At 36.5% G+C, this 72089-nt stretch overlaps 2 protein-coding genes across 3 annotated transcripts; both read left to right on the forward strand.

Moving 5' to 3' along the window:
- The first annotated feature begins 15279 nt into the window (after nt 1-15279).
- On the forward strand, nt 15280-22836 carry LOC140158497 (peroxisomal sarcosine oxidase-like). The gene is made up of 5 exons (XM_072181594.1): nt 15280-15722; nt 17032-17167; nt 17652-18236; nt 21701-21838; nt 22278-22836. The coding sequence occupies exons 1-5, from the start codon at nt 15594-15596 to the stop codon at nt 22520-22522; spliced, it is 1233 nt and encodes a 410-aa protein (XP_072037695.1). The 5' UTR covers nt 15280-15593; the 3' UTR covers nt 22523-22836.
- A 7546-nt stretch (nt 22837-30382) lies between these two features.
- LOC140158498 (peroxisomal sarcosine oxidase-like) lies at nt 30383-37595 on the forward strand. 2 transcript variants are annotated; one of them, XM_072181595.1, is made up of 5 exons: nt 30383-30835; nt 31339-31474; nt 33625-34209; nt 36643-36780; nt 37182-37595. In XM_072181595.1, exons 1-5 carry the CDS (start codon nt 30707-30709, stop codon nt 37424-37426), a joined length of 1233 nt encoding a protein of 410 aa, XP_072037696.1. In that variant the 5' UTR covers nt 30383-30706; the 3' UTR covers nt 37427-37595. The 2 variants fall into 2 exon arrangements, with proteins under 2 accessions (XP_072037696.1, XP_072037698.1); XM_072181597.1 differs by having other exon boundaries at nt 33625-33984.
- The last annotated feature ends 34494 nt before the right edge of the window (nt 37596-72089 follow it).

Below are 72089 nucleotides of genomic sequence, written 5' to 3' on the forward strand. Positions count from 1 at the left end.
AAACAAACATCTGTAATCGAATTGTTAGTCTCAGAGGAACAATTTGAGACAAAATTTATCAAAATCGGAGCAACATTATTTTTTTGGTTTGTAACTCAAAACGACTCATCACAGATATGTCAAACTATACTTTTCAAGAATCCTTGACCTGACGAATACATCGGTGTATTTTTATCACAATCTGAGCACTTTTGACATTTAACCCTAAGTAACCATTTACCACACTCATTGGCTTCCATATGTCCATGTTTTGGAGCCTAACCCAAAATTAATCATGGTGACCCAAATGGCAACTCTGCCCCTTAATTTGTTTCCTTCGGATACACACACGGATGAATAGCTTGGTGGTTGATTGGGTAATTATTACTCTGTGAATAAAACACCCCAGGGATGCAGCCATCCTTGCTAAACATCACTTAAGTAAGCCGAAGGCTAATGAGGTTAAAAAGTCGAGCAAAAATAATCATAATAGTCATCAATATTTCAGCGATTGCAAACACAGATGTAAACCCTTGGGTTTGTAGTATACAACGCAATCAATGACTGCAGTTACTCTCAGTATTTCACTGCGAGAGAAGTCGACACATTGTGCGGGAGCAGGAAGCACCGCTCCTAGGAAATGAGGAAACATTGCCTTGGCAAGAAAAAAGAAAGAGAGGAAAAAAGAGGGAGGGGGAAGAAAAAGAAAGGACGGTAACAGGACAAAGAGGAAAGAAAAAGAAGATGAGGAGTAAGGGAGTAGATGATGTAGAGGGAAACAGATATCAGCAAAAGTTAAAATAAAAGGCGAGTTTCAAGCTACTGAATGGAAGAGAGGAGACAATCTTTTAACCACAACCAGTGTCTTAAAAGACACTGGTTGTGCACAATTTCGAGGAATTCACATGATTGTTCAAGAAATAAGAGCCTTAAGGGGGTACTACACCCCTGGCCAATTTTGGGCCTATTTTTGCATTTTTCTCAAAAATTATAGCACATTGGTGACAAGTAAGATATGTATATTATGGGGGAAGGACTACAACTGCTGCACTGAAAAGTCAGCAACTCAAGACAAGTAGTTATTGATTTATTGATCAAATATTGGTTTTCCCTCATTTTTAAATGTAACTCCACAACTGTTGTCTGTGTTGAAATACAATTTCCAGTGCAGTAGTTGTAGTCCTTGCCCCTATAATATACATATCTTTCTTGTCACTAATTCGCTATAATTTTTGAGAAAAATTCAAAAATAGGAACAAAATTGGGCAGGGGTGTAGTACCCCCTTAAAAGAGAAAGGGGTAATAATGCATATTTGAGGAAATTTACAACTCATCACAAGAGGAGGTATTCAATGTAATTAAAAGGAAACAGGACACATATCTGAAGAAGGGTCGGCGCTACACTGTAACATCCTATGACGTCATTCTGTCAATCATATGACGTCATCAGTGAGAGATATCCCGAATGTAGACAAGATATCATCACAGCGTCACCATCTGCTGAAGACGCTAGTCGGACTAGTGAAACGTTCCAGGTGAGCGAAAAAATAGTGTAGTGTTGAAGTTAAAACTTCAATTCATTATATCTGTGATGTTTGAATTCTTCTACACACTCGCTATGAAATGATCAATGCAATTTTTGCTAAATCTCACTACCATTCGCAAGATGCTGTAAACTACCAAATCGCAACAGTTTAAAACAGTTGCTAACCTTAAACGAGTAAAGCCAAGTACATTGCCTCACGCGGAATAGAATACTCTAGCAACAGCTCCGCACTTGGATGTACACTATTATATACTGCTGTTGCAATTTCTAACATTGGAATTATATCACCCGTGTATTAGTAGCGTTTGAAAGAAGTGCTGGACACTGCAATCGTATACCTGTATTAATAAAGAAGAAAACAATATCGAGTATCCATCTCTCCATTTTCAAATATTGCGTAGTATTATTCTCAGTCGTCGTCAATAACATGGTATTAGACGATCACGGGGCTACGTTATGAAAGTGATCTCCTGTGATCCATTCCTAGCTACTTAACAAGATTGCTTTGCGTTGGAGCTAAGAGTACCTTAAGGACAGTGATACTTGTTGAATAGTATTACAAATCTACATGATCTTTGCACAAGAAACAAGTGCAACGATACGTGGGATGGTAACAATCATTAGAGTAGTTTAATACTAAAAAAGTATACTTAAAAGTATATAGCCTAAGCCATGAGTAGATGTAATTTTTGTTCAGATAAGATGGATACGCCATTCTGCCTCAATGTATAATTGAATCGTTTGCATGTTGGAACTTTATTCTTTTTGTTCAAAAGGACATTATATTTTTTCCGTAATGCTGATGAGAAGTATCATATTATGTCTTGTGGAGCGAACCCAGTTTCTTTAAAACACAGCAATCGCTCGTTACTAGCCAGCAATTGATTACAATTCAGCTGTTCGGGCGCCTGAAGATAAATTAAGTATCAATTCGTACTTGGTAAACTTGTGAAGTTGTGTCGTTGTGAGATAATAACCGGCGAGACATGGGTTTTATCGTCAATTATGTTGTAAACTGATATGAGGTTGTGAGACATGATATTTGCACACCTTGTAGGATATTGAAAGTGTTGTGAGGTAAAACAATATGTCTCCAAAGCAAATATTTCATTATTACTTCAATAACTATAACAGACATAATTGACGTGGCAAACCGTCTACGGATGTGAAGAAATTATAACAACTTTTTTAGAAATGTAATGAGGCTATAAAACATCAGGTAGCTATATTCTAGCAACCAAACGTCACTCCTGCTCTAATAACTTACATTTGAGAAGCGTTTAAAGAAAACAAGATAGCAGAGAGGCGTCATTGTTTGATTGAAACCTAATAAAGACACACTTTGTGTTTATGATATTTAATACTTTGTTACACGTGTCTTTTATTGCATCATTTCACTTGATCGTAGTTTGATCGCTTCTGTAATAAACCCTTAGCTTACTGAGGCAATTTATGTGACGCTAACCACAAAGGCGGAGATGTGTCACAACCGCTCTCTGGATTTTCAATATTACATCGTCCCATGCTATTACATTTGGTACCAATGTATAGCTATATGTCTCCTCTATCTTTAGTGATGCCAATGTTCCCATTCTCTCCATAATGGCTCTATTATCACAGAGAAATTATGCCAATTTATACAACTTCCTTGCCAACTATAATGAATCCTACTTGGATGTTCTTGACTCTTTTGCTCCGTCAATCAGAGTAAAACATCAACTCGACTTGGTCAATTATGCCACCAAGAAACGTCGTAGCTGCAAATGGAAACGGCGTAAGTCTAAGAATACAGACCCCTTTGAAGGGCAGGCTGTAAACAAACATTGCTGCAAATGCAAAGACTTTGTACTACAAAAGCAGACAGATTTTTTTGCATTAATGATATTTGCAATATTGTTGGGAGATGTTTCCCCATTCCGGTCACTGATGGTCTCTGATGCATGGGCAATGAACTTGGCAACATGTTTATTGGTAAAGTAAAATATGCCCGTGGGTGATATTTTCACAATTTGGGTTTGTTGTGAGTTTGTGATGTTATTAATGTTTAAAATATAGTATGGGTGCTAACTGGTGCTTGATCTATTCTTTTGGTTGGCTGGCCTGTGTCTGATAGTTTCAGACCGGAATATAACTGGTATCTTGTATTTTTGAGACATTTCAAGGTAATTCCTACTCTCAACATCAACATTGTCAATAATATTTTAAAGACCGATATCTCAATTTCAAATTTTATAATACCATAACTTACGAACTCAATATCTTCGCTTAGGAATGTGCTATTTCATTTGGGAAAAACAGTGTTGTGGAGCAAATTATCTCTATTATTTAAGATATGTAAAGCCTCAAAATTAATAGCCTGCCCAAAAGTGTCTCCTTTTGATATTGCACGTCACAATATCTCTAAACATTAATCATTGCAAGTTGATCAATAAGACTTGACTTGACTACCCTAGAATCGCCAACCTGTCTCTATCTTCAGGTCTTGTACAGTGCGTTTTCTTGTTGAAGAGTTTAAGATGACCCTAAGAGACCCAGCCAGATGTTAGATCAGGGAGAAGGTGGACCGCAAACTTGGCAGTTGAGGAGAGAGAGTCAATACTGAAGCACAAAGAAATGGTTGGTGCTACCCAGCTAGGCCGTCAGGGGCTTGCTTGGACTACGCATAAATTGTGGTCGTCTTCCTCAGACAAGGATCGTCGCGAGCTGGTTTAACAAGAGATAAGAGACTCAGAAAAGAAGAGGAGACTGTCTACAGCAGTAGGTCAAGCTAAGCAAGGCGCTTGGACCATGTGAGAGAGTGTTGAACAACGCAACATGTATTGGAGCGTGCTTGACAGATGGAACCTCTCATTTCTGTGCAGCATCAACATCAGCCAACCTGAGCGTCTGGTGTGATGATAAGACGGACTGTTGCAATGTATGTGGAAAGAGGGGTACTTTGCAACATATTCTGAATGCATGTACATCTGTTCTTGAGAGTGGTACACTGCAAATAAATATTTTACTCAACATTGAGTAAAAAGGTCACAACTCAATAGTTGAGTAAAAATTACTCAGCATTGTCTCATATAGGTCACAACTCAACAAATGAGTGAAAAATTACTCAATCTGAAAGTGAAGTATATCACCTGTATCCTCAGCCAGATCAGGCAGGTCAGTGAGCCATATCTTTAACTTTATTTTTATTTTATTTTTTTTATTTTATTCATTTGGCAACAAACATCAAAAATAGAAAATAACATAAAGGAGGCCTCCTGAGCTGCCAGGGAGCACTGAAAAGCACAGGAAAGCACTGTCGCCAAAAGGCGCAGTGCCCCCAACTCAGCAAACCTCAAAATAAGTTTACACAAAAGTTATATACAATTTAACACAAGAGACAAGAAAAATGGCTACGATGATGGAAAAAATTGAAGTTGAAGCTATGAGCTGTTGTTTAGAAAAGCCCTGAGTTGTTTTTTAAATGTGGTAAAGGTGCATGTGACAAGTGAATTCCTGATATCATTATTTATATTTGACCATATGGCTGGAAAAGAAACAAGCAATGTGTTTTTAAATGCATCTGTTTTGGCTGTGATTTCCTGTTTAAAAATGAGAGGCGGTGTTTTTCACTATCTCCCACCTCGAGAGATATAAGAGGGCCGAAAATCCCAAAGACAGGTGGCAACTCCTCTGAATCCAGTACCGATTGCCGGTTCAAAAATCATAAAAGATTTACCAAAATATGCGATGTGTATAGACCAAATTTCAGCTCACCCCATTTTACACATACAGTTGGCGTTTTCATGAGTATCCTCATAATGAGTGAGTGGCAGCGACCAAGTTATTATTTCCTTGTTCTACATTAGAAGCACATCATTATGTTATTTTTTATTAAAACTTACTTCAACTTTTATCGTATACTCTTTGCTAATATTTTTTTTTATCTAATTGATTATAGTTTGTCTGCTCATTTATTATTTTATCTTTTTGTTAAAGTTATAGTTAGATGTATCCAGGTTAAGTTATTCGGAGAGCGTATTAGCGGGGCGACTTTGCAATATTCCCCTAGAAAATAGTGTCTGGTACACCACTCCTGAATCCTAATGCTCCGTGCAGATGATGCAGGCGAAGATCTTCATAGCTGTTACATACAACTTTATTTTCAATTATCAAAAACTTTCTTGTTATAATTATAAAATCAGCTATATCCTTCTATTAAATGCTTTCCGGTGACCACCAGGGGGGATTTCGTCACCAAACAAAGTATCGCTCTTCTAGTCATGTCTGCATCATTGTCTGCACGATGTCCCATTTTATAGATTGTCTGAATCTTTTCAAAGCTCCGTGTAACTATTTCATCAACTTAAGGTAATTGGATTTTTATCCTCCTATTTACCATGTTTACGTACCTACGGCGCCAAATAAAGATTTATAAGTATTTCATCAAAGACCGATTTTCGAAATCAATTTGCTATTTGTAGATGACGCAATAATCACTATAGGCGCGTATTAGTCAGCCCAAGAAATAGAAATACGTATGCTATGTTTGCGTATCAAATTCAGTGTCTCAAAATTAATATTGGCCTAGGTAAGAGAAGACAAACATGAGAATTGGCTACTTTATTACTGCGCAGTACGTAGTCTTTCCATGTACTAGTATACATGTTTGAAGTGCTTCTACAATTAATATGACTTTTTGTTGTGTGGGGGTGTGTGTGTGTGTGTTTTGTTTTTATATCAGAGAGATCTTGACTAAGAATACACCAAAATTACGGGACAATTAATACTACTGAATGTACTTTTCTCGATCGTTCAAATTTGGAAAGTGAACAATTTTTTATTATTTAATGTCGTTAAAAAGTACTTTCTAAATTACCCTGTATACATTTCAGCGGTGCTGTTAAAGAGTATTGATTGCGACGCTAAGGCAGCTGGTAATCATTAACCACTGCCGAAGCATTGCCTCCTTCCCAGCAAGCACAAAACGTTTTCGACATTGTTCGCAGAAGGTTAGAAAAGGTTGCGAAAAATTTCGGGTTATATAAATGGTATATAAAGGGTATATAAAACGTTTTCATAACGTTTAAAGCATTGTTTGATAACTAATACTACAAATATTCTTACAAAATGTTATTTAAGTGTGACAACATAAAATTTGCCAAAAATGTCGTTGTAGTGTGTTTTCATACAAAACGTTTTTACCCAAACCAAAACCCAAAATATAACCTGTTTAAAACGTTTTGCTTGGTGTGGGTCCTTTGTATTGTTAATGGGATAATTGTTTTTAAACCCTTATTTCTACAGAGGTTTTTTTTTCAGTTTTTAGTTTTTACGAATGAAATGGGTTTCAGTCAGATGACAATGAAGATTATATTTACTTAATAAAAAGGTAAAAGCTGGGGTGGTCAATTTTTGGTCGTACCGCTGTCCGGAGCCAAATATGAAAACGCTCCGAGTTCAACGAAAATGGTCTCAAATTGCTCGTCATAAAAATGTGAGTGGACGCGGCGAATCAGCCGTAAACTCGGCAAATTGTATTCTGAGTTAATGGGTAAAATGTATGTGAAGCGCGGTTTAAATCAATCAATAATACTACTGCTGAAGAGGATAATGAGCTTCTACCTATTTCTATAGAATAGTTCTTGTCTTTGTTTGCTTTGGCTAAATCCTGTTCATGTGGTAGATAACAAAGCATTGTATTTTGTCTAGGTATGTATAATCAACAATGAACAATGAGAGGATATTTCTGAACCTCGTTGACTTGGGGATGATTTGAAATGACCGCCAATTATGACTGTCGGATATTTATTACCAGAAATGTAGAAAAAGAGACACATGTAGAACCGTTAAAAAATACAATTTTGTCGAAGTAACATAGTTCAACAAATCATAATCCCGCTTTTGGATATCGTTTGAAGTCAAATGATATACCATTTTAAAGCTTATGGTATATATTTTCTAAACACGAGATAAAACAAAATTGACCGGGGCCGACTTTACGGCTGATTCGCCGCGTCCAGTCACAAATGTCAAACAAGGAATAGTCTAGACTGTTTCGTCTTGGTCAAGAGACTGCGATGAGGTTGACATTTATTGCCGGAGTTTGTCACTGTGAAGTAAAATTCAGGTCAAATTGATATAATGCCAACAACTAATGGAAGACAATTAAACTACATGGTAAGTTTGTGGGTAAGTAAACCGTTTCCGTTTTGTCAAAAACATGGAAAACGATGTCAAAATCAACCTCTTATCAGAAAGCGATATATTGCAGTAGTTCATATTTAGAAGGCTTACGCTAACACTTTTAATTCTAGTTTAAAGTCTGTTAATCACTTCGCGTTTGTAATGGTATTTTTAAAGTAAAGTATAGGGAACTAATTTGGATATTTTTTAATTGAAAAACCAATACTGTTTAAAATATAGGGATTTACGCAAGCAAAATGGCCCACCTGAATGGTATTTAACTATGTTAACAATGTGATGGCTACCATTCTACTTATTGCCTAGGATAGACAGCGCTGATTCCGTAAGTATGACAAAGGAATTTGGAACGGAATAACCGCCGGTGCTGAAACGTAAATAATCATAATATAGATTACACTACCATTTCTGGCAAAAAAGGATAATGTTTTCGCATTATTGTGCAGGCACAGATTCTTCTTTCATTATTTGTCTTCATATAAAGGATTATATATAAGATTCTTAACCAAGTCGATATAGGTTTGTTTGTTAAAGCAATTGGTCTCATTTCTTATCATGGGAAATGTAATTTTATCAGGCACCACAAACGTAACGATTCCCGATCAACGAAACCTAATATACGCGCATGATTCCATCGGAAAATTAGATTTAAGGTACGCAAATGTTCCTTAATAAAAATAAAAATGCAAAATATCGATTTCAAATACCGAATTCCACTTCCATTGAGACCCATGCAGAGTTCCTATTAAACAAACGATATCAGAATTTAAGAGGTCGTCGTGGGAAAATGAGATGTACCAAACTTACTGCAAACGCATGTATTATCATTTATAGCAAGTGATTTCGTCTTCATAAAGTAGGTATGATTTTTGCGCCGATTGTGGTAAAGTTGACCTAAGACCTAACCCGGATTGCTATACTTTTTATTTCAAATATCTCAACTTTAAGAATTAATACCATGACGATTTTTTAAAAACTTTTTTGGTCAAAATTGATAAAATTACAAAAATAACTAGACTAAGCTGTGGTCTAACCCACGAACACAGCCGTGTTGTTACCCCTAATGACCTTTGACCCCAAAATATATGAAAACGGCCATAGACATTGGCTAAAGTCAATGCATGGGTGCATGTGGCACCACTTTGCTATGTTACTTGTGGCAGAAGGGGCATTTTGAAGGTTTTTCGTCTCAGACCGGAAGTGACCCCTTAATGACATTTGACCCCAAATAAAAAAATACCACATATGAATTGGGTACCCACAATTCATGTGTGAACATACCGTTACTGTCCTATGTTTTTCTTAGCAAATAAAAAATTTTGACGGTTTTTCGTTTTATACCGGAAGTAGCCCCTTAATGACCTTTGACCCCAAATAAAAAAATACCACATATGAATTGGGTACCCACAATTCATGTGTGAACATACCGTTACTGTCCTATGTTTTTCTTAGCAAATAAAAAATGTTGAAGGTTTTTCGTTTTATACCGGAAGTGACCCCTTAATGACCTTTGACCCCAAATCTGTGAGGACCCCATAGACACTGGGTAATAGCAATGCATGTGTGCAAGTGGTGTCACTGTCCTACGTAATTTGTGGGAGAAGAAGCATTTTAAAGGTATTTCGTTTTATACCGGAAGTGGCCCTTAATGACCTTTGACCCTAAATAAAAAAAAATACCACATATGCACAGGGTAACTACAATTTATGTGTGAACATACCGGTACTGTCCTATGTTTTTGTTAGCAAATAAAAATTTGTGAAGGTTTTTCGTTTTATACCGGAAGTGACCCTTAATGACCTTTGACCCCAAATCTGTGAGGACCCCATAGACACTGGGTAATAACAATGCATGTGTGCAAGTGGCGTCACTGTCCTACGTAATCTGTGAGAGAAGAAGCATTTTGAGTTGAAATCACGTTTTTGACCCCTATGACCCCTGCGTGACATTTGACCCCATGAGTTTCATGTGACATGTAGGGGCATGGACAATGATGGCTGTGACCAAGTCAGGTCAAAATCGGTCCAAGCATGTGAGTGCTAGAGCAAATGTAATGGTCGGCAGAAAGAAAGAAAGAAAGAAGAAAGAACCTGTAAGAAAAAAGACACAGCCGTGACTAACGTCACGGCTGTGTAATGCACCCCTTCCCAATTTTCTATAATAGTACTCAACAAAGTTGCCGGAGCAATATCACACTGAGAAACAACATGGCACTGGATGAAAAACAAAAACTAACCCTATACAATCTTAATTTTCCTTAGGGACCGTTCATTATTTCCACCGGAGGGGGGGGGGGGCGGGGGAATACATGGGGGGGTCAGATGGTTTTGTCAGGCAAAAAGGGGGGGTCAGATGGTTTTTTAGTTATTGAAAGGGGGGGTCAGATGGTTTTGCATCTCAAAAAGCCTAGAGCTTCCGGGGGCTTCGCCCCCTGGACCCCCATCTGGAACATTGCCCCATGACCCCTGACCATTAAATTTGCGCTTTGCATGTCAGCCGACACTTTGGTCCTAGTCCGGACTTAAGTCGGGCCTCATCTGTTTTTCACCTGCCACGGTGTGAATTGACATACATTTGCACCAAAAGTAAGTAATTTATTATAACATTTTGAAAAAATGGGTCATTGGGTAAAACATTCCAAAAAATGGAGAAAAATTCTAGATTTTGCTTCTAATTTGCCAAATGTACAATACAAATTTGCCGAAATAAGAGAATTTTGAACCATATTTCATAAATATACATGTACACTGCCATTTTCGTAATAGAGAATTGCAAGCTGCTGCACTCTAATGCTGTGGTCAGACTCTTCTTTGTTCTTTTACTATCAAACCCCACCCCACACAGGTGTCATTTCCATACCCTAGTTAAACTACAAAGACTCGCCTAAACCACCATGACAGTAAACTTGGGCAATGTATTCAAATACATTATGGAAAAATAACATCATCATCAGGCTAAAAAAAAAAAAATTGTTTGTTTGTCCTCCACAACCATTTGAAAATTGGTGCGGGCGGGCGGATTTTTTTTTTTTTTTTTTTTTTTTTTTTTTAAGAGCATGGTAGCCACTGTTTCAGTAGGAGAAACAGTACTCCACGGTCCATTTCTTTTCTCCCCCACCGCTATCTCCAGGCCGGTAAATTGATCATCAGCAGTAGCCGGAACATCTGACATTACATTATTAAATAATTCCCGTAAATTTAGGGATATAGGGGCACTTACAAGGCGATCTACAATCACTTTCCTTTCGCGCAAAACACATTAAACACATACGCAAACTGCGTAGGTCGCCATGTTTGGACTGCATCACTTGAACGTTGTTATGCAGACAATATAAATCACCACGTGAAAATATTTAAAATCAAAAAAACTATTACATATATCATTCAAATATGTATTTCAAATGTATGAAAAATATTTTAATACAATGTATTTAGTACATTTTTGCAACTTGTGAGAAAAAATCGGTATATTTACATTTTCACCCTGCGTTTTTGTCCACAAACAACGCTAGCTATACGATATAAATTCAGTTCTTTTAATAGTACGATCGCCGAGTACAAAGTTCACAACGAAATATGGATTTGTATAGTGAGTTTGGACATGCGGCCACACGTATGATATGGTCTGCGTAAAATGCCTAAATCAAGACGTAAAAGTCGTAGAAAGGTAGAAAATCCAACAAAATCGATGTTTTTAACTTACAGTTTTGGGGAAAATGTTAAAAAAAAAAAAAAATAGAAAAAAAAGTTGTAGGCGCGGGCGTAAAAATAGGTGCGGGCGGTCGAGGACAAACAAACAATTTTTTTTTTTAGCCTCATCATCATCATCATCATTATGACAACAAATTTTGAATCACATTTGAGATCTATTTTGACATTTTTAGATAATCATTTCACATTTTACATGGATCTAATTGGACCTTCTGTGTCCAAGTTTGAGTCGAACCGAATCTGTTGGTGTCCGAGTCAGGCAAAAAGTGGACTTGAGTCCAATTGATACATCAACATAGGCGTAGATCCCCCCAATATTTTGCCAGGGGGATGCTCCATACAATCACCCCCCCCCCCAATGTTGACGCCTGAATATAGGTTTCTGACCACATATTTGCCCATTTTAGCCCAAAAAGTGCAAATTTCCGCGCATTTATTCCTCTTTTGCACCATATTTCATCAGTTTAGCTTTAAAATATCAAAATTTTTCGAGCGCTTTGCGCGCATTTGAACCATAAACTTATTTTGCCACCAAAAGGTGCTGGATTCACTATACTTTTTTCCAACCCCATCCCCCCATGTCAAAAAGAAATCTATGCCACTGTAGGCTACATCACTGATTTATGGTAAGATCACTAAGATGTCACTACTTTTTATTCTACTTTTACTACTTTTTATTCCTTTTAAAGGCATAATTTTTCAGTCTGATATGTGGCAGTGACGTGATGCGTTGAGGCAGCTGATCCATGTGCGCGTCATTGCGCATGTGCATACTTCAGCACTTTAAGTGTCCACTAGCTACTTGAAGCTGTGCCTATAATATAAATGAAATGCACACTGACATCACTGCTACATGGTGATGAAAAATGGTACAGATGCGAGAAAGTCAGCCTTCAAAGATGTGTGTGGCACATCCCTGTAACCAAAATTACAAAGACCCCACTCCTCTGCAGCATGCAGCAATACTTTCTATTTTGGTTGGTGGGGGGGTCATATGATTTTCATGTAGCTCGGAGGGGGGTCATATGATTTTTATTATCGGAGAAGGGGGGTCATATAGTTTTCGGCAGTGACTTTCTGTCTGCTCCCGGCCCCCCCTCCGGTAGAAATCTACACCATTAGATCTACCAGATATATTGCATCAAGATGCATGTATTGCCCCCTAATTTTGTATTGTATTTTGTTAGCTGTTGTCGGCTGATTCCGGAAAAAAACGTCTACAATTACAAAGTAATTATAATATAAAAGTATCATGTAGCCCAATCAGTTACTTACATCAGTACAAATAGCGTTCGATTTGATTTCAGTGGTTACAAAGAAATGGTTATGTAACGCCTTTCATAATGCAGTTCATTCCCAGCCTGAACACGAATTTCTTCAAGCGCTCATTTGTCTTTGCTTTTCCATAAAACTCTTTATTAGTTTCTTGTAATAACTTTAGCATTCATGTTGAGGTATCGTAATTTATCTATGTTGATCAATTTATTCAATGAACTGCCTCATGGGAGACAGTTAGATAAGATAATGATCAAAACTAGAAAATGCTTCGTAGCAGTTAATCTGTTCAACTTATATATCTTATTGCCAAGCATTTTCTCAGCTACAACCCCTCCATAAAAAGATACGATGGTATATATTGGAGGGATTATATCGAGGGTTGAGAGCCAGAAAGCTTTAACTCACAATCACGTGCTCCCATAAAATCGGCATAAAGTCGTCAGGGTACTATAGAAGATACAGTCTATTAAACATGACAAAATGCAATAGTGAACAAAAGCAAGGAGCAATCTAAACATGATTGCTATAAATTTTATGGGTATAAAATAAGAATTTCAAGTCTGGAATATCTCAGCCTTTATTATTTGGTCAACTTTATGCTCATTTTGTGACAGCTGGTCATTGTGTGAGGCTTTCTGATTCTCAAAGCTCGATAATATATATTGTTGCATACATCAGTACAAGTCTTGTTAATTTGAAAGTATTCCAATGCAAATGATCGATATTGAACCTAATATACGCGCATGATTCCATCGGAAAATTAGATTTAAGGTACGCAAATGTTCCTTAATAAAAATAAAAATGCAAAATATCGATTTCAAATACCGAATTCCACTTCCATTGAGACCCATGCAGAGTTCCTATTAAACAAACGATATCATAATGTAAGAGATCGTCGTGGGAAAATGAGATTTACCAACTGAAACTTACTGCAAACGCATGTATTATCACTTATAACAAGTGATTTCGTCTTCATTAGGTATGATTTTTGCGCCGATTGTGGTAAAGTTGACCTAAGACCTAACCCGGATTGTTATACTTTTTATTTCAAATATCTCAAATTTAAGAATTAATACCATGACGATTTTTCAAAAACTTTTTTGGTTAAAATTTATAAAATCACAAAAATAATGCACCCCTTCCCAATTTTCTATAATAGTACTCAACAAAGTTGCCGGAGCAATATCACACTGAGAAACAACATGGCACTGGATGAAAAACAAAAACTAACCCTATACAATCTTAATTTCCCTTACTCTACACCATTAAATCTACCACATATACTGCATAAAATGAAGTATTTTCCCAACTCTCTAACGCATTTCATCGGTGGCTATATATAACATAGTTTTGTCAGAAATTCCTTTTTGATTTCACCATTTTTCACTTCCGACTGAAAATGTTTCAAAATCAACTCGTGATTATACCCATGGATTTATGATTCTACAAGCCACAATAGCCGATTATTTCTGTATAGAGTTGGTCATTTTACAGTCTGAAGTGAAAAACGGTGAAATCAAATCGGAAATTCTTACAAAACTTCAAATGTAGTAAGCACATATGCTAACTATCGAGTTTTTACGGTAGTTTAATAATAATGCTAAAATTTAACACCAACAAAAGCTCACTGGAGAAATTCAGGCCTGTAAAAAATAACGAATATTTACACTAAAAGAGAAAGTATTTAAAAAAAAATGAATATTAAACAATCAAAGCACTATTATATAGTTTTATCTGACATTACTGAAAAAAGTAAAATAAAAACACCTTTTTTTATTTGACCAAGAAAATTCATTTCAAAGTAAAAGGTGTATCTCTGTGTTGGGATTTCAACATGTATCGATCGACTTTTAGCATAGACTTCTCTGTAGTCCACTTGCCTATTTTGCATACTCTGGCTATTACATTTAAGCATAAAACTCTGATTTGTATTAATTTGTGTGCAATTGATAGATTGTCACATCTGATCTTACTCCCTCTGTTTGTTAGCTTCCCAAGTGGACTTCTTACTTTGGATTTTTTACTCGGGCTTTCGCGATCAATAAACTGGTAGATTACAAAATCAGAATTGTTCAGTCTTAAAGTGAGCCATTATGCAAGATTATTTATGTTGCATTCAATAACATAAGTATACTTTACTTTTACTGTCACTAATTATATAAACTCTTTATGACCATTTTACTATTAATCATAATACACATCAGCATAATTTTGAGTTCCAACAGGATGCGTTCATCATGATTAATAATAACATATTTTTATTTATCAAAATTCGACTATCGCATAGTCTACATTCAGCACTACCATGCATAACAATAAATAAAGGCTGGTCTGTAGCGTTCCTAATGTGAAGCGAATCCAACTATGTAGACAACAAAAAAATAAAGAAATTGTGATGTATAACTATAATTATGTTCATAATATAATATTATTTGTGTACCTTTGGAGATATAAAAATAATAAAACATCCAGTTATTTTTATTTGAATACACCGGTACAATGGTATGCCCTGGGCCGCTTTAATGATACTTTGATCGACCTTTGAACTTAATGTAAACTCAGCGAATCCAGGGGCAGATATGCAGATTTCACTAACATCAAATTTTGCGATGATCGCTAAATCGCTTGCTATTATTAACTAAAAATAATCGCTAATAGCTATAGGCAGCCATATGTAGTTCTCACGTACAATATTTAATACAATATGTATAGTAATCATCGCTACTCTAACGCTTCCATCGCCGTTTATATATAAATAGATGTAAACTCATCGTGTTGACATTCATAAGAGGTACATGTATACTAAGTACTACATGTATACATGTTGACTGAAGCGCGTGCTGTTTATTGGATTCTGTATGTACAGCATTACCACTGACTTCGGTTTGTGATATTCTAAAATGGCCGATTGCCTTTATGATATAAGTATTGTTGGAGCAGGGCTATGGGGATCAGCTGCAGCTTATCATTTGTCTGTGGCTCCTGGCATTAAAGTGTGTTTAATAGGTCCAAATGAACCCACATTTGAGGTAAGTCAACTAGCCCTTTTTATTTCTAAATACAATTCTATTATGTTAATTAACCCAAAAAATTTTGTCTATTATTTCAGTTTATTACCACATATATCAATAAATTGCATATGGCTGATATAAAAATTATATCTAACATATAATGTCACATCAGCAGCACCAAAACAATTGACTAACTCACTAAGCTTAAACTGAGAAATGACATAATAGTATATACATTTAATTAAGTTTCGGACTAGCGCAGTGTCGGACTGAAGATGTAATTTCCAGATTCGGACTAGCGCAGTGTATTTCGGATTCGGACTAGCGGCGTGTCGGCCTGAAAAAGTGTTTCCTATTCGGACTAGCGGCGTGTCGGACTGTTGAAGTGGTTTTCATTTTTGGACTTGCGCATGCTTTTTTCGGACTAGCGCAGTGTTTTTCATTTTCGGACTAACGCACCCATAAGTATAGGGAATTTGTGTAGTCGGACTAGCGGCGTGTCGGACTATAGGCGTGTCGGACTAGCGGCATGTCGGACTGAGCGGTGCACCCGTCTGTCTACATACATGTAGATTAGCTGTATAAAAGTTCAATAATTTAAAATTAAACTTTTCCATAGGTACACGTATAGTAAGTCAAATGGCAATAAGAAATTAGGTGCTGTTTTTGTAATGCAATGTTTTTATCTTTCGCAAGCGATTAGCTTGGTCTGAATGAAATATTTGAAACCTCTCATCTGACAATATAATAAGATAGGAAATCACATGGAATTAACTCTCATAATATTATTACCTTACGTTTGCCTATTCCCTTTGCACCTTGCGAGGTATAAGGTTTCTAAGTACAGATGAGTGTTCATCTTATTGATGTGAGCTCAGTCCACGTGCTGTCATTAGCAGCTAATTTGAATGTATGCAGCCAAAATTACACTACTAAATTCCTATTGCTGCAGTGCTCCTGAGGTGCACTGCTGTCCTGCTACTTTATTGGTACTCTAGAGTACCTGCGCGGGACTCTAGAGTACATACACACATCGAAATCACAAGTACAGTACACAAACTGGTACTGGTTTGGTACTGGACTGGTACTCTAGTGTAGCCGCGAATTAACTAGGCAGCAGTGTACCTCTAGTGTCAGTAGTAATAGAAATCTGGTTGGTAGTGTAGTGCTCTACAGGTATTGAAAGATAAATTGAAATAATTTTTGGTGAGTTTTCTATTGGTGAGTTTTCTATTCTTTGGTGAGTTGTCTAATTACGCGGGTCAATTTGTAAATATCTGGAGTACATATTATAAATGTAAATGAAATATTTTCTTTTTGATATTAGGAATTTTCTACTAGAACTATTTATGGTTCGTACTACGATGAAGCTCGTATTACACGACAAAACACCATAGATCCCTTAGATGGTGAAATAGCCATGAGAACTTATGAAGGACTTCAACAATTGCAGGCGAAAACAGGTAAATTTAAAGAAGATAAAGAAGACAATTCAACTTTTAAGTTGCACATTTGAGACATAATTATTTATAAACTGGTTTCAAGAACTCTGTCCTCTTACTCGTATGTATATTTTAGCCCGTTGAAAATTCCAAACTCTCATCTCTAAAACTGGATTGGGACAGTGTTGAATTAAGACCTTCACTTGTCCTTGCAAAAGACAAAAACGGCTTTGACCAAACTCATAATTATATAAGGCCAACATCAATGATTTGCATTCATTATGTTACTAATTTATGGCGCTTCTAATGCAAGTGAAAATAAAAAATATATCTTTCATCATGGGTCAAGAGCAAACTAGCAAAGTCCTAATCATAACAATAACAATCATAACATAAGAATCCAACATGTTATGATGCAGAAAAAGAATAATTATGTCATGAAATTTTGTAATATTTTCTTTTTCAATGTTTTGTCAAATATTCCTTTGTATATTTAATTGAATAGGTATCCAATTCTTTACCGAACGAGCCAGTGTCTACTTTGGTCCTGCAGGAAGCAGGTACATAGCCAGTGCAAAGAGTACATCAGAGTTACTAGGTTTGAATTACCTTTCACAAAATCGCGATCAAATTAGACAAATGTACCCTTATCTTGACATCGGGTCAAGTAACGAATGTATCATCCAACAATCAAAAAGCGGAATGGTCAACCCGAGAAAGCTTGTACTAGCACAGAAAACAGCTGCAAGATTACAAGGATGTCATATTTTGGACAGCATCGTGGAACAAATCAACGAAAAATACCTTCCAGGACAAGGAAAGAGTCTCCAAATGATATTGGAAGATGGTCAAATTATACAATCACGGAAGGTACTTCTATGTACGGGAGTGTTTACTAATTTCAAACGACTCTTACCGCAGCATCTGCAGCCTGACCTGAAATACATGCAATCGCAAACATTGAGAGTAGAGTTAAGGGATGAAGATGTCCAGATGTTACGAAACATGCCTACAATTTCGTCATTAACTCCAGAGCCAGTAACCGCGCGATCAGACATCTATGCATGCCCACCGGTTATTTATCCTGATGGTAAGAAGAAATTAAAAATCCAAAGAGATATTGAGGGGGCTCGTAACAATGGTCAAGTGAACTTTAAAATATCAATGGATGGCGTTGTATTACTCCATAATAAAACCACAACCACCTCCCTGATAATGAAGTTAATTAAGGGTAGACGCGTTATTTTTGGTCGAAGCAGCCAAAATATCGATTTTCATTATCTAAATCAATATATTATTAAAAAATTAGACCTTGGTGTTTTGAAAAATTTCATTATACAAATCATATACTTTGAAAACTTGCTTGATTTATTGATGTTAATGAGTTATGTGCGTTTTACAAAAGTGTTGTTGTTTCAGCCCGCTTAAAACATAACTTAAGAACCACATGACCTACACATGACCTATATATGTGATATTTGAATTCTTCTACACACTCGCTATAAAATGATGAATGTCATTTTTACCAAAGCTCACTACCATTCGCAAGATGCAGTGAACTACCAAATCACAACAGTTTAAAACAGTTGGTAACCTTAATCAAACAAAAACATATTTTAATAATGCATTTAAAATGCAAAAGAGGGTATCATTAAAATTATGATCTTACGGAAAATAGCGGTATTTGCTGGAATTTGTATCAAATATTATTGCATAAAGGATATGCCTTTGGAATTGCTTTTATAACAAATAAATATCGTAGATAAGATGTTTATCCCTACGAATTTACAAACAAATATCATCAATTCATAATTCGTGAAACCAATGAACTAAACCAGTTTAACTGATATAAATTCGCGTAATACGAGGGTTATCCAAAAAGTTCTAGTTCCATCATCACATCTCTGATATTTTACAGGCCAGGATATTGAAATTACCTATGATTATACTCCAGGCCATAATATAAAAATTACTTGATGAAAATGTTTAGATATGTTGATTAAAGCGAATACAGATTTGGTACGTCAGAAACAGTTACAAAGTGAAGCCAAAAGTTTAGTAAGAACCATATTGTAGCTATGGATACTCCCTATGAAAATGTTTTTAAGATGCGGTTGTCCAACTGCTTTAATATTCAGGATAAATATGTTGTTCCTATTTGAGCTCCCAGACGTGCCTTGTGTTACGAGCCGCAATGACTCAAGGCCAAAATCACCCAAATTCACACGAATGCACACAAAAAAATGTTTGATTTAGTTAACAAAATCTAAGTCTTTAATTGAAATTAAAATATTATTGGTACGTGTCAACAATTATTGCATATGCAATATAATCACACAAGCACAGTTTTAACTAATCAGTACTTAACCAGCAGTCTTCTTCTTGGTGATCATAGAGTTCTATTGCAATGTTCTGGACAGATAATATATAGGCTTATATCCTTAATCACTTGTCCTGCGAAAATCACTGTTCAGCGAAGTCCACTGTACACTTGGATTTACAATTCTTTGCGTATAAAAATGGTGCCGCTTTCTCCAAACACTTAATTCCTTGCGCAGATCTCCAAACACTTAACTCCTCCAGGAAACTTGCTTCTTTCTGCACTGCTCCACTTTATTGACATATGTGTTTGTTTATAAACCAGACTCAAAATCACCTTCGTTGCTGTATTAAAATAGCACTTTATTGGCTATATAAACTGGTTCAAATGTATCTCTCTTTGAACACAACGATGTTCAACACGTAGAAAGTTTACAAACGCTCATGATATTCTGCAAAGACCAAACTCAGTTGCCTTCACCTTTATACTCCTCAAAAACCCCATGATATATTAATAGACAATTATGTCATATTACAACACTTCCTTTGGGTATTCCCCATGATGTCATAACCACTTTATATTACCAGGGATCCCCCTAATGGTGCAATGTACACTGCACATTAAAGAGAGCAGGGGACTTTCCAACAATCCAAAATTAGATATGATTCAATTTGTTTTGATCAACTTGATGCATGAGAGGGATTTTCCAAAATGTCTCATGAAATTTCTCTTAATTTTGTAAACAGAGATAAATAATCAACTTAAATTTTCAGGGCTTATCACACTTGGGACTTCAAATAAAACATGTTTTATGAGAAAGACAAATCGAAGGGTTCAACAGACACACAGATGAATATATGAACACCCAAGTCCATACTTTGGTCAAATTGAGTTAAGCACTGTTGCAATACATAGGCCTGTTCTATGAATGAAAGAACAACTCAAATTCATCCTCTGAGCATGTGAAAAATAGCATGTATGAAAGAACCACCCAAGTCCATGATTTGAGTCTTGTAACACATTGATTGAAATCCAGTATGTATAAAAGTCCACTTGTAACACGTTCATTGCTGGAGAGTGACTTTTGAAAAAAAAATGGGTTTAATCAAGGAAAGTGTGTGGTTTATACATGGCAGAATGCTTATCAACATTACCAAATGTTCATTCATTTTTCATTCATATTTTATTCATTCATTCATATTTTATTTCCATAAAAATCAAAGACATTACATAAAAAAATATTATATAAACACGGTACATATGGAGGAAAAGGCTGGAAGACCAAAAAGGTCTGAAAGTTAGCCTCTCCCTGAAATCAAATGAAATTAACAAAATAAATCAACATCACATAACATAACAAAATAACCATTATACATAACTGTGTGCTTTATTTTGTATTATCTTACTAGTGGTAATCTCATTCCAACATTATTGTCTTTGTATATGATTCAAAAAACCACCCGAATCCAGCATTTAAAATGAACCCCACGATGTCCCTGAAATGCTAATCGTCATACCTAATACAGTTTAACCTACCCATTTGCATGCACAACTTGCCATATTGACCAGGTAAATGTAACTGAAGGAATTAAAATGATACACAGGTTTTTTTCTCAAAATCACTTCCCATGGACTTGAGTGGGTTTTGAATTCATGTATTCAAATGTTAGTAAAATTTGCCAGATTTCGACTAAACCACGTTTAAGGGTAATTCATAATTACGTCGTTATTTTAAACAAAGGATGCATTTTGACGTGGAAATGAGATGAACAGTTTGTTAATAACCCTGTTATATATTTACAAAATACAAAAATGTGCATACGGCTTATTTGATTTTAACTTATGAACCAATAAATACGACTTGATTCAACAAGTGCTCACCCGATCGAAGTCAACAACCTTCTGAACATGTGTTGGTTTTGTTGTGCAAAAGACACGATACCCAGTAAAACTGTACTATCTCCGAGCATTAGATATTGCTTAAATTATTTGAACAGAAATAGAGCAATTTAATCATTTTATCTTTTAAATCAAAGTTAACCTTTCTTTTCAGACCGTTTCCGACGTACCAAATCTGTATTCACTTTAACTTACATACCCAAACAAACTTTTATTCTGTAGCCAATATTTCAGAGTATAATCATGGGCAATTTTAATTACCTGGCACACAAGTTAACAGAGATGTGCTGATGGAGGTGGAACTTTTTGAATGACAGTATGTCATTTTATTTCAGGGAAGACCTATTTAAAAATCGGCCATGGAGATATGGAATATATTGCAAGCCATGAGGAAGTTGTCACGTGGTACCGGAGTAAAGGGAATCCTGAGATGACAGAAAGATTGGCCAAGCAAGTCAAGAGTCTTTTCCCAGGTGAACAATAATAGCTTAATGTGAAACAATGTCCAATAGAAGTTATCACTAAAAATGCTATCGCTATTCAATATAGTCTTTTTAAATCTCCCAACCAATCTGTGGTTCCAAACAAGCAATACACTAAAATGAACTTTCAAATTTATGGATGTCTACAAAAAAACAAAAAACAAAAAACAAAAAAATAATATGTGACCTGAAGTATCCATTGATATTTACTCGATATGAAAACGTATTTGACCACCATATGAACACCCTTGGCCCTTTCACACATTGCAAACACCCCGTTACAGCCTTCAGTTGTGGCTGCCATAAGCAGAGAGAAGTTGGGCATAACAGTCACATAATGCATCCACTTTGAGATTTAACGAAAGTCGTATTGACTCACACAGCCACTTCTCATAATTTCAATGCGTCTGATCTGTTACATTTTTTTCAGAAATCCAGCCGCTGTCTACGCAAATAGACACGTGTGTAGAAACTGATACTACAACTGGCCTGCCGTATATCGACATGGTTAGTCCAGATATTGGCATTGCGATTGGTGGAAATGGCGTAGGGGCTAGATTGGGTTACGAAGTAGCCAAAATGGCGGCAAATATGATAAGAAAAGGTTACTGGGATCATGATATACCACCAGATCGATTCAGAGCTCGCTTCAAAAAGCAGTGTAATAAATTGTGAATAGATACTGATATACAATCATGCATAGTCAGATATGTAAAAAACAAACAACAAAACAAAAACAAAATCAAAAACAAACAAAAAAACCACGAAAAACAAGTAAACAAGTAAACAAGTAAACAAAGGATGTGTCAAAGAAACAAGTCATGCTATCTTCTTTGACCGTAATTACATCGCACATTCCAAAGATTTCCAAAAGTGAGTAAACTTACAACAGATTTAGGTCAAGGCCCAATGGTTACAAAAAGCCATTTGGGCAACGATGACGCAATTGTACATGTAAGATACATTGAAAATATCTTTAGGCAAAGTAACGAAGTATAACCGAGAGTATAATGATAGTACAGATTGCTGAAGACTTTGATTAAAAAAGTAAATGTAAAGTCTCCCAAGACAGTGTACTTCGGTTATATTTATAAATGCGCATTTATAAATACGCACGTGACCCATGGCCACGACCAAAAAGCGTGACCAAATCCTCATGCATTGACTCTGTAGATGAATATCATTAAATTTAAGTATTAATTGAATTGCAAAATTATTACACATTTTGCAATTCCGAATTTGTAATATGTTATAAAAAACACCATTTTGAAAGTATTTGACGACGGAAAAAAATATTCAACGACGGAAACGTTTACAATATAATCACAAAGTTGAACAAAATAGACAATTTTGCTGCACAGCATTCAGTCTCATGTTGTTCCGGCTTTGCATTCAAATGTATAGAAAAACCACTCGCTATGTAGAAGGTCACTTCGAGACTTACTTTCTATAAGCTGTTATGGCACGTGCGTATTTATAAAAGCGAATTTATAAATATAAGTACACTGCTAGATGTATTTGGAACATCGCAGGTCATCTTTTTGCATCGCCCTTAAAATTCCCACCAGCAAAATAATGACACCGAACCTTGATACTTGTTTGGATTTCAGAGGAGGGAGCTCTCGATTTGCACATGAAATTGACCCCAAGGCAAAGGATCCCAAGTGCACCATTAGGCGAATCTTTGCGGTATACGTATAGGCAGGATGCTTATCATTCAATTGAAAGATATCGAATTTGTCACATGACAAAAAACAAAACAGTTAAAAAAATCACGTTAATTTTATTCCTTAGGCTATATTAACACATCTATATGTTAATTATTCCCATACCAATGTGCGATTGAATGGAACAATGTGCTGCTACTGCAAACATTAGTTAACAATAATTTAAAGGGTTTTTCATATAATATCAAAGAATATAATTTTGACAAAGGAAATCACATTTTTTTTTTCAAAATTAGTTTCCTATTTGTGTAATCTTGCTTTTGTTATTATTATTATTATTATTATTACAGTCATGGACAAAAGTTTGTATCAAATTTTTGTATCAAATGCAGTTTTCAATCATATTAGGGACAGGTTTATTGTTCTGGAGTAGTACTCAGTTGAATTTAATTGAGAGATACAAATGTCCTTTGATGTTTACATCACACAGTTTGTCAATTAAACAAAGAATTACCTGAGGAAGCGCATTTTAATGGAAGGATCACACATCGCATCAGTTTTTGGCGGTCTCTTTGTGTCACAAAATGAGATTAAAGACACTAGAAAATCTAATTGTTTAAACAAAAACTTAACTCACACTGTGACATGTTCAGACAAATCTCTTGCATTAGAAAAACAAAACTCAATATTTGGTCTGTCTATCCCTTGCCATCTCAAGGTCATGTTCGCGACGTGACATTCCTTCGACCAGGTTTGCCAAGGCTCCTTGTAGCATATCTCGCCAGCAAGCAATGAGGACGTGTCTACGTTCCTGCAGGGTGATTGGTTGGGTGTCCATGTTATCTAACCTAGGGGATACTTCTACCCAAAAGGTCTCTATAGGGTTCATATCGGGGGTCAAAGCCTGGTCCTGGTTCATGTGTCCCTTTTACATGAAGAGGTGTGATTTTGACCTACTGTGAAGTACTCCCCATGCTGTGATTCCACCACCATCTCCATGGACTCTAGGCAGGATACAATCCTCAAGCAGGGATTGACCAACCTGTCTTAGAACCTTCATTCGGCAATCTTGTCTGTAAAGGAGGAACCGGGCCTCGTCATTGAAGATCACATTGCCATGATTACGCCAGTGGCCTACTGTCAAATTCGTATGAATCTAGGACCAACGCAAGTGCGCATGCCGATGTCTATGCTGAAGTATGGGCTTTCTTATTGGTCGTCTAGCGCGAAAATCTGCACTAACCAGTCTATTGTTCACAAGTTTCCTGGTAACAGGGGCGTTTATGGACCTCAGCCATTCTGTTCTTAGCCGAGATACAGGCTTCGTGCGGCCATTGCGGCAAAGCCTCAGGAGATATCGGTCTTCCCTGGCGACTGTCTTTCGGGGCCGACCAGACCTTGGTCTAGGTGTCTCGTACCGGTCTCTCGACATCTCTTTAAGATTTTAGAAACGGCACCTTATGTAATTCCTAAATGGACACCAATATCCAGCTGTTTGTAGCAATGACGTGGGCGTATTAATCTGCACTCAACTCGCACCCCACGATTATACAAAAGACAGATGCAACAAAGTAAAGCTGGTTTCTTCACACGGTGATGCAATTTGTAATCTTATGAATCATATCGCTAAAATAACTGCGAAAAGGATGCCCGATGGTTCATTGGTCAGGCATAAGAAGCCATTGTCCTACATTACGTATTGTGTGGTATGGAATGGTATCTAATACCTTGCCAGACACCCGTGATCCATTTGCTTGGCTGACAGGTCATTGATGGTAAGAAATCTGGACAATGCAAAAAAATAAAAATATTCCAAACTTTTGCCCATGACTGTATTATTATTATTATTATTATTATTATTGTTATTATTATTATTATTATTTTTATTATTATATTTTTAATATTTTAAACATTTCTAGAGACGTGAAAAATAACGACCCGAAATAAACGCTGTAAGCGATTGACTAGAGTCATTAAACTACAGATAAAACACACTAGTTTTACCTGTTGGCATTGGTACCTTTTGCAGGCATCGATTTATTGAAGGAGTCAGTCCCTCATTTCAAATTATAAGTTTTGTTTTCTCTTTTGTTCAGAAACCAAAAAATTTATACTACATAGCTGAGTAGATCGCTTTTTGTTGCGTTGAGAAAATTTAAGCACTACTACCTCATTGGTCAAATACCAACCGCTTTTCGCTCGATGATAGTGTAATAAATTAAACTTTAATGTAGAGAAGACAATAAGTATAGACGAATCCAAATTCACGCATAGCTATACCTCAATGGCAGTCATAGCTGGGTCTATGTCGGGTATATCCCACCTAAATAATGAAATGATGCGTCCTTGGCGGGGATTTTAAACTGCATTTCATCACCCGTGTTACACGTAGACAATAGAATGATGAAAGTTTACAACACAATACAACATAACATCGATTTTCAATCGGCTTTAATCCACCCAATTGGGCAGTCACAACACCAGTTTGATGCGCCGGGGACCCAGTCATGGCCCACGAAATTCTGACCATCACTTGCCTCGTTGGATTCGTCTATAGATGAGTTGACTTCTGACGTCAATGCCTGGCAGTATGCGCACGCATCACCACAATTTCCATTGGTTTTTGCCTATAGAAGCATATGCGCGGGCATCATATTTTGTTCAGGGCTCGTGTTTTTTAAAATTCCCACTACATCACACTAAGGCTATTGAACCGTGTAGTGCTTGCATGGGGTTCACTCAAGCATATCGATATACCAGTCCCTTGCCTTTGTTGATAAACATTGAGGTCAACTCATCTATATAATAGCTTAATTGATTGTGCTACGCAAATATCGGACACATATCTGGTTGTGTTTATTTTGAATAAAAATATGGCTCGGATATCAATTCACAGGACTGGCCCGGCAGGGGTGCTGGAAATATAAGCGTCATAAAACTTTTTGTTTGCTTGTTTGTTTGTTTGAAACATAAACGATGTATGATGATGGAGATGTTTTGATTATGAATTATTTTATTGTCCCCAGTAAGCACAACCCATACCTCTTACTTACGCCTCTCCCCACCTATAACCCCCTGTTCCCTTTCCTCAGTGAAGATCCCTTCCCCTTCACCTCAATATCGATATCTGTCATACGTGGACGTTAATTGGGGACTGGTGTGAAATTTATTTATATTTTAGTGATAGCGAACCTTTTTAAAAATTAGTGATATGGAACCTTAGAAATACCGAGCCTTATTCCAAATTAGTGATATCGAACCTTAGGTATAGTGGACCTTTTTTGTAATTAGTGATAGCGAACTTTAGAGATAGCGAATCTTAGACATAGCGGTCCTCAGAGATAGCGAACCGGCGGCCCCCCCCGTTCGGTATTATACCTTCATTTTTCACATTGATTGGGGGCTAAAATAGTATAACACGTTTTGTGTGAACAATACGTGCAGTTGTCCCTGAAAGCAGTAGTGTAGCCAGCAGGGGGGGGGTGTTAGGGCAGGGGGGCAGAGTGCCCCCTGACAAAAAAAATGAAAGAAAAAGTGCCCCTCTGACAAAAAAATGAAAAGAGAAAATCAGGAGGGCAAAGGAAAAGAAAAGGGCCAGGAGCCCTTTTTTCTAGCAAAATTCAGGGCCAAAATAGTGTAAAATACAAAATTTTCCGCGCTACGCGCACACATTGTAACAATAAAGCCCTTTTTTATCCGGACAATGGGCGAAAATAGTGTAAAATACCATTTTTTTTTCGCTACGCGCGCGGGAAGCTCGAAGACATACAGTCTCTATGTATTGTATGATGCAACTGCAATTTGTTTCGTCTGTGCCCCACAAATTTTATTTTGCCCCCTGACCAAGAAAACTGGCTACGCCCCTGCCTGGAAGTAGAAGGATGAAGAAAGTGAAAAAGACGCAGATACACCAACACGTAAAAATGCAAATTTTTCCGTGCTTCGCCCGCAATGGACAACTCTCACTTCAAATAGTATGAAATTTTCCCAGTAAAATCGGGCCAAAATAATGCTCATTGGGTTTTTTTATTGCCCTCCTCTCTCGGGAAAAAGCCCAGACACGCCATTAGAAATCAACTACATACTGTTTGAATTACACACACAACTCCCAACACACACCCCCCCACATCAATTTTTGTTAAAAAACAACAACTGTATTTTATCCGAGGTAATTGCAGACCCCAGTCCTCCCATACGGTACCCTATAACCCTAAACCCTAGACCTGGGCCATAACACTATAAACCGTACCTCTAGCCCTAATCCGAACCCTAATCCTAACCCTAACCTAACCCTTTCTGACATCTCTCATCAAGACTGGGTGGCAGAGGTTTCATCAAATGGTCGTCTTATTCTATATCGGGAATCAAGAACATGCGCATTTCTGAACACTATCTTGATGTATTTAATGATAATCGATTCATAACTGCCGTGGCAAGATTACGATGTTCTAGTCATTGCCTTCGAGTCGAGACAGGACGGAGAGAAAATTTGCCTTATGATGAATGTGTTTGTTTTTTATGCGACGAAGAAGAAGTTGAAGATGAATTGCACTTTCTCCTAAAATGCAGCTTCTTCGATGATCTTAGAGCAAAATATTCCCCTCCTGTTTGGACTCGAGGCCAACAATGGCAAATTTCATTCGTTTTATGACTTCATCAAATGAACACACTTTAAAAGAACTTGCTCCATACTGCCATTATGCACTGCTTACCAGATACAGTATTGAAAAAAATGACTGACTTTGTTTGTATGTGTTTCTAAAATTGGTAAATATTGTAATCATTGATTTTATAGATGTGAAAAGGGCCGGTGGCCTATATTTACAATGAAATAAAAAAATAAAACTCTCCTTTTGGGGAGGCTGAACTGACCCTAATCCCAACCCTAACCCTAACATACCCCTAACAGGCAAACCCTAATTCTAAATCAATTCCTAACCAAACCCTAATCATATAGCCTAAGAGGGGTGCTCCTTTTAAAATGATAATGGTTTGGACATTCAAAATCATATTTGCCACACAATGTGAATTTACTTTTTAAAACAAAATGGACTTAATTAATTCCAAAATGAAAGTACACTGACTGTGTTAACTATAAATCGTGCTATACTGTACATCTATCTGGTAGAATTCAATATTTTGTTAATAGAAATAGAATTCTATCATTCAGACGGGGTGATTCAGCAGAATTTGACAGTACTAGATTTAGCTAGATTCCACCCGAGCTTGGCACTTTAGATGCTAAAAAGTCACGTACAAACTTGAAGTTTACACACAATAATTTGAATGGTTACATTGGTTTTAACCAGTTTTTACAACAGGTATTTAATTGGGCATTTAACCCAACCAGAGAGGGTACTTTAACCACATATTTATATATGTGCTTTAACCCAACATAGAATTCGAGTCAAGCTCTGTCTGTAGACATTATTAACGCCATCTAGCAAGGTCAGACCATCATTTAAATAACAATACGCTATTTACATATGAATTGGACACATGCTAATTATCTATTGTGACATCCTGATTTCTTAAATCCATGCGTATACTGCTGTGGTGTTGAAGGCCACACTCTACATACCTCAGTGAATATCAAAAATGAAGAAAAATGACACGTAATCGCCCGCGCACTTGTGTATAATATTTGTGTACGGAAGCATGCAATAATCTTTATTGGGACACAGGGTGCACTACACTAAATCCTGCATTTGGTGAAACCCTTAATATTCCGGTAAAAAATTGCCTATGCGAAATATATCGGCGTCCCGAGGGAACCGAATTTAGAGATATTGGTTGTTTTCATAAAAACGATAGAATAGGAGCTCAGCTCACATTACAAATTTGTCCAGAAAGTGTGCTGAATCGATAGGTGATAGGCTCCGTGGGGGGGGGGGCGTATCATCCCCCAATGTTGAGACCTGACGAAATTAACCTTATATTTGGCTATTTTAGGCCCAAAATTGGGTACTTATTCCACTTTTGCACCATATTTCATCAGTCACTAGCTTCAAAATGGCAAAAATTTTCTTGGCTTCCAGCGCATTTCTACAATAAACTTGGTCGCCAAAAAGTGCAGGTATCACTCTACTTCAAGAAAATTTTTCCAACCCCATCCCCCAATGTCAAAAAGAAATATACGCAACTGGGCATCCATGGCCATGATTGCAATTTCATAATGTCTTATTATTAAAATACACCCCGCGTCTAAGATATTCTCGGGTGGGGCGCCAATTTTGTTTCTTAATTGCCCCGGGCGCTACGTATCTCTCAAGTTTGTCTTAAGGGGTGGTGCAATAATTATGTGTACCCCCGGGGTGGTGAATTATAGGGGGGCAAAGAATTTTTGGCAGGCCAAAAGGGCATTTTTGGCAGGTCAAATTTTTTGGCAGGTCGAAAGGGGGGGGCAAGCAATTTTTGGCACAGATATTTTGGGTACCATTTTATATTACGCCCTAAAAAGGCGTAGGAAAACGTTAGGAACACGTTCAAATATCAAACGGCAAAATTTCCTGCTCGCTGCGCTCGCATTATATGATAAGACAATTTAAGGTTTTAAATTCGGGTTCCCCAAAATCTTGTATGTGTAAGGGGGGGCAAAGATTTTTGGCACGTCGGGGGGGGCAAAGGTTTTTGGCACGTCGAAAGGGGGGCAAAGATTTTTTGGCACGGCCAAAGGGGGGGGCAAGCGATTTTTAGCAGACCATTATGAGAATTCACCACCCTGGGGGTACACATAATTATTGCAACACCCCTAACTTGTTTCAAAGAAAATATTAAATATGTTGTTACATGGAGTAGAAAAACAAAATTACTTTTTTTGTATTTTCACGTGTATTTCAATGAACGTGTGTTTAGTGGTGTGTGCCCTATACGAGATAAACCGTATAGTACGCATTTAAGGACACCTTTGAGCTTAATGTAAACATGGTAAACAGAGCGAATCCAGGGGCAGATATCACTGACATCAAATTTTGCGATGATTGTTAAATCGCTAGTAATCATGGTTATATAGACCTACTCTAACGCTTTCATTGTCATTTTATATAACTATAAATAGATGTAAACACTTCGTGGTGACATTCGTAAGAGGTCCGGTAAGAGGTACATGTATACATGTTGATTGAACCGCGTCCTGTTTACCCGTTGCTTTATGTGCAGCATTACCACTGACTTCGGTTTGTGATATTCTAAAATGGCCGATTGCTTTTATGATATAAGTATTGTTGGAGCAGGGCTATGGGGATCAGCAGCAGCTTATCATTTGTCTGTGGCTCCTGGCATTAAAGTGTGTTTAATAGGTCCAAATGAACCCACATTTAAGGTAAGTCAACTAGCCCTCTTTTTATTTCTAACTCCACTATACAACATGATACAAGGAATCATCAAGCATGTTTAAATAATATTGATTTCTAAAACATTTGAAAGAAATGGATTCGGTCAATTTATTACATAATAATGGAATAGCTTAAATATGTAGCAAAATGAAATTTCAATCTAAAAAAACATGGATCTGGAAAAACAAACTATCATAATGTGCACATCAATCTATACCGGTGTATATCTCTGGTGTCAGCAGTAATAAAAATCTAGTTGGCCGTGTAGTGCAATGTCTATACAGGTATTTTACTGACAATAGAAAATTGCATTGAAAGAATCCTTTTTTTTTACTGACAATAGAAAATTGCATTGAAAGAATCCTTGGTGAGTTTTCTATTCCAATGTCTAATTACACGGGTCAATTAACAGCACTAAATTCAACCCTGTAAATATCTAGAGTCGATATTGTAAATGTAAATGAAATAATTATTGTCTCTTTAATATTAGGAATTTTCTACTAGAACTATTTATGGTTCGTACTACGATGAAGCTCGTATTACACGACAAAATACCATAGATCCCTTAGATGGTGAAATAGCCATGAGAACTTATGAAGGACTTCAACAATTGCAGGCGACAACAGGTAAATGCAAAGACGAGAGAGATACAGACTAGCTCTTGATCAGAGCCCTCGCAGTACCTTAGAAGATCCAGAGATCCCCAAGTAAAATAAACCCAAGCAAGTGACTAGTATTAGTAAAGAAAATGTATATAGGCCAATCCATTCTGTAAAAAGAAATTAATACCACTCCCATGCATCACCCAGCAGTACATGTATTTGTACAGAGCTTGCCGAAGGCAAGCTTCACTATACATGTAGGCAAGTCACCAACAAGTAAAGTAGGACCACTTACAGATCACTGTCTACCTGAGATATTGGTCTACCCAACACACCAACCGCGAAAGTCCAGTGACCGAAAGTAGGACCACTTACAGATCACTGTCTACCTGAGATATTGGTCTACCCAACACACCAACCGCGAAAGTCCAGTGACCGACGCGCCAGCGGACAGCCGGTCTTTACTATACAGCCTGTCTCAAAAAATATTGTGCAAGTGAAAAGCGCCCTCTTTGGCAATTAGAAAATACCGTTGTGACATAATGCTTACATCAACGTCAAGGGCACAGTCTTAGCTCTCAAATACCGTTTGTTCTGTTCAATTTACTCTTTTTAATCTCGAGATATGTTTAGTTAACAACGAAAGGGTAAAATCACAATTGTGCCACTTTTACTAGGGAATAGGGCTGGTACATGTAAATCAATGATAGCTGACGTTGATGCGCCTAATGCACTCCCCCTTCGCATTAGACGCATCAACACCAGCGCGCGTGCATTATTTTGTCTAATTTCATTAATTTGTCTAATTTCATGAACTTGTCAAAGTTCATTAACCTATAAGTGTGCAATATTTGTTTGTCTTTTAACATGTCTTGAATGACAAATGAGAACAGTATACCATGGTAAAATCATTGACATGCAGATGTATTTAATTTTACAGCAGAATGTGACATATTTATTTATCGTTTAATTTGTCGTAAGTGGAAAAAGAGAACCATTATACCTTTATCATGATAAAACATTAAAAACAATTATGTATTGTTGTGTAATTGATGCATTCTTTTGATTTCACGAAGGAACTCTTGATAAACTTGATGCTATCATTGATTTACATGTACAGCCGTCTTCCCTAGTAAAAGTGGCACAATTGTGATTTTACCCTTTCGTTGTTAAGTAAGCATATCTCAAGATTAAAACAAGCAAATTGAACAGACTAAACGGCATTTGAGAGCTAAGACTATGCCCTTGACGTTGATGTAAACATTATGTCACAACGGTATTTTCTACTTGTCACAGAGGGCGCTTTTCACTTGCACAATTTTTTTTGAGACAGGCTGTAGTGTCAGAGGGCATATGGCATGGTTTTTTCATTTTTTCTTTCAATTGGATGGAAAATAGGTTGGCTTTGGAGCAAAGCTAATACAGACCAGTCAAAGTCCCCGTTGTATGATTGTATGATGTGAGTTCTCGCATATCATGAGGGCCGATTGTTCGATCGTGCCGTGTCTAACAATCACGCCAGCGTTGCGTGCCTTCGCGTATACGCGATAGAGCGTTGCGTGCTTTTGCGATTATGCGATAGACCGTGAAAATACGCGGTAATCATGATAATCGCGTAGCAGTTTCGGCTGTCGCATTGCATGGAACAATCGGCCCCATCGGGTGATGCTGAGACTTTGACTGATTGCATGCGGTCTGTATCTGTACAGTGCAACTTAACCAGTTTTAAAAACTGGATTTGGGGCAGTGTTGCAACTTGTACTTGTATACGATCTATCCTCATAAAAGAACAAATAGGCTATACGCAAAAAAACTCGGTCTAAACTCGATTATGTGACTTCAAGTACTATATGAGTATTAGTAGTTGCCACCTTACCATATAAGCGTAACTCGTATGTAAGGCCACCATCTATAACATAACATTTTCAATCAGTACGTTACTACCTATGTTCAGGATTTATGGTGCTTCAAATACAAGTATACATAAAAATATTCGTATGGTAATAATAATACGTGTCTACAAAATAATAATTGTATCACTTTCAATTGTAAGGTTTTGGGCAAACTATCATCATAAGCAAACTATGAATAAACTTGTGGTGATGTATTACGTCATTAAATGTTGCAATATATCCTCGATGTTTTGTCAAATTTGCTAAATTCTTCCTACCTAGGTATCCAATTCTTTACCGAACGAGCCAGTATCTACTTTGGTCCTGCAGGAAGCAGGTACATATCCAGTGCAAAGAGTACATCAGAGTTACTAGGTTTGAATCACCTTTCACAAAATCGAGATCAGATTAGACAGCTGTACCCTTATATTGACATCGGGTCAAGTAACGAATGTATCCTGCAACAATCAAAAAGCGGAATGGTCAACCCGAGAAAGCTTGTACTAGCACAGAAAACAGCTGCAAGATTACAAGGATGTCATATTTTGGACAGCATCGTGGAACAAATCAACGAAAAATACCTTCCAGGACATGGAAAAGGTTTCCAAATACTTTTGGAAGATGGTCAACTTATACAATCACGTAAGGTACTTCTATGTACGGGAGTGTTTACTAATTTCAAACGACTCTTACCACAGCATCTACAGCCTGACCTGAAATACATGCCATCGCAAACATTGAGAGTAGAGTTAAGGGATGGAGATATCCAGATGTTACGTAACATGCCTACACTGGTATCATTAGCTCCAGATCCAGTAACCCCGCGATTAGACATATATGCTTGCCCACCTGTTATTTATCCTGATGGTAAGAAAAAATTAAAAGAAATATTGAGGGGGGGGGCTCGTAGCAATGGTCAAGTGAAATTTAAAATATCCATGGATGGTATTGATGTAGCATATCGTCACCTGCTACGATAATTAGCATTAATTTTTCGTAATTTTGAGAGTGCAGTACAAAAGCATGCATCAGTTACGTTATCACCCTAATTATTTCTGGTTCAGATTGGTGGATATAATGTTTAAATGCATTCTTGAACACTATTTTGTACTTTATTCAAACAAATGACTATATCGTAGCAGGCTGACAATGTTCCCTAATTAAACAACAACCCCTCCCTCAAAATTAAGTTAACTGAACAAACAAAATAACATTTTAATAATACACTTAAAATACCAAAAGAGAATATCATTAAAATTGTGATCACTGCATATAGAACCACGATTTATGCAATACCGTAAAACCCCGTCTACAAGCATATAGTGTGCTTCTGATGAAAGCTACATTAATCCAGTCGCCATTATGGAGTTTGAGCAAATAAATTACGGATCCAAGCATATACAAGCAAGTATTATTTTAAGACCGATCAATTGTATTGGTATATTAACGCTTGCTTCGAATTAATTAAGCTTTTATAAAAAAACACTATATATGCTTGTGGACGGGGTTTTACGGTATGTCATTAATGACTAAACTGCAAACGGGTGTGAATAAAATATAATAATGACATTCTTACGGAAAGTACCTGTATTTGCTGGAATTTGTATCAATATTATTACATGAAGGATTTGCCTTTGAATTACCTTTATCCCAAAAGTCTCGATACCTTTTTAAACCATTGTATCTTTAAGAAGAAATAGTATACAGAAAATATGAAAACATATTTAGAAAGAGGACATTTGGGCAATTTTTTTGGTACCGAACGTGCGAATATTTGCATGTTGTAGTATGAAGATACGAGCAAATGTTTATCATATTGGAAAATTGTTCTTTCAACCGGAGAAACAAAAACACTCAATTAAATGCAAACGAATTGTCAAATTAACACCCTCTTCTGCATTTGCTCACAATCTTATAACAAAGTGACTTGGTAAAGTAATTTTTCTTATCTCAAGGATTTTATAATGTTTTGATTGAGTTGATACCCTATCATTACTGAATTGTCACATTGAAGCTCCCCTTTTCATGCTAAGTCAGAAGACATTATGCATGAATATAGTGCATATGCAAAAATGGTTAATGGGAACAAATCACCAGGAACATTGTCAAATTGAAGCACTATTCCCAACAACTTCACATTATTTTTATTTTGTTCTTCCGTAGTTTGGACTTTTTTTTGTTTTGCAAGTAGTCTATTCGGAATATGTTCAAGATGTCCATCATATAAATTCGCACACTCGCGTACTCTGACGGTGAAGTACTGAATGGCGCTTCTACAAGTGTCTCTTTCAAGTTTTCTTATCTCACTCTTTATGTTTTCCTTCAAGTCGTGTATGCTGCGAGGTTTTGTGCTATACACTCGGTCTTTGAGATAACCCCACATAAAAAAATCAGGTTGACTTAAATCCGGAGAATGAGGTGGCCAAGTTTGATCAGTTTTGAGGAACATGATCTTCTCATGGAAATGATTTTCAAGCCATTGGAGAGTCACTTTGGCTGTGTGTGGAGTCGCACCGTCCTGTTGAAACCAGTGTTTTGCTCTGCTACCCCCCCCCATTCCATTCAAGCGCATTCAAGCGGTTTGTTTTTGCACAGTGCTGACATTTTGTATGCACGAATAAGTGATAAATGGCGTTGTATCAACATGACTTACAATATTCAACAACAAATTCACATTCTTTGGTTTTATGCCGAAACGAAATCGGTCAAACTTACTCAAAACAAGTTCAACGAACATTATCAACTCACTGGACATGCTCGAACACCATCAAAATGCTGCATAAAAACACTGTCAACAAATTCTTTAAGACAGGATCAGTACGTGATTCAGTGCGCTATGGACGTAGGAAGACAAGGCGATACACGAAACATTGATAAAGTAAGACATGCTGTATCAGCAAGCCCAAGAAGATCTGTGAATGTTCAGAAAAGGAATGACTGCTGTATGGTACTACTCGTTATGTGCCTATACATTCATCTAACATTATTTTTTAGTGGGAGGCACAAAAGGGGGCAAGTTTGGTACCAACAAAATTGCCCAAGTGTCTTCTTTCCAAATATGTTTTCAAATTTTTTGTATACCATTTCTTCTTAAAGATACAAAGGTTTAAAAAGGTATCGAGACTTTTGGGACACCCTGTATATATCGTAGATGTATTCATACCAAGGTATTATATCTACAAATTTACAAATAAATATCATAAGTTCATAATATTCGTGAAAATTAATCAACTAAACCATTATAACTGATACGATTCAGAAAAAAATCGCATAATATTTTCGCATGTAATTTTATTTCAGGGAAGACCTATTTAAAAATCGGCCATGGAGATATGGAATATATTGCAAGCCATGAGGAAGTTGTCACTTGGTATCGGAGTAAAGGGAATGCTGAGATGACAGAAAGATTGGCCAAGCAAGTCAAGAGTCTTTTCCCAGGTGATCAATAATGGTTGAATATGAAACAATGTCCAATAGAAGTTATCACTAAGAATACTATCGCTATTCAATATAAAGTCTTTTTAAATCTCCGAACCAATCTGTGGTTCCAAGCAAGCAATACACTAAATGAACTTTCAAAGTTCTGGATGTCTGCAAAAAAACCCAATATATGACCTGAGGTAACCATTGATATTTACTCGATATGAAAACGTATTTGACCACCACATGAACACCCTTGGCCCATTCACACATTGCAAAAACACCCCGTTACAGTTGTGGCTGCCATGAGCATGGAGAAGTCACATAATACATCCACTTTGAGATTTGACGAAAGTCGTATTGACTTGCACAGCCACTTCTCATAATTTAACTGATTCTGCTGTTACTTTTTTTTCCAGAAATCCAGCCGCTGTCTACGCAAATAGACACATGTGTAGAAACTGATACTACAACTGGCCTGCCGTATATCGACATGGTTAGTCCAGATATTGGCATTGCGATTGGTGGAAATGGCGTGGGGGCTAGATTGGGTTACGAAGTAGCCAAAATGGCGGCAAATATGATAAGAAAAGGTTACTGGGATCACGATATACCGCCAGATCGATTCAGAGCTTGCTTCAAAAAGCAATGTAATAAATTGTGAATAGATACTGATAAACAATACATAAACAAATTTCTTTGACCGTATTTGCATCGCACATTCCAAATATCTCACAAAGTGGGTAAACCACGGATTATAGAAGGTTCCTTGTATTATTTTGTATAATCTGTGGATAAACTTACTACAGATTTAGGTCAAGGCCCAATGATTATGTAACCGGCACTAGAATGGTTGGTTTTAATAATAAGGGTAGGGTTTGAAATGTTAGTACTTAAGGTTTATTCTTCTTTACCATGTTTATTATTTTGTTTATTTTGATTGTATCATTCTTAATTAATGTAGGTTTTTGGTTTCATATCAAATTATATTTCTATCTGTTGTATGACTGTAATTAATCGATCATAATCATCATCAAGTTAAGTTATTTTCCATCGTAATCATTATTGTCTTTAAAACTGTTTTTAATAAATCATGGTTTATCTTTAATTTGAAAAGGTCATTCACCTCATGCATTGATCATGAACACGCTGCATCCTTTGATTCTCAAGTTTATGAGTACTTCAAATAGTTATGTCTTCATTGTTTATTGTCTTCCATTCATAGAAGTTTTAAGAGCATTTTAGCAATTTATTCCTTTTATATGAGTGTGTATTGTTATCCTAAAAACTTAAGTGTGGTGTAAATTATTGCCACTTATCTTTTGGCTTAAGATTGTAGGTGATGTACTTATGAATTATTCATGAGAAAGTTTTATCTCCTTAACAGGTTGTGTATTGTTAAGATTTGTATTAAGTAAATGCTTTGTTAGGGATATTATTTATGCTGTTGTAGAGATGGTACTTAAGTTGGTTTTCAAGTGTTTTCCCCATATGAACTTGTCTTAGATACATTTACTTCACTTCCATCTTAGCCACCAACTGATAAACATCAAATCTTCCATCTTAGCTTCCAACTGGTCAACATCAACAACTTAATCTTCATATCATATTATTACTATTATTAAGGGGGTACTACACCCCTCGATAAATGTGTGCCTATTTTTGCATTTTTCTCAAAAACTAATAACACAGTGGTAACAAAGGTTATGTATATTATAGGGGCAAGGAATCCAATTACTACACTGGAATTTCAATGACCCAAGACAAGCGGCTTGTTATTTATGATAAGAAATAAGGTACCGCTAGGATGTACCTCGTTTCCTATCATATATACTGAACCACTTGACTTGAGTCACTGAAATTTCAGTGTAGTAAATGGATTCCTTGCCCCAATAATATACACAACTTTTATTACCAGTGTGTTATTATTTTTTGAGAAAAATGCAAAAATAGTCACAAATTTACCACAGGGGTGTAGTACCCCCTTAATTGCATCCATCTTCTTCAAGAATATTGTTTCTGCGTATCATCATATTATATTATATTAAAGCCGGAGCATAACAGCGTATCGTATATCTACAAGTCTTCCATCGTGTCTATTTATTTTGTGTAACGGGATTGGACATTTGATATCGCCCGAATAAGTCCCTGGATCCAAAAGTTGAACAAAAAGAAAATCACCCTAAAAATTTTTACCGTTACAATTACAAAAAACCATTTGGGCAACGATTACTCTATTGTACATGTAAGGTCAATTTACAATCTCTTAGGCAAACTAATGGCACAACCGATAGTAAAATGACACGTACCATGATAGTACAGATATCGCTTAAGATTTTCATTAAAAATGTAAATTTTAAGTCTCCCTAGCTGTAATTGGGACATCTCAAGTCATCTTTTTGCATTTTCTTGAGAACTACAGGATATTTCCTGAATATAATATATGTATAGGCAGACTGCTTATCCTTCAATGGAAAGAGATCGATTTATCAAATAACAATAAACAAAACAAACTACACTAAAAAAATCACTTTAATTTTATTCATGGGGCTCTATTAAAACACATCTATACGTTAATTATTCCACTACCAATGTCCAATTGAATGGAAAATGTGCCACTGCAAATAATAGTTTACAATAATTTAAATGGTTTTTTTAATACACAAAAGAAATCACATTTGAATTTTTTCAAAATTAGTTTCCTATTTATATAATTTTGCTTGTGTTTGATTATTATTATAATTACTACTACTATTATTATTATCTGCTATTGCCTTTACTTAAAATTATGAAATTTTACATCATTCTTTCTGGGATACAATAGAACAGGCCACATGTGTACTGGTTGCTAATCCCACGTTAAACAAAGCGTTATTTAATTTTTAATATTTTTGTAAACATTTCTAAAAACGTGAAAAATAACAAAAAATTAAAACTACAACGACCCGAAATAAACGCTGTAAGCGATTGATTAAACTACAGACAAAACACACTAGTTTTACCCTTTGGCATTGGTACCTTTTGCCGGCATCGATTTACTGAAGGAGTCAGTGTGTGATTTGAGTGCTGCCAGCGAGTCGGTATTGTTCCATATCTGCACAACATTTAAAAACCTAGACTAGAGTCTCACTAGACTGTTTTCTCCTTTCATCATAGTCGTTTGAGGTGATCAAGACTATACAGAATTATACGAAGGAATAAGTAATCTCTGTTTCTTCAGAAGAAATAATAAGAAAAGCAAAGACACATGCCTGTGCCTATTGTCTTTGCTTTTCTTATTATTTCTTCATTTAAACACGACGAGACAACTTCATCACATGCTTCAATCTACTCCTGATTCCAGAAAAATACAGCATTATAATTTTTTTGATTAACGCTATATATATGATTTTGCTATATGATATAACATCATAGCACAAATCCTAGTTGGAACTAGTTGGAACTAGAAATGAAAAATGAAACTAAACTGAGCTCAAAAAGAAACTTATAATTTTTCACAAGGTCATATCTTGAAATCCTGTCCATCAAATTGAACCAAAATTACACACAGATTTACTTCAATACTCTACTCTTAACACATGTCAGTAACCAAGCAGTTATCCAACTGACACAACAGCAAAATGCACTGACGTGGGACAGCTTTCTGGACCACATTCACAGCCCAGCCCTGTTTCATGAAAAAAGTGTATGAAAAGCAGAAAGCAGCACCGTTTTATCATCTGTGCAAGGATCTTGTGTGCATTCTCACAGATTTTTTGTCCTGGGTGCCAAATGTTGGGCTGTGAAAGTGAAGGAAGTCCAGGAAGCTGTCCCATGACAGTGCATTTTGCTGTTGTGTCAGTTGGACAACTGCTTGTTTACTGACATGTATTTTGAGTAGAGTATTAAGGTAATCCTGTGTGTAATTTTGGTTCATTTTGATTGACAGTATTTTAAGATATGACCTTGTGATTCACAAGTTGTAAAAAATTTATAAGTTTCTTTTTGAGCTCAGTTTATTTAGTTCAATTGCAGTCACAAAATTCAAAGACTTGACACAAGTCTAAGCATTCAGAATCTTGACTGTACATGTATGCTAAGATCTTACTATGTTAAGTTTTTTTCATTGATTAACATAAAATTGTAAGATTTGGGAGATATATCTTTATATCTTAATTTTGTGACTGCAATTGTAAGAAAGCATTAAAAAATGCATGTTATGACCCCTTTTCCTAAACAAAATAGCCAAATTGGTCGGTGGATGTTTGAGTTGGCTAAACAAGATACTATGTGACCGTACACGACGAATGAGCCGTAAATGTCCTAAATTACAGTGTAAACTGTGCATGAAGGTCGCATTCATAAGTACCTCACGTTGGTGCGACAAGTATCTCATTTTAAATCAAACAATAATCCTATTATTGAAGAGGATAATAAGCTTCGACCTTAGATGTCTATAGAATTCTTAATAGCTCTGGTCTTTGTTTGCTTTCAAGTGGTTGGTTACAAAGCATTGTTTTTGTCTAGGTAATAACCAACAATTAACAATAAGAGGACATTCCTGAACCTCGTTGGCTTTGGGATGATTTGAAATGACCACTAATTATGACTGTTTGGTATTTATTAGCAGCAATGTGAAAAAAGAGACACATGTAGTAACGAAAAAATGTACCATTTTGTTGAAGGAGCAAAGTGCAACAAACCATAAAGCTTATGATATATATTTTCTAAATACGAAATATAAAAAAATTGACCGGAGGAGGGATTTACGGCTCATTCGTGATGTACGGTCTCATATGCCATTGATCCCAAAAGGTTAGCGCTGTATGTGTCTAGAATCGGTTGTAATCTACTAGACTAGACTATTGTGAACACATGTCTATTCTATTACGGCCCACATTAATGTGGATCTAAACGACTCGTGTGGAAAGAAGAGGTGTCTGGACGAATTGTGTGGTTTATAAGTAATTTAAGAGGACTATTGAATGACATCTGCTGCCAGCGGCTGAAAAAGCCTAGATCTAGACGAGATACAAGGGCGTAAAGTGCTAGATATTCATATTGAATCTAGATTTACATTACAATCGCCAATGATTAGGTTTGATTAGCGACCAATAAGCTGGCTCGTACTTCGTTCTATTTTATAAAACGATCGCGCTTACAGTCTGAAAATAAAAATCAACCGTTACGTTTAGTGCCAGCGACTGCAGTTAGTATAAGCAGCCATAATACTGCCATAAGTTTTGATTTCCACAGGATGTAAGGGAGAATCCTCGTCTAAAATAAGAATTAGATTTCAAGTGCGATTGGACCAATTTATATCTGTTTGCTATCAAAAGGTTTTAACCCATTTAGTCATAAGTGTCATTCAATTTTGATAGTAGCTTATCATTATAATGCACACCCAATCAAACCTTGTAATAACTCCCGGTAAGAACTACTTATTTGAGGATCTTTTATTTGCACTAAACAATAACATTGTTAGAGGTTAAAATCAACGGATTAGGATGTGTCAACCCATTTGCAGTAAGTAGTATACAGAGGTTGGTAAACTTTAAACACATAAATTATAGGTTTATGTAAAACCAAATTGGATTGATAAAACTCAAAGAAGAGGGAAATATAACGCAAAATGTCTGATAATTGTTTAAAAAACTCGGTAATATTGATTTTGAGATATAGCCAAACAAAGCGAATATTTCCTTTTGTTTCTTCTTGTTTTGGAAACACATTAATTGCTAATATCTTTGGAACTGGTTGTCCAATTTCAATGGGTTTTTCTGCAAAAGCAGCTTTGTAAATGCTATTTAGTAGCCTATAAGAAACTGAAAATTTAATATTTCCGAGTTCCGACTGATTTTGCTTGATCGCATCACATATTTCCTGCAAACGTACAGCTCGAACACGTGCAGTAACTAAGCAAGTAAAAAACCGTATTGGGCTAATTTCCTGTTCTTTCGTTGTCTGCGCAAAAAATACTTAAAAACAGATGCGGAACAAACACTCGCACCTCAACCCTACACCCCCACACCCCCCCCCCTACCCACGTTAATAACAACTTTTTTTCTGACCCAGTCTCTGCAGTGCCAGCTGCAACATCAGTCACACGGCGTCATCATCCCTATATCTTCGTGTCTAAAATTGCCATGATATTAGGGCGAATCCACTAGTTCTACAGCAGACACGCATGACGACTTTGTCCCACCGTGTTTAATAGTTAAACATTAAACGTATTAATGTAATTGTTTTTACACCCGATTCAATCTTGAGTATACAATGCCCAATGTGCTATGATGTGTCTGGCAGCTTATAAAGGATACACATGTTCTAAGTCTAACTTTAAGGCTTTTCAATAAAACGGAACTTGTTTACGATATATTACAAAATGAAAGACGTTACTGCATGGTTAGGTACACTATTTTGTTTGACACAACTGGTCAAATTTACATATCACATCACATATTACATATTGTTACATTCCATCACAATGAAAGTTAGAAAAGATGCAATTTTGAAAGTTGCATTATAGTCCATTCAACTCTCACAAATCATGCAGAATGTAATTTACCAAACTAGTCACCTCCCTAAAACGATCGTCTAAAAATGATCATATCAATCATTTTAGTGCAGTGATAGCACCATCTGCTGTTAAGTTTATGCATTGTATAAAATGTTGTGAAGCTCTATTTAACACCATGGAATATAAAACATGTAAGTAAGGGTGTCGATAAGGTTACACAAGGATTTTTCAATAATAATCCAAATTTTGTGAGGTTACATATATTAAAAAAACCCAGAGTGATAGTTAAGGTTACGGTTACACATAGTTATGGTTACACCTTTTTAGGGGGCCAGTATTATATATCAACAACAAATATCAAGGCCGCAAGCCCAGCAGGACTGAGACCGGAAACTCCCATAATGAGGACTTGTAACTAATGTAGTTCCAATATATAACGGCCCGCAGGGCAAGAAATCAAGGCATAACCTATTAAAGTTATCGATTTTTTTAATTTTTACCCGTTAATTTTCTCATTCTTCGGGGTCTAATATATAGTTTAAGCTTGATCGTTATTGGTTTGAAGCAATATTTTTTCTTTGTAACCCTGCAGGTCCACCTTGAACAATTTTAGAGCGCTTTTTTTACGGCCGATACCTACATAACCTTCCCCATACCTTATTGTTGAATTCTATTTTTCAAAAAATATATACGGCATAAACTTAATAAGAACAGATGGCGCTATCACTGCACTAAAACGATTGATATGATCATTTTAAGACCAGTTGTAGAATAATTAATATGACCATTTTAATAGGGAGACTGAGTTGAATTTACAGTATAACAAAAATTCACTACATGTAACGCTGAATGCCGGGCTCGGTTGAGAAAGACTAGTCTGGTTAAAAATCAAATCTTTTTATTTTAATATATTTAGTTTTGATGGTTGATCCTATTTCAAGTTTTCTGAATTTAAGGAGTGGAATGTTAATGTGGCTACCGATGTTTATTGTTATTCTGGCAAGAAGCAAATTATGACATATGTTTTTCATGCGCAATTGGTTTGAAGTATATGTTTGTTGGCACTTGTTTTGCTATATCACAGGATGTCATCTTCGCACGAAAAAAGGAATTCAGCCCCATACAAAGTAGTTTGCCAACAAAATCTGCCCCATTGGTGAGACGGTCAGCGAACGGAGCAATTTTACCAAACATTTTGATTTAAAGGTGAAGTTCTTTTGCGTTTGTTGAGGATGAAACGCTTCTTAACATTTCATTAATAATTAGATCGGAAGGATCACCGTAGTTGTATATATTTAAGCGTTACGGAGGGCCAAGTGGCTCAAAACATGCCAATGATTATACGCTAAGGTGTAATCTTGTGGCGTATACATTGTAGTCTTAGGTGTGTTTTGGCAATCCATATTCGGCCAAAAGATTCAAAGCAATATTGATACACATGATTGGCTGTTTGTGATTTTTGGCTTTGTTACAATCAATTTATATAAGTCAACCTCAAAATTCCTGGACTTCACAAATTTACATCTCGAACGTTGAAGATTATATCTTGCGTTAGGTTAGGGGTATAGGCCTAATCTTTTGCGTGCTTTGTGCCTCATTGACATCAATCGATTTGAACCTTGGCGTACTGTGTATGTCGATCAGCTGAACTGACTTACTTTTCGTAGCTGGTACTTAATCATCTACCCAGAGAATCACCATCAGCGAGCACCAGGGTAAGTAGAGTTTCCATGCATTACCTATACAGTTGTCATGTCATATGACGACTACAACATTTACTATGCTACTAATGTTCTCTTCTTATTAAACATCAAGAATTCTCTATTAAAACATACATGTATACATTATTTGAATACTCATGTGTTGTACCCGCCATTGACCTTATATCCTTTGAAAAAAGTAAAAGAAAAATGCTCTTTTCTCTTGTATTGAAAGAAACAAAACGTGCCTATGTGGTTGTGGGACTATTATTACTACAAATCCTCTTTACCTGAAGTATGCAAGTCTTTAGCTCACTACAAATTGGATAAATGCTTTTGTCGATCGGCCGACTTTGTCATACCTTCTTTCCATTATACTATTTTTTATATATTTTTTTCATTCGTTCAAGTCTCAATTTTCGAGTACCTCTTCTTCTCTGTTTTGATAGGTGTTTTTATTGCATTTCCTAAGTACAGTTGAAATTCTCTCATAAGAGTTGATTTGGTGTCTCCTTTTACTATATTTTCATACACCCCCTCCCTTACTTTAAGACATACGCTTGGGTTCAATTTATAGTTCAATCGCAAGCGGTAACAACTGCTGTTTCCCGGCCAATAATCTTGATTGTATGTTCCAACTCAAAACTTAAAACTTCATTCTATAGGTTCAACATTAAATACGCATTTGCGGATACAATTCTGGCAACATTTTGTATTATTTTAAGGCATTTTTATATTAACTTTTAATCAGGACGATACTTACGATATGGCGACAAAGGTATGTAGGTGTATCAGTTTCAATATTTGATGCATAGATTTTGAGTTATTATCTAGTAATGAAGGGGGTAATTACTTTTGGGGATGATGAGCTTGATCTAATGCATATTGGTATCAATACTGGTGCAGAAGCCTGCAAAGTTACCACTTTATCTAGTTAAAAGACCAACTATTGGAAATCTAATTTGGTTTGGGTAAAAAACGCGGCATATTTTGTTGAAAATTAATGATTGTTATGTCAAAATAATCCCTTCTGTTCCAAACGTCAAGCTTGGCATACTTTTGTGTGTGCTAACTGCGCACACTGTGCTTATTACGTACAAAAACTAACTTTGCAACTTTCGCAAAATCTCTAATACCTCTCGTATCTTGCATTTTCAAACTTTGTGACCCTTAAGATTGGCACTATCGAGGCACAATATAAGAAAGAGAAAGAGACAGAGATATCATTAATTTGAATCATATTAATGTAAATGATAGGAACTCTCAAGTCGTTTAAAAGCATAGAATAAGCGCATAAACGTTCAAATGGCGCTCATTTCAAGCAAATGTAATCTCCATTTTCTGATTTGTTGATTTTTCGTTAAATTTCAAGGAAAGTGGGGGCGTTAGAATTAAGAGCTCATAATACGTACCTACGCATGTTCCTGTCAACATTATATCCGCTCTCATGGCAAATCTTGCGTCTTTTGGCTTCCATCTTTTATATAGAAATTTGTCACCTTCACTAAATGCACATTCACTTCAAAGGACAGTGGCTATATTATTCATACAAAACAGTAAAGTCTGCAATTGTTTCTGTATAAGGATTCACCCGGCACTGGTAAATTGGTGATAATAGAGAAGTGGTTCGTATAACCTGACCTGTTACCATTTACTTTTAATTTTAATGGACGTCGCGTCTCTCATTCAGTGATCCCAGCGCAAGTGTAAATAAAAAAGGGATGAGCAGCGACAAAGTTCATCATTTGGCTATATGGGGAACAAATTTAGAGTTTGTTTAACCAATCTTAGCTATTTTTTTGTCACATCAGGATCAAATGTCAATATTTCGAACGACAGTACAAGCTAACTATAATTTATTTGGATACAAAGGATTTCATGATTTTTTTCTGGTAGTCAAACCGTATAGTAGTCATATCTTGGATCCTTGAAAACATTCAGAAAGACACATAGTTTTCATCAAGACTTTCTTGCCATGTTTAATAGACAAAACACACTTAGTGTTCCTTTTAGCAATGGCTAAGGATCATGCATACCCTTAGTTTTGGTGCAATTCAACATATAGGCCTACATCACTCTAGCCAATGTGGTTTTTTTTCAAAACTTCTTAGCCCTCCCCCCTTGAAGTCTAATGGTGCGTCCCTAATCATATGAAGGACAGATGAATCATATTGCATGAAACACATCTTATCTTCTCTGTAACGAATTTATCTTAATTAACCAATTATGCTATACACAGCATGACCCGAATGTCGAGGCGTTTGCTTGAGTAAACAATCACATCATGATACAGACCACTCCAGCTCACTCAACAGCACCCTTAAGTTATTAATAACCTTCACTAAAGGGTGTCGGAAAAATGTTGTCACAGAGATTATACAGTCTCCTTATCAGTCGGTTTATGTCGTGCTGTTTCTGATAGTGGCAAATACAGAGCGGGGATGAGACTACACTGCATTTTTGGTTTCATTTTAAGCTCATTTATCGCGTGTTTGTTCAATGGTGTATCAAAAAAAGTCACGGAGAACCACCATTCGTCTGTAGGTTGTTTTGGTGAAATTAAATAGGGAGCGCGCCTGGGGCCGCTGCTCCAAAAAATTAAAATTGTTTATAAATTGCTTAAAAGTGAAGGATAAGTCATTGAAATTGTCATTTGGTATTTTTGAAATGCCAAATTTGGCAAAAAAACGAAGAAAACAGCAGTACTGACGAAGTTGAAGCCCCATTCAAATACATACATGTAGCTAATTTAGATACTGTCAGTATCTAAATTACAGATTCGTGTAAAATGTCTTATTTTGTCTTAAATACACGGCTTTCGGCTGAAGCACTCGCAGGATATAATAACACATCTATGACAATGACAAAGGTACCAAAATCTGAATTTTGATGATTTTTACGATCTTCCGGATGAGCAAATCACTGAATGGGCCTTTAAATTCTGCCCTTACGTTCTAAATATGATAAAAATATCAAAGTCACTTGTCATCCTGTATTTATTGTATGTATTATATATTTGGTGAAGAGTCGTGTTTCGATATATGACTGGATAAGCTAAAAACATACATCTATAATCTATTATTCTGATTCTTTATACGTTGGGGTTGTTTGTAAGACGGCTCTTTTTAAAGTCCTCATGCACAACTTATGAGCATAAAAACTTGATCACTGTGAATAAACCGTTATGTCAAAACAGAAATGATGGAAATGGTGTTAAAAGTTAAAGAATGACTCCATCAATCACAACATTATGCCTTATATGTTAGTAAAACAATTTTTAAGCAAGAATTACGTGGTTTTATTCGAAACAAACTCACATTGACTATAAAAACGAGTAAACACAGCCGGCTCTCAACACGCGATATTCAAAATTCCCGCGCCGAAATTGTCTAGTGAATATCGCGTGTTGAGAGACGGCTGTATTAATCCGTTTTTATGGTTAATGGAGGTGTAATGAGCGTGAACCCGGTTTGGATTCCAGAGGGGTGTGCCTGTAAAGAGTAACAGCCATCAGAAAAGGACCAGCTCAGACCGCGCGCCAAATAAGTTTGCATTTCAGAAATAGCTTTTTTCAGCCTTAAAAAAACAGGCAGAGCTGGGAATCGAACCCGTGACATCCCGTTTGTAAAACTCAGTGCATACCACTGAGCCAAGTAACTTTTAGCTGCGAGAAGTTTGATAGTAATCCTTGATATTGCTGAATAAAATAAATCAATACTTATAGCCCTATTTATCTAATGTACAATGCAATTCAAAATTAAAAGGGCCTATAAACTAAGACTATGTGTGAAATGGCTATCAATCGATCAATCAATCAAGTTTTCAAGTTATCAACAATCAATAATAAACCAATGAATCATGGAATATTATTAATTAATTACTGATCTACCAAACTAGTCAGTAAATAAACAAATAAATAAAAAGGCATAGGCCTAAAGAGAAGTAAATACATAATGCAGAACGCGTGTATTATTTTAGGTACAAAATTCTATTATTCTATTATTTATAATTTTCTAAGTACTATACACGGGATTAGGACCTGTGCTTTTAATATCCGCGCCTAATCAATAATGGGTCTTTCACTATGTTCACTCAATAGTTAAACTATACTATATCCCTCTAGGATTATCTTATGACCAGGTACTAAAGTCGATGCTTTAACAGTACCCAAACAAATGTACATATCAAGGTCATAGCAGGGCATTATACAAAGAATGGTCAAAGGTCAACGTTTCCAAAGAAGTAGAGTATAGAATTAGACGCAAGCTTTCGTGCGGGAAACATAAACACATACTCGCCAGTCGTGGCCTTTTTATGAGATTTGATACGGCGCCGAAGACTAGAGCTCTTCCATAATTTAGTCCGAAACAAGGAATTCAAAGTAATTTTATCATCAAGTGTCCCACATAGAGGAATACGACATCTATCGTGAGGCAATCTGCATTCTGTTGCCTGCAAAAGCCGACGATCAGGTAAAAATTATAAAAGAAGCGTGAGCAGATATTTTTCTTAATTTCATGATCAGCTTAAATTGCATTGAAAACGCCAAATTGCAGTCACAAAATATATAATATTCGTAAATCACTAAAGCGAATGGTAACGTAGGTATGTGGAAAAGAAGTGCAATAGCAATAACAAAGTATGTGCCCAAAGAGTTGTCTTTGGCATGTCGCTTTTTGAAATATCACTAAAATATCTAATTTTGGAAAAACGCCCCAAAATTTAAAACAAACACGAACCTTCCAAAATAAATATATATTAGCACTCGGCGGCCCAGTCACTACCTGTCGCTGTGATTTGGGGTAACTCGTTGCTTCCTTTCTCCAGATACCTGTACTGCAAGTTCGCCCATACCCCATGCCTTAATATGAGTTTGTTTCAAATAAAACCACGTGATTCGTGCTTGATAATTAATTTCTATAATATAAGGTATAATGTTGTGATTGCCAGTGAATTGATAAAAACATGTACCTTTTCGATTACTTTAAAATAATATTCCGGCTGCTGCAAGATATATTTTATGAGCAAAACGGTCAAAGATTAAATATGAAGATCCATAGAGCCTTAAACATGCAAAATTATACCAATTGTTCTAATGTTCTTACATATTCTAAAACTAAATTTTAGTCCAAAGAATAATGATGCTTTTGGAACAGGTTCATCAGGTTTGGTAACCAAACAATCTAAAAGTTTTTGATTTGTCAAAACCAGTTTGAAGAAACTTACTTTCTTGCTGACAGTTTCGTCAGTGAACCACTGACTGTTTTGAAGCGCGATGTTGTTGTGATGATCCAACAGCTGTTGACTGGCGGGAAGTTATATCACTTCCGGTAGCGATGTTAGTCTTGCTAGCAGTCTCCAACAGTGGGTCAAACACGTGACTTAGATTGTAGACAACATTTATAATTTGGGGTGTGTGGGTGTGGAATAACCCAAAGAAATAATTATGCCTTGTTGAATCTCGCCCATGCAGACAATTCAACATGATTTCACAGGCTCAGAAACGTCTTAACATTCTAAATTTAAAACATTTGCCAAATTCAATACGACGTCGTCACTCATGACTGAGTCCTGCTCATTTAAATAACATTCTGTCCTCTATAAGGTACCACTGGGCACTTAGAATCATAATACAATAAAGCAGGTGATATGTATGAATGTCCCTCTGCCATCTTAAGCTATCCTAGAATTGTCCTCCAACATGGCTGCCATTGTTATGTAGTTCCGGTTGGTTTATTGCATACACTCTATTACGTGAGAGTGATAAATCGCGGAAGCTGATTTTCCTGAGCATCAAGTCAAAGCGTTTATCTGACAGAAAATTGCGAGTAGTGAATAATAAATTAAGTACTGGTACTAGAAAAAGATGTTACTTATAACAGTACTGTGAAGCGTTGTTATAAAGAGTGATGGTAAGAATGAAAGCGGAATTTTTTTTTTGGTCCTGCGGGGAATTGAACCCGAGACTTCTTGCACCAAAGGCAAAGACCTTAAACAGTGTGCCACGCTGCTCCTATTGATGACCATCAATAATTTTATGATCCTTTTACGCATTAGTCATCTTATATCTTTCCAGGCCAGGATAAGTATAAAGTTATGAATGATTAAAAAAAGTGTCCTATATTCGGGAATATTATTTAGCGTTGTTTAAATGGTGCGCCATGACACATGATTCCAGCAGAAATATGTTGAGGGAATATAATTTCATACGTGGATCTGAATAAATGATCAATCAGATCGTTGTACACATGTAAACATCCTCTTAAACTTCCCAAATGTCACAGTACTAATCCAATAAATATGGTCAATCATCTAGTACGTACACTAAAATGTTGTCTAGATCATTCATTTTATTGAGACATTAGGGCATTTTAGGCATAGACGACACCTACATTTTAGGAGCTCCGTTTACATACAAAATATCAAACTAAGAATATTTGCTAACCCGGCGTCCTGGTTTTCTAATACAACATTCAAGTCACACTTTAACAGTTGGATTTTGTTCGAAGCTTAGTTTATACCACAGTAGACAGCGACAAGTAACTTTGTATTAGTAAAGTGGATTGTTCTTTCGAAGGCATCAATCAAAGGAAGCTCATTGCTCATATTTCAATCGCTTGTTTACTCCATTGCCTTTCTTGCCTAAAAGGATGGTCTTATCGTCAAATTGGTTAATCCAAAAAAGTTTTAATACAAACCCTTCCATACGCACTTCCATAAGACTGGTGAAGCCATCGCCGCACCGTGGGTTTCAAGTTATCACTAGAATTGTCCTTCCTTTGTAGAACGTAAGGAGTAGCAGAATATGATTTATTTTGAGAGAAATGCCTGAGTCTGGCGACATTCTCGAACTTTTTCCTGACCGCGTCATGTGATCGGAGGAATGATATTCAGTACAAATAACAGGTTTCCGTTTTTTTTCTTTTTGTAGTTTAATTATTCTTATGACCACTCATTGAACTGTGATTTGACACAGAATTTCCCCTTTCAAGGTTCAATTTAGTGGACGTAGCATCAATTTACTTTCAATCACTTGTCATGTTCTTGACTTTACAAGCACCAATTGAACCATTGATTATAATAAGCGGCAAGTTCTACATTATAATGACGAATTATAACTATCAGAGAAAATAGAAATTATCCGTACAATAAATTGAAAGCAAGTCCTTACTTCTTCACAAACTTAAAGAGATCGTTGTTTGCAATGTTCCGTATAAAGTTCATTTGTTGCTTCTCGCCCCCTGCAGCCACAATTTCTGGGATTAGTAAGATTTTGTTTGGAAAAAATATTTGGGGGAAAAAAGAGTTTTTATCAGGTTGATAATCCCTCAGAATGTCACATTTCAAAGAAAAAAATAAAGAACCTCCTCGCGTTTCACGAGAACTCTGGAAAAGACCGAAAACCACTGCAATGTTAATTGTACACCTCCTTCCCTCAATTCATCAATTCATGCAAATCCTACAGATGAGAACCATACAATGATTTTCTGTGGCCTTAACTGCACACCATATAGAATGATGGATGAGTTCAGCAACATATCCTAAATGATAAACATGACGATACAAACACTTTTATACCTATAGGCATGATAGGGAAGTAGTCGTTGCCTGTGGAAGACATAGCTGAAATTGGACAATTCATCTTTAATATGACTACTATTTCATACAAGCCAGGTTTGATTTCTGCTCTAATGAATTCCCGGGAAACCATGTCATCCTTTTAAACCGTCTCATACTAATGATGGTATTGTTCTTCCCATTATGTCTAACCCCTAATGACACATTTTCCATGTTAAAATGGTTAAAGGCACTAACCAACTAATTGAGGGCATCAATTATCATGGACTCGTGCATCAGTATTTGGTTTAAAGCATTAAACGTTTAATTAATGGATAGTATCTTAAATCGCATTACGTTTTGTTACCTGGAGAGATTTGATCATGTCTCACCTCTTTTTTCAACAAAATCGATGGTAATAACTCTTGTAGTGAGGGATCAACATTTAGCCACTAATTTCCTCAGGCAAAACTCACTTCCTGGGAACCAAATACCACACACGGTCATTTTTATGTAACTCATTGACCCATTTGTGTTATATACTGCCTCTAGCTATAATGACATCATTGTGATCTGGTCAACTCATTGACAGATACGAACCTCAGGAGGGAATTCAATTTTTGATCAATACTCTTCAGGTAGTGAAACGTAATGGCAATCTGATTATTCGACATTCACATTATAATACATATCGTCGGCCGCATCACATACTGTCGTATTTGCAAAATACGCATTTCGAGAAAATCGAACTTTATAAGCCTTATAATCTTGATTAAAATATTATTGTCGATTAAAACCAGGTTAACAGTAATGCATATATTCCATATTTTCAATATAATTCACTTATCACTGTCAGAGCATGACTCATTCTGCAAAAAATCAATATTAAATCAAATACGTCACTATGTGAAAAGGACTAATGTCAATTTCGCCGTTCAAATGACAAATATGTCGCGCAAATACGTCAGTATGTGAAACAGTTGCGCAAATACGTCAGTATGTGAAAAGGACAAAACAGCAATTTTGCCGTGAAATGACAGAGTCGCGCAAATACGTTGCGCAAGTACGTCAGTATGTGAAACGGCAAATTCTTCAAATTGCAGATACTGGGCTTGCGCAGTATAGGTGATCGGCAAATACGTCGTTATGTGATGCGGACAATTCAATGTTTTGTAAATACGACATAATTAAATTAATTAATATCTTACTAATTAAGCCACTTTGAGGCATGGTTTTTGGTGAATATATAGATTAGAACATAACAAACTAATATACAAATTTTCTCAAAAATGTTAAAAATGTCGAAAACGTCAGTATGTGATACGGCCAACGATATATAATATTATATAAATTATATAAAATAGCAGATGTCTCATTATCGGCACTGATTGCCGGTGATACGTAATCATGCCAAAAGCTGACTATATTCACAACATACGTAGAGTCTGCAATGTGTACATTTTTTATGTTAAGGCATGTTGAGGCATTAAGCCGGGTCTTCTGTCTTTTTGTTTGTTTACCTGCCTGTCTTTGTAAGTGATCCCCAACATGTGTCTTTCCATGCTGTTTACTGTGCCGTTTGACGCTTCCTGTAAATCAGTTTGTCCATATATAAAAGTAATGTCAAGAAAAGGGTCATAAAAGGAAATCACTTGGATATCTGGCTTTATCCGTTGTATTCCCACTGCCCACCTTGCTGGGCAGAACACAATGTTGGAACAGGGCGAGGAAATCTTGAGTTGTAATTCTGGGACTACCCTATGACTAACTTGCAACTTGCAACTAACTTGCGGGTAAATTTAACGTCAGAGGAGTATGCAAGCTCTGCAGCAGCCATTTTGAGCCCAAGAACAGGTAGGTTTATCGTCAGGTCCAGAAGCGGTGTTGATGTCAAGCTTTATCAGTTGGCAGTTGTTTTCACACCTTGCAATGTTGGAACAGGTCGAGGAGGTCTTGGGTTGTAGTTCTAGGAGTGACTACCATAGGACTACCTTTAGACAGGTGAATTAAGGCGTCTGGGGAGTTGCAAGTTCTGGTGCAGCCATTTTGAGTACGAGGGTTGGTATGTATATCGTCAGATGTTTTTTTATGTTATGAAAACGTTTTATACCATTAATGTACCCTTTATATAACCCGACATTTAAACGTTTTCTGAGAACCTTTTATAACCTTTTGCGCATGATGTCGAAAACGTTCTGTGTGTTTGCTGGGGCCAGAACAGAATGTTGGACCAGGTCGAGGAGGCATTTACCGAGGAGGTTGTTCTGGGACTACCTTGCAGAAACAGGTGAAATAAAGATTCGGGGGAGTTGCAACCATTTGGAGCACGAGTGCTGGTAAGTATATCGTCAGGTTCAGAAGCTGAGGTGATGTCTGGCTTTATCAGCTGTTTTCTCACTTTGCTAGTCTGGAACACAATGTTGGAACAGGTTGGGGACGTCTTGGGTTGTAGTTTTGGGACTATTGTGCAGAATCACTGTTATTTTCAAATTTAATTCGCAATGTCACATGGAGGGTATAATGAAACGAAACCGGGCCACCGCCAACTAACTTGCGGGTAAATTTAACGTCAGGGGAGTATGCAAGCTCTGCAGCAGCCATTTTGAGCCCAAGAACAGGTAGGTTTATCGTCAGGTCCAGAAGCGGTGTTGATGTCAAGCTTTATCAGTTGGCAGTTGTTTTCACACCTTGCAATGTTGGAACAGGTCGAGGAGGTCTTGGGTTGTAGTTCTAGGAGTGACTACCATAGGACTACCTTTAGACAGGTGAATTAAGGCGTCTGGGGAGTTGCAAGTTCTGGTGCTGCCATTTTGAGTACGAGGGTTGGTGTGTATATCGTCAGGTCCAGAAGCCGTGTTGATTTATCATTTGCTTTTCACTTTGCTGGGCTAGAACACAATGTTGGAACATGTCATGGAGGTCTTGGGTTGTAGTTCTAAATAAGGAGTCAACGGAGTTGTCAGCTCTGCAGCAGCCATTTTGAGCACTAGGTCTGGTAGGTATATCTCGCAGGTCCAGAAGCGGTGTTGATGTCTTTTCTCACCTAGTACTTGCTGGGTCCCAGCAAACACAAAGACGTTTTTAAAAGGTTTAAATAAGTTATATTTTGGGTTTTGGTTTAGGTAAAAACGTTTTAACATTAAAATGTCGGGTTATATAAAGGTCATGAAATCGTTTTAAAACGTTTTGTATGAAAACACACTGCAAGAATATTTTAAAATGTTTTCGAAATGTCATTGTAAACTATTTTTGCAAACATTTTTGGCCAAATATTTTGTCAACACTTAAATAACATTATGTTAAAATATTTGCACCCAGCAAACACAGAAATGTTCTTAAAATGTTTTTTACAAAACGTTTTAATAACATTTAAATGTCGGGTTATATAAAGGTCGTGAAAACATTTTGAAAGCGTTATTGTAAATATTTTGGGCAAACATTTTTGGCAAAATATTTTTTCAACCCCAAAATAACATTCTGTACCAAGTTTTCAAAAATGTTTTTGGAATGTTATTAAAACGTTTTTATACCCTTTATATAACCCGACATTTAAATGTTTTCTGTATTTGTGTTTGCTGTGCAGTAAATTACCAACAAATGTTTTTTTATGTTATGAAAACGTTTTATACCATTAATGTACCCTTTATATAACCCGACATTTAAACGTTTTCTGAGAACCTTTTATAACCTTTTGCGAATGATGTCGAAAACGTTCTGTGTTTGCTGGGGCCAGAACAGAATGTTGGACCAGGTCGAGGAGGCATTTACCGAGGAGGTTGTTCTGGGACTACCTTGCAGAAGCAGGTGAAATAAAGATTCGGGGGAGTTGCAACCATTTGGAGCACGAGTGCTGGTAAGTATATCGTCAGGTTCAGAAGCTGAGGTGATGTCTGGCTTTATCAGCTGTTTTCTCACTTTGCTAGTCTGGAACACAATGTTGGAACAGGTTGGGGACGTCTTGGGTTGTAGTTTTGGGACTATTGTGCAGAATCACTGTTATTTTCAAATTTAATTCGCAATGTCACATGGAGGGTATAATGAAACGAAACCGGGCCACCGCCAACTAACTTGCGGGTAAATTTAACGTCAGGGGAGTATGCAAGCTCTGCAGCAGCCATTTTGAGCCCAAGAACAGGTAGGTTTATCGTCAGGTCCAGAAGCGGTGTTGATGTCAAGCTTTATCAGTTGGCAGTTGTTTTCACACCTTGCAATGTTGGAACAGGTCGAGGAGGTCTTGGGTTGTAGTTCTAGGAGTGACTACCATAGGACTACCTTTAGACAGGTGAATTAAGGCGTCTGGGGAGTTGCAAGTTCTGGTGCTGCCATTTTGAGTACGAGGGTTGGTATGTATATCGTCAGGTCCAGAAGCCGTGTTGATTTATCATTTGCTTTTCACTTTGCTGGGCTAGAACACAATGTTGGAACATGTCATGGAGGTCTTGGGTTGTAGTTCTAAATAAGGAGTCAACGGGTTGTCAGCTCTGCAGCAGCCATTTTGAGCACTAGGTCTGGTAGGTATATCTCGCAGGTCCAGAAGCGGTGTTGATGTCTTTTCTCACCTAGTACTTGCTGGGTCCCAGCAAACACAAAGACGTTTTTAAAAGGTTTAAATAAGTTATATTTTGGGTTTTGGTTTAGGTAAAAACGTTTTAACATTAAAATGTCGGGTTATATAAAGGTCATGAAATCGTTTTAAAACGTTTTGTATGAAAACACACTGCAAGAATATTTTTTAAATGTTTTCGAAATGTCATTGTAAACTATTTTTGCAAACATTTTTGGCCAAATATTTTGTCAACACTTAAATAACATTATGTTAAAATATTTGCACCCAGCAAACACAGAAATGTTCTTAAAATGTTTTTTACAAAACATTTTAATAACATTTAAATGTCGGGTTATATAAAGGTCGTGAAAACATTTTGAAAGCGTTATTGTAAATATTTTGGGCAAACATTTTTGGCAAAATATTTTTTCAACCCCAAAATAACATTCTGTACCAAGTTTTCAAAAATGTTTTTGGAATGTTATTAAAACGTTTTTAAACCCTTTATATAACCCGACATTTAAATGTTTTCTGTATTTGTGTTTGCTGTGCAGTAAATTACCAACAAATGTTTTTTTATGTTATGAAAACGTTTTATACCATTAATGTACCTTTTATATAACCCGACATTTAAACGTTTTTTGAGAACCTTTTATAACCTTTTGCGAATGATGTCGAAAACGTTCTGTGTTTGCTGGGGCCAGAACAGAATGTTGGACCAGGTCGAGGAGGCATTTACCGAGGAGGTTGTTCTGGGACTACCTTGCAGAAGCAGGTGAAATAAAGATTCGGGGGAGTTGCAACCATTTGGAGCACGAGTGCTGGTAAGTATATCGTCAGGTTCAGAAGCTGAGATGATGTCTGGCTTTATCAGCTGTTTTCTCACTTTGCTAGTCTGGAACACAATGTTGGAACAGGTTGGGGACGTCTTGGGTTGTAGTTTTGGGACTATTGTGCAGAATCACTGTTATGTTCAAATTTAATTCGCAATGTCACATGGAGAGTATAATGAAACGAAACCGGGCCACCAAGATATAGGATCTTTACTTGTTTTATTTTGGCTATAGTTTTCGGCAAAGTTCTTCAGCGGTCTGCCGATTGGAGCTGTTTATTTATCATGTTTATAGCGGAAACACGGAAGTGGGGTTCTGATTGGATAATTGATTCAGGCTATCGGGCCCTCATTCATCGTTCAAGCTGTGTAGCAAAACGTGTGACCTTGTTTTATACGATTGGCTGAATACTATGAGTATAAGCATGTTCGTTGAGGAAACTGTACAAGGAGTTCAGTTTGTGATGCCAGACGATAAGTGAGAAAAGGCGGTCCCAAGAATTTATTCAATTAAATATTTTCACGATATAAACGTTAATGATTTATAATCTTGCCATGTAAATGCATCAGTTAATACACACACACGTACCATTTACCATTACCATTTACGCAAAAAAGACAACATTGGTAAGTAATACAATTCAAACAAAATCAGTATGTGATTCAATTTTGTAATGCCGCTTTTTTAGAACACGATGTGAACAAACTTTGCAAAATCGTTTATTTTTGAACGTGTCTCTCTAGCTAGGAAACAGGCACTATCCGATGGAAGTTTACAAGATCAAAATACCGTATCATGTTGCAGGAAGTCTTTGCAAATATCCTATACGTAATACCAAGTAACGTCTGCCATTGATTACTGATAATGTGCATTATACTATCTTGAAATCAGAACTTATGTCAAAGTACGGATTGGTACTGAAGAAAAATAAGCTATGAAACAAAACCGATAATCTATCAAGCGCCGCTACAAATCTTTGAATATCCATTTATTTACGGGGAAAATCCATCACGAATGTCTAAAAATACATAATCATGGCTCCGTATTGACTCAAACGCCCGTATCAACTATCATCTACAGAAATATCAGCGGTACCTCAGCTATTGGTTTAAAGTACATGGATCAAAACCTTACATGGATCAAAACCTTACATGGCTCAAAACCTTGCATGGATCAAAACCTTACATGGCTCAAAACATTGCATGGATCAAAACCTTACATGGATCAAAACCTCATTGGTAAAAGTTTTTAAGGACTTTGAAAGTTGTTAAAGCTTTGAACATGTCACATGCGACAACAGTTTGATTTCGGGCAAGCTTATTATTGAGGCAGATCATTCCGATAGAAACCGGCTCCAAAATAGGCGTTAATTTTAGCAAAAGTGTGCATTTTGAAGTTAAGCCAATGATAATGGTTCCGCAAGAAAGGTACCATGGGTACGTGAGAATATACATAAATACATGGGTACGTAGATCAAGAAACTATTCATTTACCATTATTTACATCTATAACTTAGGCCCTTTACAATAATGATTCTTAGTTTCCTGTTTCCCGCCCGCGTCCAAAGTAGAGAATTGCAAAATATTTAATTATTTTATTAATATTTTGGATTTTCTCTTTTAAAATAACTTTTAATGAATCCCATTTGCTACTTTCGGACTTTGATCATATCAACTATAATGATGAATAAACAAAGAACATAACTACCATTACTTATGTATAAAATCAAACAAAGTTGTAAAATAATTAAATGCATGTTCCTAGTCAAAACGGGTTGATGTAGGTTGCGACCACTTGTTTTAAAACAAAGGAAACTAAGAATCAATTATGAAGGGCCTTATATCACTATTAACCATTTGCATTGGTATTATGTCGGATATTTTGAAAATTATAAGGATTTTGCTTTGGACCTCGGAATATCCTCGGTTCTAAAGGTAAAATGTTTAGATTTTTCATAATGCCCTCCAAATAACCGATGCACAGTTATTAAACTCTTATATTAGATCATTGTTTAATTTTGTTGTTGTAGTAGTGTAGTAGTAGTAGTTGGCTCAAATGTAAGAGGCGTGTCTCTGTTTTTCACAGTTCACAAACCTGAGGGTCTAGGCTTAATCACTGCTAAATCATGTTATCAGCCACTGATTAGTACTAGGCAGCCAATGACTACAGTCTAGACAAACAGTGGACTTCGGTTGTATATATAAATGCGCATATATAAATGCGCACGTGACATCTACAAGTCGCCATACCGTATTAAACGATATAAGGTACCCGGATGTACATAAACTCCCCGTGCAAAAGTATAGGGGAAAATGACAGGTCGCAAGGAAAATTGCTTTTGCAAAATAGTGGCATTGATTGCAAAGGCTAAAATAACTTGACCCGAAAGATAAACTCTTTATTAACGTTTTCCATCACGGAAAAAAAATTAACGACGGAAAAGCTAGATATAGCTGATTTACAAACTTATATTTCATAATTTCCGTGCTAAATGGGCGTGCCAATTGGCCATATCTATGACGTAGTGCTGGTTTCATACTATCATGCTGCTTGCCGCCGAGCGGCGTGACACACGCGTATTGTAGACAAACAGAAACAATCAAGACTTGTGAATGGCTGATAAGTCATGCCTCTTGTCGCAACGGCATGAAAGTATGAAAGGGGACATGATTGGCTTTAAGGTCAGAACTGTGCAGGCGGCGGATGCCATGATCGAGCCGGCAACTTGTGAAACCGCCCGGCCGTATGGCATTTTCCAATATAGAGGGTATTCATTACTACGTCATTGGTGTGATTGCTCATGCATACAATTCCTCCACATAGGCTGTTTAGCTTATTCATGAAAGTGGCCTCTTGACATGATATAACAGTAACCTTTATGTCATTAGTGAGGGCCACTTACAATGTTCAACACAAAGTGAACAATGCTATAACTTGGAGGACAAACAAACGAACACCGCCAAATTCGATTGACGTGTGTACAACGTGGGAAGCTATGGGGAAATTGAAGACTCGCTCTCTGATCATGCATGTGTTTATGGTTCGGTTAGCGGTTACTTAGCAACTCTCGTTCCGCTTGGGTTTATTGCATACACTCTATAGTCGGTTAATTTTGTGGGGTTCATTATCGAACCCCAACGGTTTTAGCTTGTATTTATATTATTTATCAACATAGGCCTATTTGTTTGTGATATTTCAAGCGTTTTAAAATTTCAAAAGAATCCCATTCAATTACACGGTTGACGATGAAAATTTACTGAATTTAGAGAATGCAATGCGGCAACCACCTGGAACTGTGGTCGCAATTTCAGTGATTGACAGTGAGGTAACACGAACATGGCACTGGCCATCTGGTCACGTGCGCATTTATATATGCGCATTTATATATACAACCGAAGTCCACTGACAAAGCAGAAAAGCAAAAATTCAGTATCTTTTCTGGAAGTAATGAATGACAGTGTGGCTCTCGAAAGTAATAAAAAGGAGAAAGCAACACTGCACGTGTTATGGTACAACAGCCTACAGGTATTTAATGGTAGGCTGTAACCACTTCATCAATACAGACGTGTAATTTAAGAACTCAACAATATTAAAACTACAAGGACAACAATGTGATCTTTTACTCACTTGATTGGAATCAAATATCATCAATTCTACGTTTTTCTGTCTCATATTTTGACATGGTGACATTTTCCATGATATTCCACATGTCCGATACATTCATAACAACAAGTTGATATATTATACATACATGTATATTACTCACACTCTTGCATACAACATAATTATATAAAATCATTGGTACCAAGATTTGGAATGTTTTGATGATCTGCCCTTTTCAAATATAATATTTATTGAGTCCACCTCACTTCTAATTTATTGCTCTAAAACGTAATCATCCTTAGCATTGCTTCTATTTTTTTAAATAGAAATGTACATGTGAGCCAGTCATTTTCCATGGCCAATAATCAGTCGTCCAGAACATTGAGTGCAACTGAACTTCGTGATTAACAGCATCAAGAAGACTGCCGGATAAGTAAATAATAACATTATTAGTGTGATTTATAAAATGTATGCATTTATGTTAAAATCATTGTCAAATCATACTTTACTTTTAATTAAAGATTCACATAATTGTTAACTTAATCAGCGGTGTGTTGTTGTTGTGCATATGTGTGACAACTGGGAAAACCTGTATTTGCCTTGAGTCATTGCAACTCGTAACACACTTGGGAGTACAAACTAGAGGTCAATAAGAGTTCTTGGGCGGCGTCAAAATTTAATTAATCAAAACATCATCTGGGAGATCAAGTCAGCTAAACGAATGTGTTACTATATTGTGCCAGTCTCACAAAGTCATGAAAGGTTGCAAATTCGTCATAGATTACAATGCAATGTAAAGTGAATTTTACAAAGCTGACAGTTCATATACGCTCATTATGTAATAGGGCTGTAATACATCTATTTAAAACAAGCAAGTGTTTGCTACTTTATGGTATATATCAGTGCTCATTCTCCTTACAATTTAAAACGAAAGTTTGTTTGGCCAGGCCAACTCTATCCAACATCATTTTTTGTGCAGCTTCTATTATCGGCAATTACTTAATCAGAATCAGAATCAGAATTTTTGACATTCACCATATAACAGTTTTGGTCAAAATACAAAACAACACTAAATACTACAATGAAAATTAGAAAAGTACTATTATTACTTAATGTTTATACTAGGATTTGGGCAGGTATAACTTTGTGCTTACATATCACAATGGTCTTTAACACATATCTGGACATTGGGCAGTTGGACACGTCAATTATCATAATTATGTTTTGCCATAAATACAGATGTGTTGTTTCCTGTTGAAGTACTTTTTGATTGATATTCCCTCATTTCAAATATATAGTTTTGGTTTCTCTTTTGTTCAGAAACCAAAAATCAAGGGATTAAAAAGTAGAGCTGATCTGATCTGCAATCATAACACTGTTATGCTGGGAGGACACAGTATAGGGTATATAACCAGAAGTATACAATAGCCTATTGTGCTAACATAATTATTATCATGATTGATATCGGAAATCTATCCCGCGGACGACAGTTGATGCTCTCTGTCGAAGGTATAGGTGGCATATTACACTCACGAGTTCTATGCCTAGAAATCATAATACATGCGCGTATACTGAAGGATGGGGTGGGGTGGGGGAATTTGTTTGTTTGTATGACACATAAACGATGCATGGAGATGATTTGATTATGAATTAGTTTATTATCCCCGGGAAGCACAACCCATACCTCTTTAAGAGGGGGCTCCCCTCCCTATATAACCACCTCTTTCCTAAATTACCCTTTCCCCTCCTCCTCCCCTACATTCGATATCTTCATCTCGAGCTCTCCTCCCCTTCTCTTTCACTTCCAATGCTCTCTCTCATATGTTTTCTCTCTCCCGGCGCGGCCCATATCCCCTTGCCCTTCAACCCCCCCCCCCCCCCCACACACACACACACACCCCAATCTTCTCCCCTCTATCTTCTACTTTTTGCAGTAAAATTGCTTCAGTAAAAGTCATTAGGTTATTAGAGGTCATATAATGGCCTTCCATCGATTCTGGTACATGGGATTAAGGACATGAATCGATTTTGTTTATAGCACCTATACAATTACAGTAGTGGTCCCTTTTGTAATGTCGAATGCAAATATTTCGATGGTCTATATATTTTCACAGTGAAATCAGCTTAGGCTATTTCGTAGTCTCAAGCCAATGCTTTCAAACTAAATCAATGCTTTCAAATGTAGACTGTTTTGTTCGACTTCTCTGCTCGTGAATATTGCACTGCGAAATTTAAACATTTCTTTTGTATACTTAGATCAGGTAACTCGAAAGTCCTGTAATTTTATTCGTCACACCACTTATAAGAAACTGAAACCAAAACCGAAACTACCTGTCACAAATGTTTAGTTTTAAACAAAAGGTAGAAACAAAGAGTTCGATATCTTGTGATTCAAGTGGTTAGGCAGGACAATAGGAAACCACGTGACCAAAACCAAAACCAAAACTAAAACTATATATTTGAAATGAGGCAATGGCAGTTAAAATGTTTCATGTGACACGCGTATCAAAGTGAACACCTGCTTACCATAAATTTACCACAAACATTTAAAAGGTACAGTTTGTGCTATCTGCAACGGATCGTTATTGAGTTATCCTACAAACGTTTTCGATAAAAATCCATCATTGGTGGCCAAGAATTGCGTACCCCGTAAATAAATTGACCAAGGTCATGCTTCTTAGATGCCCAATAACGCAGTCGCGCATTAATACACGAACGTGAATTCGCGTCCGTGCATTGACAAAATCATTCCTGCCATTGGTTCATACGCTGCCATTGGTTCATTGCCTCATGAGTATTAAAACCTTTTATGAATTATAGGTTACCAAATGCGTATCACTTGTTGGCAGTAAAATGTTATAAAATAATGCACGAGTACTGAGATATTGATAATACACGAGTCCCTAGGGGAGTGCATTAGACGCATCGACAACTCAGTAGAAGTGCGGAATAATTTCTCGGGCAACAAGTGATACGCATTTAATAACCTATTTCTTACATGATTTTGATTACTTTTTAACACAAAATTGTCACTAAAATTTTTGAAATATGAATGCATCAACCCGCAAGAAAAATGAACGTTTCCAAAAGCTCTGCGCGTAGTACGCGAAGGGCACGCCGGTGTATTATACACTGATTATTCCAATCCGCTGCCATTGATTCATGAATATTTATCTGTTTATGAATTATAGGTTAATAAACGCGTAACACGAGAAAACCCCGTGATTTTCGCTGAAGAGGAATGTAAAATGTGAATTTGTCTATGAACACATCATTAAGCACATAAAACGTTCAACTGCACACTTTCCACTTTTGAAGATGCTACGCAGTATGAGCATTAGATGCTATTTTTAAAATGTAAATTTTACGCCACTCAAACTTGACTTCTGAGGGATAAAAGGGAAGGAAAATATCTTGTTACTTGTCATGTTCAATATAATATAATAGTAATAACAGCAACACATACTGCTCTCAAATTGATGATCACCCTTACCCTTTATGTCAATACTGTCACGTTCACTGAAGCTACATGTACAGGGTGTATCAAAATGATTGGTACCGGGATATGTTGCTGTTTTAAAAATATATCAAAAATATAAAATTGCTAATTAATATAGTTTTTGTACTACAAATAGAAAGGGTCATATGTTAACTTATTGATTTAATAATCTGAAGATAATAGGTTGATGCATCTGGGAGCTATTGTCATTTAAACGAAGATCGACGTAATCATGGTTTTACCACAATATGAATAGGTTAACTGCTTGAACCATTTATTGCATACATAACATAAAATTGCTTTACACATACTTTTGGAAATATAGTTCCTGAAGTATCTGCCTTATACGACTCTGGCAGTGTGAGTTGAACTCCTATCTTGAATGAACTTTTAAGTTAAAACACCTGGGATGGGTCCATTCTGTAACTGCCCATATCAAATTTTGAAACATTGTTAGATAGCATGTTTGCATGGGATCATCCTTGCTCTTAGAGCAAGTCTTCTAAATCTTTACTGCACTTCGCTGCTGCGAGTGTCTGCCGTAGGTGCAGCTACACTGAACGATTTGCTGTCATATGTAATGGTTCTGTGAATGTCCGGGTGCTTACGGAGATGTGCAGATGAAAAGCGAAGTGAAATGAATTCAGTGATATAACCAGGAGACATTCCATGGAGACTCTTGAAAGTCATGAGAGCAGTTTTGTAAGTGATGCGATAACGAACTGGTAGCCAGTGCAGATATGATCGTATCTGATATGAGGGCTGATATATGATCGTATTTACTACTGCGTGTAACGAGTCTAGCTTCTGCAGTTTTCATTCGATTTTATTCGCGGGTAGTCCGTCTGTTGAACAAGCTGTTGCGACGAAACAAACGCATGGACCGGTCGCTCGATGGAATCGCGATCCAGGTACTTAGTAAGCTGCCCGATCTTATAGATAGTAAACGAAGCGGCATTGACAGCTGCTTTAACATGATCCTTCATGTCCATAGTCTGATAGAAGATAACTCCGAGGTTTTTGGCGGAGCAACTGATGTCGATGAGAGACTCACCCATCGAATCATCCCATTCTTCGAGTCATTAAACATGAGCTTGTCACCAATAATCCACAAACGTACATCAGATATGCACTTCTCCATTCTTGAAAGAGCGTCCTAACACTGACCCTTGAGGAACACCCTCCGCCAACACACAAGGATTCGATACGCCTCCAATATCAACAAATTGTACGTGACGTGACTACCTTGTTTGCAGCACTGAATTTATTTTCGCTCCGCAAAAATCGACTGTAAATTCATCCGCAAAAATTGACTGTAAATTCATCATTTTCTCGTTTCAAACTTACTTTGTTATTAACTTATTAACGATTTTAAGTTATGATTTACATCTTATGGATTGTGTTATTGGACTCAACGTATTTTTTTAAACAGTTTTTATAACTGTACATTTCGTCGGCCGCATCACATACTGACGTATTTGCAAAATACGCATTTCGAGAAAATCGAACTTGAAAATCTAGTGATTTTCATTTGCTGCATAATCTTGATTAAAATATTATTGTTGATCAAAACCAGTTTAACAGTAATGCAAATATACCATATTTTAAATATAATTCACTTATTACAATCAAAGCATAACTTATTCTGCAAAAAATCAATATTAAATAAAATACGTCACTATGTGAAAAGGACTAATATCAATTTCGCCGTTCAAATGACAAATACGTCGCGCAAATACGTTAGTATGTGAAACAGTTGCGCAAATACGTCAGTATGTGAAAAGGACAAAACAGCAATTTTGCCGCGAATTGACATAGTCGCGCAAATACGTTGCGCAAATACGTCAGTATGTGAAACGGCAAATTCTTCAAATTGCAGATACGATATACTGGGCTTGCGCAGTATAGGTGATCGGCAAATACGTCGTTATGTGATGCAGACATTTCAAGGTTTTGTAAATACGACATAATTAAATTAATTAATATCTTACTAATTAAGCCACTTTGAGGCATGATTTTTGGTGAATATATAGAGTAGAACATAACAAACTAACATACCAATTTTCTCAAAAAATTTTAAAATGTCGAATACGTCAGTATGTGATACGGCCGACGATTTAATGTTTTTTCGATATCGTACTGTGTATTACGTGTCGCCTGTGGCCAAATTTGATTACGTTTCGCCTACTTAGTAATTCTTTGACTGTGATGAGACGCCTTTGCTACAGTAGAGATATGCTGATGAACGCATGACAAGGTGTGACAAACTCTTTCATCTGCCGCCCATTTTATTCCATCGATATGGGAGCACTTGAAGCGCTTAAAGATTGCTAAGGTGACGAAACGAGGTTATCGCAGTGGAAAATTGCGTCAATGATTTCCCATTAAGACTCATGTTTCTCAACAACATTATAAATGTAACAAAAGAATGACCAAAAAATGCTGGTCATTGACATGTAAGTAGCAGTTGGAGGGGATATAGGCTGGTCATTGACATACCGATTGGAGGGAAAAGAGAGACTCAAAGATGGGCTGATTTAACATTACTTTTACTTTTCATATCCCAATTTCACTGGAAACATTTTATTCAGAGGGGACATACTGTCATCTGGTTATACCCCTACAATCTTAATATCTTGTAGAACTACAAATGGGAAAACCTCTCCGCACCAAACATGTCAGACCATAATGTAGCATTGACGAAAGTAGAGCCTCCCTACAGTTTGTTTTATCAATGTCTCCTTTAACCTTACGGGAAACATGTTCAGAATTAATATGAGTGGCGATCGATGAAGTGCACCTCTAGGGCTTTGATGTAAAATAAACATGGTTGTACCAGTGTCATTCACAAAGTTTTACCTCCATCATTACATCTCTGTTATCTTACGTGCCATGGTATTGAAATTATCCATGCTTATACCTTTAAATCTTGTGATCAATTTCTTTATCATTTTTTAATCTAGTTATTTGATCAAAATGTGATTTCTGGTTCTTAAGATATGTTGGTTAAGCGAATACAGAATTGGTGCCTCGGAAACGGTTAAAAGCTGAATCCAAAAGTTTAGTAAGCATCATATTGTAGCTTTGGATAATGTCCATAAAAATGTTTTCAAGAAGTGGTTGTCCAACTGCTTACTCAACATGCTCAGGATTAATATTTTGGTTCTACTTGAGCTCCCTGACCTGGGACTTCAAACAAAATGAAACATGTTTTATATGAGAAGAAAACATCGAAGAGTTCAGTGGCGTAGATGTCTTTTTGACATTGGGGGGGGGGAACATTTCTTGAAGTATAATGAATTAAACACCTTTTGGCGACATAATAAGTTTATGGTACGAACAATTTTGCCATTTTGAAGCTAAACTGTTGAAATATGGTATAAAATGGAATAAATTTGCGAAAAATTCGTTTTTCAGAGGGGACCTCTGGATATTAACAATTTTCAAGATAAAACGTTGAAAGTGAAAAGTAAGTAATTTTTAACCTCCTAAAACACTTGTGTGCAAGCTGTAGCAGAGACCCAAAAGTGCTTCCTTTGTTGTACGTAATAAGGTGTTTTTTTAATTCATTTCTAAACATTTTCAGGCCTATGACAGATATTCAATTCAATTCAAGAAACATTTATTTCACAACTTCAAAAATACATAGTATAAATGACAAATGCCATAATTTTCAAACCAATTACATACAAAGCAAAGTAGTGAATCCGATATGATAATAGAATAAAGTCTTCTTGTGTGTAGACTGGTATATTGTGCAAACTGTGTTCACAAATTTAAATTCATTAAATATTAAAATGAATTCCCAAAGTTGTAATTTGGCAGCCCTTTTGGCAACATTTTGAGAGATTTTTTACATTTCCTATATTAGATCGGGCTATTTTTTCCTGTCGCATTAAAACCAATGGTAAGACATAAATGCCTTGGACATAATGGGCAATTTTACGTTAATGTAACCCATGATTCAGGATAAAAATGTTAGTCTTGTTAAAACAATATAAGTAATAGATCTGGGTTGGTTTCCTTTGATCAGGTACCTGCTGATATAAAATGATGAGTTTGTTGGTGACACAAGTGTGTTTCTGTGCCGTAATATTTATTAGATTCACACTCAAAAAAGTTTGTGTAAGCTTGACATGTTAATTTGCAGGTGGAAACAAAGGGATTTTATTTTGATACATGCAGTAGTGTGAATTGTGACGCGGTTAATTTGTTGGTGATATTTTCATAGCCACTGGTCTGAAGGTATTCTATAATGGAGTGGTGCAAACAGAAGATAATAGTGGCAGGTAACAAGCTGGGTGCATTTTGCTCCTTTAGCTATGTAGATACTCCAGTTCTCATGACATGTCTTTAGCCAAGAGCACACGTATATAACCTGATTAGGACAAAAATATTTCCAATATTTTGTTTAAGTGCTCAATTTTGAAATAGTGTTTACAATAGATGAGAGAAAATAAAATATAATAGGATGAAATGAATGAATGAATGAATGAATGAATGAATATTGATTTTGAGATATAGCCAAAACAAAAGAAATAGTTCCTTTTGTTTCCTGTTGCTTTGGAAACTCTTTAATTGCTCATATGTTTGGAACAATTGTTCAATTTCAATGGGGTTTTACTGCAAAATGCAGCTTTGTAAATGCTTTTTGCTAACGTACAAGAAACTGAAAATTTAATATTTCCGAGTTCCGACTGATTTTGTTTGATCGCATCACGTATGTGAGCCTTTGTGTAGGATGTATGTGAAAGAGCGAGTTTTTTATTTTCAATATCTTAATTTCGTCTTGCCCATCTGTTGCCTTCATTGGATTAAATCCAGAATTTGCATGTCATGTGAAAATCAAACAAAATCATACGTGTTAATTTTTAAAGCTTTGTGAAAGATGTAGTATTCTCAATTGGAAACTGGGACAGTAATTATATCCTCCAATCCAAACACCATTGATCCCAGATATCTTTCATTCTACATTTATTCTTACTTAATAATCAACCGTATTCATGGTATTTAGGTCATGTACAAAAACATTCTCTCAAAGCATACCAGAATTGAAGAAAAAATGTAGTATGTTGAATCATGGATATGTGTTTAATGCGTTGTTTTTTCATGTGAATTTTCACTTCAATTTTCACAACAATATCAAGGCATGCTGAGTCAGGCTTTTGGGGGGAAATTGTATCAAATAAACTAATTCAGTCACAGGTATATGTTTGTCTAAAAGATTGATCACACAATCTCATTTTGAAAAGCTGGAACACACTAAGGCAATAGAGATTTGAATGTGATAATACACGTCTTTTACTTGTTATTTTACCCAATTTATTTCATCTAGATTGCATGATTTCCGTTATTGCCCACCTAGTAGCCTTGGGACATATTCACTGTTCCCGTTAGATGGCCTTATTTGTCATTGTTATTGATCTTATTGGTGAGTGTTTTACAGTTTGTATTCTTATTTATTACAATTGACTTCATTGCCATCTTCCATGGCAATTTCTTTATCATTTTTTAAACATTGAATGTCCTAGTTGATTCTTCAATCTACCACTTCTGTCCTGTTTGTTTGTTTGTTTGTTTGTTTCCAAGTTAACTAAGATGTCACTTTCAAGCTCCAATAATGTCCAGTTAAGTGGAGTCAATAAGTAAGTCATGAATTGTATCCGTTAATTTCCAGCTGGTGTCTGCAATGTGTCTAACGTTTTCTTTAAGCATGTCATCTGACCTACTGTCCTTTTTGCCTTTGCATACTGAAATGAAAAGAAGAACAAGACAAGACAATTATTTGAGCCATTGGAGTAAATGCCATCTAAAAGTACACCTCAAACAAAAGTAACAATTCATGGTCTGTTACAAATACTATTACTTACGATGTGTATCAATAGTAAATCTCCTTAGTGAGATGGAAGTTACAATACAAGTTCACTTATGATCCATTTGAGACTTAATAATAATAATAATAATAATAAGGCATTTATAGAGCGCAAGTAACAAGGTCTCAGTGCGCTTTACATATAACTCTTACTCCACAACAGCAAAATAGATATATAAAATACACAGAGAGCATTTTTAAAATCTTACACTACAGAAATTTATCCTAGACAAAAGTGATAAAATACGCAAGACCAATATATACATAAGTCATGCAAGTAAGAACATAATAAAAACAAGCTAAAAACAGATGAAAAGTCAGAGTCAAGATGGCCAGCATCGACTAAATTTCACCCAAAAAACACATGAATTAAACTTGCAGGTATTTCACAGAAAATAAATGAGTTTTACGATTTTTGACTTACGATGTGTCGTAAATGTATACGAGTTTCTTATAGGATTACAATATTTATTACAGGTTGCACTTTCCCCAAATCAACAATCATAAAATATCTTCAAATACTGCAATTCATTACCTCAAGAGGTGCAGTGGCGTAGATTTCTTTTTGACATTGGGGGGATGGGGTTGGAAAAAATTCTTGACGTATAGTGAAAGCAGCACCTTTTGGCGACAGAATAAGTTAATGGTACAAATGCGCGCGTAGCGCACGAAAAAATTTGCTATTTTTAAGCTAAACTGATGAGATATGGTGCAAAAGTGGAATAAATGCGCGCTAAAATGGGCAAATATGAGGTTAATTTGGTCAGAAACTTATATTCAGGCGTCAACATTGGGGGGATGATTGTATGGACCATCCCCCTGGCAAAATATTGGGGGGGGGGGGATTAAATCCCCCCATCCCCCGGGATCTACGCCTATGAAGAGGTGGCTGTAGTTCTTGGGCTACATACAAACATATCACAAAAATCATTATTTTTCATGTTCCATTTTCATCATACACATCCAGATTCTCATTCACGGTTTACCACCGCGGCAGATTACCTTCGCGGCTACACCTGGTGTGGCCCTGAAGCTACACCTTAATAGAGCTATTCTGAAGCTACTTCGAAGTATCTACACCTTAGCAAACCCCATAGTGGATGCACCATATCAGAGCTACTTCGCGGTTACTCCATCCATTGTCTGTCTAGAAGCCAACTCTGGTGCTACACTAGTGCCAACTTCTGGATACGCCATATCGGAGCTAATCCAAAGGTA

The sequence above is a fragment of the Amphiura filiformis genome, chromosome 8 (genome assembly GCF_039555335.1).
Source record: "Amphiura filiformis chromosome 8, Afil_fr2py, whole genome shotgun sequence".
Taxonomy (NCBI): Eukaryota; Metazoa; Echinodermata; class Ophiuroidea; order Amphilepidida; family Amphiuridae; genus Amphiura; species Amphiura filiformis.

Coding starts and splice junctions, on each gene's coding strand:
- LOC140158497 (XM_072181594.1), top strand. CDS start 15,594: ATGGCCGATTGCCTTTATGATATAAGTATTGTTGGAGCAGGGCTATGG. Junction 15,723..17,031: donor CAAATGAACCCACATTTGAG/GTAAGTCAACTA, acceptor TTTTGATATTAG/GAATTTTCTACTAGAACTAT. Junction 18,237..21,700: donor ACCGGTTATTTATCCTGATG/GTAAGAAGAAAT, acceptor ATTTTATTTCAG/GGAAGACCTATTTAAAAATC.
- LOC140158498 (XM_072181595.1), top strand. CDS start 30,707: ATGGCCGATTGCTTTTATGATATAAGTATTGTTGGAGCAGGGCTATGG. Junction 31,475..33,624: donor ACAATTGCAGGCGACAACAG/GTAAATGCAAAG, acceptor CTTCCTACCTAG/GTATCCAATTCTTTACCGAA. Junction 36,781..37,181: donor AGTCAAGAGTCTTTTCCCAG/GTGATCAATAAT, acceptor TTTTTTTTCCAG/AAATCCAGCCGCTGTCTACG.